General features: G+C 44.3%; 4 protein-coding genes and 1 non-coding gene across 8 annotated transcripts in view; 3 read left to right on the top strand and 2 right to left on the bottom strand.

The window, feature by feature from the left end:
- KLHL41 (kelch like family member 41) overlaps nucleotides 1-4588 on the top strand; it is a 9935-nt gene extending 5347 nt beyond the window's left edge. The window contains exons 4-6 of the mRNA XM_069982854.1: nucleotides 642-827; nucleotides 2631-2777; nucleotides 4426-4588. Coding sequence (XP_069838955.1) covers nucleotides 642-827; nucleotides 2631-2777; nucleotides 4426-4537 — 445 coding nt within the window. The 3' untranslated portion in view covers nucleotides 4538-4588. The remainder of the gene's footprint in view (nucleotides 1-641; nucleotides 828-2630; nucleotides 2778-4425) is intronic.
- Nucleotides 4589-5911: 1323 nt separating this feature from the next.
- Nucleotides 5912-27427, bottom strand: LOC138800803 (FAST kinase domain-containing protein 1, mitochondrial-like). 4 transcript variants are annotated; one of them, XM_069982851.1, is made up of 16 exons: nucleotides 27282-27427; nucleotides 25676-26064; nucleotides 24048-24116; nucleotides 20052-20177; nucleotides 18841-18874; nucleotides 18476-18696; nucleotides 16510-16620; nucleotides 15510-15641; nucleotides 12325-12808; nucleotides 12015-12129; nucleotides 9909-10037; nucleotides 9405-9536; nucleotides 8679-8783; nucleotides 7489-7609; nucleotides 6174-6285; nucleotides 5912-6049 (listed from the first exon to the last, which is right to left on the bottom strand). In XM_069982851.1, exons 2-16 carry the CDS (start codon nucleotides 26017-26019, stop codon nucleotides 5966-5968), a joined length of 2319 nt encoding a protein of 772 aa, XP_069838952.1. In that variant the 5' UTR covers nucleotides 26020-26064; nucleotides 27282-27427; the 3' UTR covers nucleotides 5912-5965. The 4 variants fall into 4 exon arrangements, with proteins under 4 accessions (XP_069838952.1, XP_069838950.1, XP_069838951.1 ...); XM_069982849.1 differs by having other exon boundaries at nucleotides 18476-18874; XM_069982850.1 differs by lacking the exon at nucleotides 27282-27427 and adding an exon at nucleotides 27007-27075 and having other exon boundaries at nucleotides 18476-18874.
- A 4375-nt stretch (nucleotides 27428-31802) lies between these two features.
- Nucleotides 31803-50823, bottom strand: LOC138800802 (FAST kinase domain-containing protein 1, mitochondrial-like). Its single transcript, XM_069982848.1, has 15 exons — nucleotides 50523-50823; nucleotides 47974-48470; nucleotides 47806-47874; nucleotides 46040-46165; nucleotides 44930-45328; nucleotides 43336-43446; nucleotides 42344-42475; nucleotides 40353-40842; nucleotides 39247-39361; nucleotides 36938-37066; nucleotides 35780-35911; nucleotides 34960-35073; nucleotides 34032-34173; nucleotides 32875-32989; nucleotides 31803-31935 (listed from the first exon to the last, which is right to left on the bottom strand). Exons 2-15 carry the CDS (start codon nucleotides 48306-48308, stop codon nucleotides 31843-31845), a joined length of 2502 nt encoding a protein of 833 aa, XP_069838949.1. The 5' UTR covers nucleotides 48309-48470; nucleotides 50523-50823; the 3' UTR covers nucleotides 31803-31842.
- Nucleotides 50824-50828: 5 nt separating this feature from the next.
- PPIG (peptidylprolyl isomerase G) lies at nucleotides 50829-66430 on the top strand. Its single transcript, XM_069982853.1, has 13 exons — nucleotides 50829-51080; nucleotides 53134-53202; nucleotides 53762-53836; nucleotides 55664-55771; nucleotides 55852-55896; nucleotides 56699-56786; nucleotides 57897-57926; nucleotides 58012-58157; nucleotides 60606-60798; nucleotides 62272-62433; nucleotides 63075-63144; nucleotides 64072-64208; nucleotides 64815-66430. Exons 2-13 carry the CDS (start codon nucleotides 53142-53144, stop codon nucleotides 65983-65985), a joined length of 2286 nt encoding a protein of 761 aa, XP_069838954.1. The 5' UTR covers nucleotides 50829-51080; nucleotides 53134-53141; the 3' UTR covers nucleotides 65986-66430.
- A 513-nt stretch (nucleotides 66431-66943) lies between these two features.
- LOC138802253 (U2 spliceosomal RNA) lies at nucleotides 66944-67133 on the top strand. Its single transcript, XR_011364722.1, has one exon. It is a non-coding gene; the product is annotated as a U2 spliceosomal RNA (small nuclear RNA).
- Nucleotides 67134-71115: the final 3982 nt, after the last annotated feature.

Raw genomic sequence — 71115 nt, 5'->3', positions numbered from 1 at the left:
CTCAACAAGTGGAGACGCCTTTTTTATTATTAATCAACAACCATGTTCTACCTTACATGAATATAGAGTGTTGAAGGATTTCATTGGTCAGTTGGCATCCAAAACTATATAAGGAGATGTATAATTCTTCATAATGGATCCCATTGGCTTATACATTAATGTGATTCCTTCCCTGAAGCTACCAAGACATGATTATACCTCTTTGAACTTAGCCAAGGTTATTTGCCAGTAACCAATGGCACTTTTATACCATCTGTCGGATAATAAGCCTGCCATCTTGAAGCTTGATGACTTTCTATGGCAGATTAACCAGGGAGAGAAGACCAAGCCTGGGTCTTCCTACAATATATTAGCTACAGCAAAGACCAGTTCTTGGCACCAGACTGCCAGCATCCATTGAAATCATTGGAGCCATGTTTTTTTCAATGGCGATTCCAGAGATAGATTTCCAGGTATGGTAGAGGGGGCAAGGTCCGAAAGCTTCCACATCAACTGCATTGTACATCATAGACCTGTATCAGCAAAATTATAAAAAAAAAAAAAAATCTATCTTTTTGTCATTAGCCTAGTAGGTTCCATGAACTACACTGCTGGACTAAGTGTCTCTTGATAGAAAATAAGTTGTATTTTTTTCATTATAGGAAATGTACTGGCAGATTGTTCGTTTTCAATCCCAAGAAAGGGGACTGGAAAGACCTTCCTCCAATGAGAATAGCTCGCTCAATGTTTGGTGTTGCTGTCCATAATGGCAAGATCTTTGTCGCCGGAGGTGTCACGGAGGAAGGACTGACAGCATCAGTGGAAGCCTATGATATTGCTACAAACAAGTAAGTGTGAGCAAGATGTTTTCTGTGTATACCTAACCATCGGTAGCCCTGGTGTCTTTATTCCAAGGTTTCAAACCACCAGAGCAGGGATGGGGAACCTTCGGCCCTCCAGCTGTTGCAAAACTATGATTCGTATCATGCCTGGACAGCCGAAGCTAAAGCTTTGGCTGTCCAGGCATGATGGAAATTGTAGTTTTGCAACAGCTGGAGGGCCGAAGGTTCCCCATCACTGCACTAAAGCTTAGATACCTAATAGTCAGTGGACTTTCAAAGGGGTACGAGCCCCCAACACTCACTGGTTTCACACCTATATCCTATAATGGAGTGCTGTGACTAGAGATAAGCACGACTCAAGCATACTGAAGTTGGATGGTTCATTTGGGGTGGATGGTTCATTTGGAATACCGGTGGCTGATGATGTTGGATACAGTCCTAGGAATTCCGGGAGAACATGGATACAGCATACTGGCTTGTGCTCACGCTTATCTCTAAGGGTATGTCGCAGACAACTAAGCGTGGATTCCATCGCTAACCCCCCCCCCCCCCCCCCCCTGTGCTTCTACTTCTGGTTCTGCCCATCACATAGACTCCATTCTATGCTCGGGCAGATCTGCCCAAAATTCTGCCCAAAAAATTGACATGTGAACTCTTTGGCAGCAGAATCCGCCTGACCATAAAATGGAGTCTATGGGATGGATGGAGAGCCAAGCGGGAGTGTGTGGGGACGATCGGCAGAATCCATGACATTTACTCAGTGAGCATATACCTTAACTGTGACAAAACATTGGGATTTCTAGTAATCATGGAAATACAGTCTAATTCAACAGAAATATCATATATCGAAGAGTTCTACTAAGTAGAATTTAGTCGTGTCTCTTACCAGACAGAGCTTTGATGCCGTATGTTAGCTGGAAATACAACCAATGAAGTTGGTGATAATAATAGTTTCGATTATCTTACAAATGAATGATAAAAACAGCAGCCAGGAATAAAAAATGGGAAAAGTGGACTAAACCTTTAGACTTCACGGAATTTACAAAAGTCTCAAAAAGATCCATGTGCCCTATTAGGAACATGATAAAGCGGAAATCTATGAGCTGCTAACAGGGTGTGTGAGGCCAGACCTGAGGTGTCTTCCATCTTACAAGTAGTACATATAATGGTTTTGAAACTATAGAACATCCTGGTTAGTTATCAAAGTCTAGTGAAGTTGAGGCCAAGCACATTACCGGCAGGAGGTGTCAGAAGAAGCTACAAAAGAAAAAGGATCATGATGTCATGTAATGTGTATGGGTGACACATCCTACAGTAATCCCAAGATGAAATCGAAGCTTGTCTGTGCCCACGGCTTGGCCTTCCATGATACTCTTGGCTCCGGGCACAGGAGATCTGTAGACAGAACACAATGCTCTTTCCAGTGGCTTGTGGAAAAGTGAATTCAATCTAATGGAGCTCTTCACAACAAACATTGAGTGTTGGTTCCTTAGAAACCTCCACAGATGCTTCATGGTCATGAGTTTATCCGCTGGTTCCCAATATGAAATCTAATGAATATAATGTATAATTTACACCCCGTGTAATTCACTGTGTTACTTGGGTTGTATGATAAAGAATGGTGCCCCTCTTGTCCATAGGCTATGCTGGGTATGATAACTCAGGCACAATATCAGACGAAGCTCATGGACAAGAGTGGCCACGATTGTGGATGAGAGCTACTATCTTTTTCTAATCCCATCCAACCCATTTGAATGAATTTATTCTTTGCCTTTTCAACCTTTCACCTTGCCCCATTTTTTTCACTAGATGGGAAACAATAACAGAATTCCCACAAGAAAGAAGCTCCATCAACTTGGTCACTTCATCGGGGTCTTTGTACGCCATTGGAGGATTTGCAATGGTTCAGCTGGAATCAAAGGAATTTGCACCTTCAGAGGTCACGGATATATGGAAGTAAGTTGAGTTGATTACAAATTAAAGAAAGTATACATATCGCTGTGCGTGTCCTGTATACAAACTACTCTCACAGAAAGAACATATCCTTGGAAAAGTATATATTTAAAGGGAAACTGCGAATAAGAAAAACTTGTTTTCTATTACAAGTACATTAAAAGTGATACAGATGTGTCTATACAATGTATTACTGTATCTGTGCGGTTCTGCCACACTGGTAGCAGATAGAAATCCAGGAAGTGAAGAAAAATGGCCTCTGTGCCAATCCACATTGTCTCCTGCTCCCACTGCTCTCCCACCTTAGGAGACAAATATTCCATTCCTCTGTCTCACATTGTGTGTGTTTGCTGGGGACAGGCTGATGATGCAGACAGGGGGCAGGGCGTGATCTCACAGGAGGCTTGGCTAGATCCCCCAATCCCGAGTGATCCACTATCTCTGACCGGCCAGAAGCAGCTGTAGCACTAATTTTACTGATTATGATGGGTGGGGGGCTGTGATGATCAGCTAAGGGAAAGCATTGCATTCTGGGAACTGCTCAACCAAGAAGGACAGAAACACAATACGGAAAAAAAAAATTCAATGGATTCTTGGTAGTTTCAAAACTGGGATAGACAGGTAAGTAATGCTATATGCTTCTGCAGAAGTTTCATTTTTTTAACCTCTACCTGGAGTTCCCCTTTAAGAATCAAAGTATATGCCATTAAAGTCTGATAGGTAGGGTTCCACCTCTTGGACATCCCCATTCAGAAAGACCTTTGCCTTTTGCCTTATTCAGCAAGGTAATAGGTGCATGAGGGCACAGACTTGGAGATGTTGCTACATATACATCTTCATTGAAGTCTATGGAAGTTATGGAAATCTAAACAGGTGTCACTTTCTAGAAAAAAAAAAATTGACTTGTCATAGAGACATGTCATATGTTTTGTTTGGGTCTGTGTGTTCACTCCCACTGATCTCATGATGAACCCCTAGAAACGACATGTGTTTATGTGTTCTCTTTCAACAGAACCTTCTGTATTATGAAGCTGCATGGACTTTTCCACACAAGCTCTCTACAGGGGGAGACGCAGAAACTCCCATTAGTTACTGATGCTTATACAGCATCTGTCCCACAGTTATAATGGGTGTGATTATAGTTCAGCCTTTGCACTATACCATGGGTCTCCAAACTGCGGCCCTCCAGCTGTTGCAAAACTACATTTCCCATCATGCCTGGACAGCCAATTCCAAAGCTTTAGCTGTCCAGGCATGATGGGAGTTGTAGTTTCACAACAGCTGGAGGGCCGCAGTTTGGAGGCCCATGCGCTATACTTATAGTCTACTAGCTTATTTAGAGGTATATAGATTTAAGGATTATTATATTTTCCTCTCAGCAGGCAGAGATTGCACTCCTTCTCCTTCTGCCCATGTGATGCTGATGTAAAATGGGATTGATATTAGATTTGAAAAAGTGGATATGCAGTTTTAAATTTGAAAGTCAAGATGGTGGCAAATTAGAAGTCACATGATCCAGATACACTAAGGAAATGTATGGATGTAGCAGAGCTGGGATGAAATAGATGACACTGGAGGCATATAGGTTTACTGGACATTATATTGTGTTCTTAATCCCAAGTGAAATATGCTGTGCACTTTGTTCTTTTAGGTTTGAAGATGACACCAAGGAATGGAGTGGAATGCTGAAGGAGATCCGATATGCCTCAGGTGCCACCTGCCTTGACTCTCGCCTTAATCTTTTTAAGCTGACAAAGCTGTAACAGTAGAATATGATCTATAACAATACCAATGATTAAAGTATTACAAGATTTTTTTTGTTTGTTACTAATTGTTGAAAACTGAAAGAAAAGTTGTACATACATTTATAGTTAAATTAATAAAGTTTTGGAAATCAGACATCTTCTCACACAACAACATTCATGTCATTTTAAATTTGAAAAATATACAAATGAAGACAAAAGAAATATTTTAACCTTCATTTAAAGGAAACCTTACATTATAAAAATGCTAATTTATCGTCAACATGTTATAGAGCAGCAGTAGCTGAGCGGATTGATATATACTGTACGTTAGTAAAAAAAAAGATTCAGGGGAACTTATAACTTATTGTTTGAATTTTTTGCTCTGTTTTTAGGAGTCCAGTGGGCGTGTCACTCAATGATTGGACCACCCACTGGACTCCTAAGCAAGAAAATATCATAGACTTTCAATAAATTAATTACACGTTATATTGAATATTGGTAGGTCATACTACAGGTACAATATGACAGGTTCCCTGTCAAAATAGTCACAGCAATATTGGGTCACTGTGTCTTCCTACTTAGTACTTTAAAAGTGTTACCCAGGATTAGAAGAACTTGGCCACTTTCTTCCAGAAATAGCATTGTTATAGCATTGGCTGTGAGTTTTGCAGCTTGGCTCTATTGAAGTGAATAGAACTGTAATACCACACACAACCTGAAGACAAGAGTGGTGCTGTTTGGAAGAAATCAGTTAAGTTTTTCAAGACCTAAACTCTTTTAAACTTGGGAAATGAGTACTAAGCAACACTTGGCAATGCTGCTTCTGCCAATGAAGAGACCCATAGCAGGAGACTGGCACATAGATTAGGTGAGTATCCTACACAGTGAGGCGGGGGATGAAAATCGAACTGTATATGTGAGGCAGTCATTATACACTCACTTTTTTATGGTGGACCATATTCGCCATCCTCAGGTTAGGGATGAGCTATCTGATCTTATGGGGTCCCATCAGTTAGAGCTAGATAATGGAGGCCTGAGTCTCCTGTGAGAATGGAGCAGTGGTTCTATGTTTGCACCTCAGCTTCCTTTATTCACTTTGATCGCCATTCATACAGGAGGCTCAGGTCCCTGTTCTTAAAGGGGGAGATTTATCAAACATGGTGTAAAGTGAAACTGGCTCAGTTGCCCCTAGCAACCAACCAGATTCCACTTTTCATTCCTCACAGACTCTCTGGAAAATGAAAGGTGGAATCTGATTGGTTGCTAGGGGCAACTGAGCCAGTTTCACTTTACACCATGTTTGATATATCTCCCCCTATATGCGCTAGTTGCCGAGCATGCTGGGAGTTGTAGTGTTGCATCACAAGAGGCAAGAACTAAAACAATAGAATAGTCACTTAATAAAATATTTTATCTTTTTAGTTACAATAAAATATACATCTAATGTCATGGATCAGCATAGATCTTCCTCCTGAGGTATTGTTTCTGGTTCTCCCTTTCTGTCAGCGATTTCCATTCATGAGTAGGTATCTGTGGGACAAATAAAACCTTATATTAGCACCAATGTACTGACAGACCCGGGCAGATTCCAGCACAATGTATAATACTGTGTATCTAGAGACCAAGCACAGTGATACAGTGATCTCCAATGTACCTGAATGACCCGGTATCCTAGCATCTCCAAATGCCTCTTCTTCATGGCAAATTGTCCTTTTAAGTGTGCATTATGGCAGAAGGCCTTGAGGCCAAGCAACTCCACTGCATATCTGTAATGGAAAAAAAAAAGGATTGGTAAAAGGGTTTTCCATGACTATATTATTAATTGGCTGTTTGCTAGAATAAAGAGTCAGAAGCAATTGGCTGAGCTGTAAGCACCCTTCATTTCTTGGAAAACTGAGGGCACGGAGTACGGACGGCATGACAGTCTCTATGTATCTCTATGAGACTGGCATGGCAGAAAGGAAGGGACAAAGCGTCTAGCTGAGTGCTTCTCTCTCTTTATTCCAGATCCCCACAAATTCTGACTTCTTAAATGTTGAATAAAAATTTAGGTACAATTTAACATTTGGGAGGAAGAAGAAGGGGAGAAAAATGGAAGATGAGCCCATTTATAATTTGCAGAATAATATTTGCGCTGGTGCACTTTTCACGTACTACGCAAAAATCTCTGGTCTGTGTGCAAACGGCATCATTAGGAGCATTGGCCTTGATAAATTTCCTCACTTTTTTTTGGGGGGGGGGGGGGGGTGACTTTAGCTTGGCTAAAAAAACGACGCCAGGGTCTGACTGGTGTACTGCTGCTCAATTTGTTTAGCGCACAAGCTAACTTAAACCACGCCCCCTCAGAGCACAAAAATTGCAGAAATAGCATAGCCGGCATAAACTGATCAAAAAACACTTAAATGCCTTGGTAAATGTTGCTTAAAACCCCCCACCAAATTAGCCAAAATAACCAAAGAGAATGAAAAATGTGCCCCTTAGGGCCAGTTCACACTGAGCAAGATCGTCGGAATTCTGCGGCGGACATCCCGGCGTGCTCAGTGTGCTGCTGTAAGTGAATGGAGAGGGCGCGCGCCTGTCAGCTGCCGCCGCTCTCCGCTCAAAGAATGAACATGTTCATTCTTTGAGCGGAGAGGAGAGGGAGCAGACAGGCGCGCGCTCTCCCATCCACTCAAAGCAGCACACTGAGCACGCCAGGATTCCGCGGCGGAGAATTGCGCCGTGTTTGTTCAGTGTGAACCGGCCCTTAAGGTGGATCACAGGCAAACTCCAGTTTCACAGGAATGGATCCAGCTTTTTACAGCACCCGGGGTGCAACGGCCTGAGCAGCAATCAGTTAAATGGAGGCAGGCTGATAAGCCGACTGCCGAGCCAATGAAGCTTTTTGCTTCGTTATTACTGTAAATTCATTCATCTTTCCTCCTGAGCTTTGTCTAATGTAAATTAATCTTGAGGTGACAGCTGCTGACCTTTGAGCTCCTTCTAGTAACCGACCATCATGTTCAGACATCCTTATTGCTTTATCAGAGATGTTGTCCACCTCCAGGTATGGCACTGGCTTTTTATCCTTGTCCAGCATGAATTCAAAATCTAAGGAAGTAAAAAGCAGACCATTAAAGCGGATATGTCCTGAGACCATTATACAGGTAATATTCAGGATACCGTTCAGTCAGCTAAAAGTTACAACTCAATAAGAAACAATGTAATTCACCACAGCTCCACACATGTCTATAGGCTGTGTCTACTACTGGAGCTCAGCTCCACTGACATGACTGGGGTTGGGCTGCAATACCACACACAACCTGAAGACAAATGTGGTGCTGTTACTGTAGGATAAACAGCCATTTTTTTTTATCTTGTAAAAACCCATTTAACCTGAAACATAAGATGGCAAGAGCACACCTGTTCTTTACTTATAGATTTAATAAAAACTCTTTAACGTGTCCCTGACAGTGATCACCAGATGATGAGGTTATTGGCAGTCCGTGTAATAGGGCGTATGCGATCGGTGGCTGATCAAATCAATGAGCCACATGCATGATCTGGTGATCATGTGTACAGCCCTGGCCGCACGATTCCTGAGCATTTAAAGTGTCACTGTAGTTTTTTATTGTTTTTTTTTGCAGAAATCAATAGTACAGGCAATTTTAAGAAACTTTGTAATTGGGTTTATAAGGCAAATATGCCATGGAAATCTCGACTCTTTTACATCAGTCATGCCCTGTGTAACCTATGGAGAGGGGAGGAGGGCAGCAGAGAACAAAAGATTACACACCGGGAGCTGTGTGAAAGCCGGTATTCAGAGGTCAGAGAGGTCAGTGCTGACTTCAGAGGAGATAGCCTGTTGATGTAGCTGTAAATTGACTCTTTGTTGTCCTGTTTTGGTGCCTCATCTCCCTCCACCCCTCCTCTCTCCATAGAAAACCATGAAGACAGGGGGGAGAGCTTGAAACTGCTTTTTCATGATAAAAATGCTTTTTTCGGCTAATAAACCAGATTACAAAAGTTTCTTAAAATCGCCTGTACTTTTGATTGCAGCAAAAAAAATTTAAACGACAGTGACACTAAGTGCTGAACGGCAGGATTAGTGGCTTGGGCCATCTAATAGAGCTTCATCAGCCATGTATTCTTCACAGTGACCTTTATATTGAGATCTTACCTATAGAATAACAGTAAGGTGTTGTTGCCAAGAACTTTGTATAATGTTCTCCTCCAAGAATTTCCTCTAACAATTCCTGAAGCATCTGGCTCATGGGTGTCGAATCTGTAGAATAAAACCACATTATTATTTTAGGATACTGGCGGTAGCTGCACCATTTTCATAAAGGTCTTCAGGGAGTAGAGACACCTCCAGGAGAAGCCGTCCTGTGGTCCTACTGTACTTTTAGGCTATGGTCAAACACAGTATAACAACGGCCGTTGTCATACTGGCAGGTGTTTGTATGTTCCTGTGGCCGTCCTGTGGGGTTCTGACAGTTGCAGGAACATTTATTTCCATGCAGCCCATCATACAAACGCAGTCTGTTCATCTGTGGTGTGTATGGAAATCAATGCTTAATTGATTTCCGTACACACCACAGATGAACAGACTATGCCCCCGTGTGCATGGAAAATTAACAACGGCCGATGTTCATGGAACAGCGGCCATTATTAATTGACATGATCATTCCTTTGCAAGGCCGCACAAAACAACGGCCGTCGTTAGTGCAGAGTGTGCATGAAACAGGCAGCAAAGCATTGATTTCAAGGCTAAAAAGAACGGCCACTTATCATTGAAAACAGCAGTCGTTCTTTTCAAGAATAGTACGTTGTGCGAGCAGTAATTCATCAACTGGCAAGTAGATATATTGATATGACTTCAGAAATGGAAAGACCTGCCTCTTACCCTTCTTCTTCATGTACTGACAATACGGCTCATGGAACCATGGTATCTGATATTCCGGGTGCTCGATGCAAACCGCACGGTTCAGTTCCATAAGACACTGCCGTAAACTCATGCTCTGAGCGTGCGGAAAAGCTGAAACAATACATTTTTACAGATGGCATCAGTGATATTATTCTCAATGTGCATGGGTACAGTCACTGACTAGGATTACACTTGTGCAGCTTTCTCTATCTACAGGGTCCAGTTGGTCTCTGATAATGCTGGTCACATACTTTAGTCTAAAAAGTCGACTCTATTTCCCCTCATAAACGTGCACACTCAGCTCAGCCCAGTGTGCATACACTTTGAACGGGCGAAAAGACAATGATGGTCATCTCTGGTGGTGACTTGTGTCCCCAAGAACGAGAAGATCAGGCATAGTGAAAATCATCTAGTTTGGCTGTTCTCTCCTGCACTAGACATTTACATACTCTACACAATAACCATGACATGGAGCAGACTTACACTTCAGCTGGGCGTCGAGCTGCCGTAAGAATGTGATGTTGAATATCGCCTTTATTAATTCTTTCGGAAAGTATTTTGCCAAAGCAAAACTGTAACAGATCTGCATCAAGCACGAAGGACTCAACAAATCTGCAAAGACAAAAGAAAAGACTGACACAAGGTCCGACAACTGCTACTGCCACTGATCAGGGTCCCTTGTCCCCCATATAAATGGAGTGGCAGCACACATACTCAGCCTCCGCTCTATTATCTCTGTATGGGATGTAAAGGCAATCTCTGCCAGCTTTATATCAGGCTCAGACCTTCAGGGCAGATAAAAGCAATGATACCTATTTCTTGGTTGATGGCTGTTTGCAAAGTTATAAATTCATGGTAAGCTGCAGCATGTGCAAGTCCGTCCTCCCCAACCACTTCCTGCCCAGCATGATTGATGTACAAGGCTCGGTGCTGGAAACCAAACCCCGTATATCAATCATGCACAGCATGAAGGGGTGGAGCTCTATGACTCTTCAGCTTAGAAGGAAAACGTGATTTTATAACTTTGCAAATCAGCTCTGAGCGTAATAAACAGCTGACAGATTTACTTTATTAACTAATGAGCAAGCAGTCTTAGGGCCCTATTCCACAGGAACAATAATCGGCCCCATTCAGCCGATTATTGTTCGGTGGCTTAGAGAGAACGATCAGCCGTTGATCGCGTCATCGGCTGAACGTTCATTTAGGGCCAGACCTAAAATCATTGTTCCCCCACCGCGCATCACTATGGTGGAATAGCGGTGCGCGGCGGGTGACCGACGATTTGAGAAGCACAATACATTACCTTCTCCTCCGCTCTGTCTTCCTCCCCGGGTCCCGCGCGCTCTGGCTACAGAATGGCCTGTCAGCTGACGGAGTGCTCAGCCAATCACAGGCTGGGACCGCCGCGGCCTGTGATTGGCCGAGTGACCTGTCACCTGACAGGCCATTCTGAAGCCAGAGCACGCGGGACCCGGGGAGGAAGACAGAGCGGAGCAGAAGACCTGACAGGTAAAGTATGCTGCAAGGACATCAGTTACGATGTCCCTGCAGCCCTCGCTCAACGATCATCGGGCAGAGGAATAGGCCCAGTAAACGAGCGGCGATCTAGCAGACTGGCGCTTGTTTACATCGTTGATCGGGCCCTGCTCAGCCCGTGGAATAGGGCCCTTATAGCAGTGGTGGTCCCAGCAGTTGCACCCCAATAATAGTATACTTATCAACTCATCCTGTGGATAGGTGATAAGTTATAAAGTCGCAATAGCCCCTTTAAATGGCTCCTCATGTTTTGATGCAGCAGCAGTATGCAAGACCAAACTCTTGGCATTGCTAAGGCAAGCAGTATACAGAGTAGCCAGTACTTGCAATGCAAGTTTATGAGACTTCCAGCAATTCTGTATTCTACTCTCTTAACGTGAGCTTTGGACTACAGAGTTGCTGGGAGTTTGGACTTGTATCCTACCGCTGGAACAAAACTAAAGGTACTCTTTAAAGTGACACTGTCACCCCCTTTTTGCATTCTGACTTCTCTACACAGGTGTAAGGGGTAAATTTTGCAGTTCTTACCTTATTTTATATCATACGTAATGGTGCTTGTTCTAGTAAAAAGTGATCTTTTATCATCTGTGGACTGTGCTACCTGGGCGGGTCTTCAGAGCCGAAACGCCATCTATCCCCGTCCATATCGTCACCGTACCACCCACCCCCACGACGTCATCGCTCATAGGCCTTCCCCTCGACAACCATTGGAACAGGCCAGCCTAAAGGTCTAGTCCCCACCCCCTCTAGGTCAGCCCACACCAATGGCCACTCAGGGGGCGTAGCCAATTACATCATAGGGCGGAGTCTACGGCATTGTTGTGGGGTTAAGCGGCGCTTCAGCCAAGAAGCCCCGCCCAGGTGGCACAATCCACAGATGATAAAAGATCACTTTAAACTGGAACAAGCACCATGAAGTATGATATAAAATAAGGTATGAAACCTGCTAAATTTACCCTTTACAAAGTCATACGCAAAAAGGACTGACCTACTATACAGTACAATATCACTAAAATATCACTAACAGATTGAGATATGTTCCAGGATACCTACCTTTATGCTCCAGTACATGTTGCAAGCAAGCGTCAAAAAACGCTCTTCCCTGAGGAGGCTCATAGTTTAGGAGACTGAAGGGTCTCAGAACTATAAGGATACAGGATGAATGGATCTAAAAAAATAAATAAAAAAAAAAAGTAAAAAGGTTTAACAAAACAGGAGCAAATAAATATAATAGAAAAAAGCTAAAATACTTATAAATAATACATTTAGTAAATAAACATTAAAAATTAAATAAAAAAAAATAACTAAATAATAATATAATTGATAATAAATGTAAAAAAGAAATTGCTCCTTGCTAAAATACCTTTGCAATATCATCCATAGTCACTGCAGCCACCGTGTGCAGCAGTGGGGCTCGGGCCTGATTCATTTGCATTAAAAATATAGAAAGTTTTGTGACGTTCCTCCAGGTGACCTTATGCTGCAGGCGCTGGCAGGTGTCCAACAATCCCTCTGTCAGCTCCTCATTCATCCACTGCCTGGTCTTGATCTGTATGACTTCATCCAGTAGGAGATTAATGTTGTCCACATGCTGGAGCCTCTCTAGCGCACACACGTTCAGTTTTTGGAGGAGTTCTCTGTAAGTTTTATGGTAGTTCCTTTGGTGATTAGTTTTTGACAGCTGCATTAGTAAGACCGCTATCTTTTCCATGCTTGGTAAGCTGCACTGCTGGACTACAGCATAAAGTTTGGAAAGGACGGCTTCATCCACCTGGTTGAGGTTTAAAAGAGAGAGCGCTTTGGCCATTGTTGCCACCTCAGATGGTATAAAGTTGGCAATTAGGTTCCTGTCGGAAGAAAAAGAAAATTATTTGGGTTCACCTAAAGAAATGCTCTTAATCACCAATCTGAAGTGTCAGAGAGGCGTGGTTTGGCACTAAAGTGTCAGAAAGGCGTGGCTTGGCACTGAAGTGCCCTGGCAACACCTCTAGGACACTTCAAAGTTGTAATAAAAAGCATTTGGACAACTACAAAAAAAGTATGGATAGTTTCACTGCTTACATAGCTATGTGCGTGCATCAATGATAGAGGAGAGGGCGAGGAGGGGAACTGAATGTAGGTGATGCTGTGGCAATTCAGCAGCTTAGTCCTCTGGGACAAAAACTGGATTTTATAACTTACAAAAAGCCCATCCTAATATCTGTCTGGCCATGTCTGCCGTTTGTAGGATACAGATGAGCTGACAGATTTCCCCTTAAAGCATTGAACAGAGTCCAGCACCACCTCCACAACTTCCTGGAAGGGCTCACTACAGTGACTGAGAAACTTTACAAGGTTCGTGGGAAGAAGCAGGAAAGTATGATTCAGGGAAAAGGAGGAGAAGGGATAAAAATAGAAGACATTTCAGCTTAAGAGGGCTCAGGTTTGTCACACGTCTTTAGTGCAGTGAGTGAAACTGGATACACATTACATCTGGGCCAAGAACTGGATATTGGGGAGATGATGGTCCGGCCTGACAATCAGAAGTCCTTTATTTCGCGGCTCAGGCCATGGTACTGTATCGCACTAAAGAGACCCCATGGAGTACAGAGATTTATCTTCTGGCAATGCTAGAAATCCATCTGTAGACAGCTGCTGACAGATGTGAGCCGTCTACTGTACATTCTCCTGGCAGTGCTGGTCTGCATGAGCCCTGCTGGATACTGCCAAACTCCCTATGTATACCCTCAGACTACTCCTCTATATACCGCAAGACTGCTCCTGTACAACCCCATGTGTTCCTGTATATCCCCATACATTCACTATATATCCCGAGACTACCCCTATACACCGCCATGTGTCTCCTGTATATCCCCATACATCCTCTATATACCCTGAGACTGCTTCTGTACACCCCTGTGTGTCTCCTGTATATTCCCATACATCCACTATATACCCTGAGACTACTCCTGTACAACCCCATGTGTCTCCTGTATATCCCCATACATCCTCTATATACCCCGAGACTGCTTCTGTACACCCCTGTGTGTCTCCTGTATATCCCCATACATCCACTATATACCCTGAGACTACTCCTGTACAACCCCATGTGTCTCCTGTATATCCCCATACATCCTCTATATACCCTAAGACTGCTCCTGTACACCCCAATGTGTCTCCTGTATATCACTATATATCCAGAGACTGCTCCTGTACATCCCCATGTGTCTCCTGTATACTCCCATACATCCTCTATATACCCAGAGATGACTCCTGTACACTCCCATGTGTCTCCTGTATACTGCCATAAATCCTCTATATAGCCAGAGACTGCTCCTGTACACCACTATATATCCAGAGACTGCTCCTGTACACTCCCATGTGTCTCCTGTATACTCCCATACATCCTCTATATACCCAGAGATGGCTCCTGTACACTCCCATGTGTCTCCTGTATACTCCCATATATCCTCTATATACCCAGAGATGGCTCCTCTACACTCCCATGTGTCTCCTGTATACTCCTATAAATCCTCTATATAGCCAGAGACTGCTCCTGTACACCACTATATATCCAGAGACTGCTCCTGTATACTCCCATGTGTCTCCTGTATACTCCCATACATCCTCTATATACCCAGAGATGGCTCCTGTACACTCCCATGTGTCTCCTGTATACTCCCATATATCCTCTATATACCCAGAGATGGCTCCTCTACACTCCCATGTGGCTCCTGTATACTCCCATAAATCCTCTATATAGCCAGAGACTGCTCCTGTACACCACTATATATCCAGAGACTGCTCCTGTACACTCCCATGTGGGTCCTGTATACTCCCATAATCCTCTATATACCCAGAGACTGCTCCTGTACACTCCCATGTGTCTCCTGTATACTCCCATACATCCTCTATATACCCAGAGATGGCTCCTGCACACTCCCATGTGTCTCCTGTATATCACAATATATCCAGAGACTTCTCCTGTACACTCCCATACATCCTCTATATACCCAGAGATGGCTCCTGTACACTCCCATGTGTCTCCTGTATATCACAATATATCCAGAGACTGCTCCTGTACACTCCTATGTGTCTCCTGTATACTCCCATACATGCTCCATATACCCTGAGATGGCTCCTGTACACTCCCATGTGTCTCCTGTATACTCCCATACATCCTCTATATACCCAGAGACTGCTCCTATACACTCCCATGTATCCCCTGTGTAGTCCTGACAATCCCTCTTCTCCCCCCCCCCCCCCATCCTTCCAGTCAGCTCTATGTCCCCTCACCATTATCTCTCCCCAAATGGGACTCAGCTTTCTCCTCAAAGTTAACGCCCAGGTCTGACATGTCTGGAGCCGCTGTACTGGAGGGCCCACAGGTATAGGCTGTACTGCTGTGTGTGAACTCTGCCCTGTGTTGGGGCTGCGGCACAGTCTATGGGCAATGTGTGTGCCACGCTCTTTGCCTTCATTCTTTAGTCTAGTGGCTCCAAAAGGAAAATATATTGTCTGGGGAACCGATGAATCACAGAATTTCTGTATCATTCTCAGGTAACTCACCTCTGCAGATGCCTCGGCAATTCCTTCCATATCTTAGTATTTTGGGATGGCAACTGAACCAAGGCCTCGGTGATATAGAATAGCTGTGTGGGTTTACAGACATCTAGATGCTTCTGTAAGAGGAGGCAGATTCTACAGAAGGAAACAAAGATGGCCCATGACATACAAAAACATCATAATATTCTGAATGGCCAAGAATTACTGAATGATATCTACTAGCAGTAACTTATTCACTATTATACATACTAAGTGCAGATAGTTATGTGCTATACAGGTTCCTGGGCTTATTATATAACTTCAATAAAATAAATGTATATTTTTCTCTTTATATAGCCACTTCCATGGGGCACAGTAAGAGCCAACACAGCCCCTCTGCTGCCACCAATGTTTGTGTTAGGAACTGCAGTTCTCAATACAGAGCTATACAGAGCAGGGTCTTGTTCCTCCAGTGTAACCTATGGGGGAGATTTATCAAACATGGTGTAGAGTGAAACTGGCTCAGTTGCCTCTAGCAACCAATCAGATTCCACCTTTCATATCCCAAAGAGTCTGTGAGGAATGAAAGGTGGAATCTGATTGGTTGCTAGGGGCAACTAAGCCAGTTTCACTTTACGCCATGTTTGATAAATCTCCCCCTATTTTATTATATTAAGTACCCAAGGGAGGCTGCTTGTTGCTATAGCACAGCTGCCTCGCCACACATTTTATTTTTTGTTAGCCTGAAGGTCACATGATCCAACTGCAAAAATGGAATGAATGGATGCAGCTGAGCTGGGATAAAACAGATGGCACTGCAGGAATTCATGGAGTAAGTATTACATGGGCAAAGCAAAAGTAAAACATACATCTGACCAGGATTACACAATATACCTTTAGTCCATGCAGTTATGATCTGACAAAATGAAATGGGGGGGGGGGTGTCACAAAAACTCCACTGCCCTGCTTTCTCCCTGAGTAGGACACACATAAGAAAGCACAGAAGTAAAACCAAAAATATTACTTTTGGAGGAGCGTGTTATTTTTGCATTCAATTTCTGCCATTGCTTTCAGGACAACAAGTAATTGGCTCAGATTCATCTCATCAATGAAGGTCAGCAACTTTTCTTCAAGACTGAAGGAAACAAAATGAATATGTCAGATATATGTCTAGGCCAGAAAGGGCCTTAGCTGTATTGTGTAAAAACATGTATATATGGAAATGTCTTAAAGGAACTGCAGCTCAGCCACATTTGCCCAATCCAATCTGACCTACTGTACGAGGCGCAGCCTATGGACAAACAAACCCCTTTAAAGGGAATCTGCCAGTTTTAAATCATGTTAAAGGCTTAAAGGGAATCTGTCATTAAGTTTATGTACTATAAACTAATGATATAAATGCTGAACAGACTGGTGTATTACTTACATCATTTTGTTCAGCTGTTCTACTAATATGCAGGAGAATAAGCTTCATGCCGCACCCCTCCCCCACCCTCCAGCTGCTGATTGACAGTTGACTGCCTATACACAGCATGGATAGATAACTGCCAACCAGCAGCTGGTGGGCGGAGTTTCCTGCTTCTTATGAATATCAGGGACTACCGAGCTCATGCACATAATGGAGAGGACTACTTATTGGCCATGCTATTCAGGAGGATATCTCCAAATCAGATGCACAGAACAATGTAAGTTATACATCATTCTGGTCAGCTTCTTTGTCACTAGTTTACCCTACCGTTAGGACAGCAGAAACCTACTGACAGCGTCTCTTTCAGTGTCAAGGAGGCTGTGCTGAGATGCAGCATGCATGCCTCCTCCCTGCCCCACTCCACCTGAGTGATTGTAGAGATAAGTGAACCTCCAGGACACTTGGGCTTCTCCGAACCCAAGCATGCAGCATTTGATTACCGGTGGCTAAAGGAGGTGGATGTAGCCCTAAGGCTGCCTGAAAAACATTTTCCAGAACTCCCTAGGGCTGCATCCAACTTCTTCAGCCGCCGGTTATCACATGCTGCATGCTTGGGTTTGGTGAAACCCAAGTGTGCTTGTGGTTCGGCTGATGTCGACTAATCCTGGTCTTTAAACATGCTGAATCAAAACGATCATGACGGTGATGGTCTGCTGGCCATAACTCCAAGTATCAGGAGCGGTGGCAGCAGACCACTGGGCAGCCCCTCCTGCAGCTCCCCGCTGCCCCTCCTGTTTGCTGTCTGTGCCTGTAACAGCACAGACAGCGAGCAGGGAACGAGGAGGGTGCGATCGTGGATCTGACAGGTCGGCGATTGCTTCTTCCTCTAGATTGTGCTGTAATACGGCCCTGTCATTATACTGTAGGTGTGTCCATTTAAAAAATAAAATAAAATCTAGACCTATTTTATGCAGTTTTTTGAGTTTACAAACACACTGGGGGAGATTTATCAAACATGGTGTAAAGTAAAACTGGCTCAGTTGCCCCTAGCAACCAATCAGATTCCATCTTTCATTTTCCAAAGAGTCTGAATGAAAAGTGGAATCTGATTGGTTGCTAGGGGCAACTGGGCCAGTTTCACTTTACACCATGTTTGATAAATCTCCCCCTATTTCTGTATATCTGTAACAGTAGCCGTGTACGGGCAGTAGCAGAGCCACACTGTCCCATACTACTCCCAGTGCTCTCTGTCGCCATGTTCTTTATGGACCTTTCAAACACTGCAGAGTATTACATGTTACAATACTTGGAACATCTAGAGAATGAATGTAGAAGTAGCCATGCATGGGTGGCCCACTTTGTTTATCCTGGGCTCGCAGAATCGGCAGGGCAGAGTGGTTGCCCCTAGCAACCAATCAGATTCCACCTTTCATTTTTCAAAGAATCTGTGAGGAATGAAAAGTGGAATCTGATTGGTTGCTAGGGGCAACTGAGACTATTCTGTTTTACACCAGTTTGATAAATCTCCCCCTACATGTCTAGATTTCTATAATGAATATACAAAGAGAAATAAATAATTTACCTGTCTGTTATATGAGAAGATGCTATGCCACTTAAGGCATCAAACAGATGAGCAAACGTCTCAGGATCATCACAGGTCTTCATCATCTTAACAAGTCTCGGCTTTGCCATCACTGGAAACTCTGAACCATTTAACCGCAGATGCTGGTATAACACAGTAACGTCCGATAGGTTTATGACGTCCATTGTGCCTATATTCTGCTTGAAGAAGTTGTCGTATTTCTCCAGCAGGGAAACATAAGTAAACTTATACTTGTAGAATAGTCTCATGGCCCTGAAGGCATGTCTGATGCCGGACAGGTCCAATCTGTGGAAGACCGATTCTGTTTTCTTTATCAGTCGGTCTTGCAGGCTTTGTGAACTTACCGAGTGCAGGCAGGCGAGGAGACAGGACAATGTCCTGGAGGACAGAAGACCGGATAATGTTATGCTTAAAGGGGTTATCCGGCGCTAGTAAATTTTTAGGAAAACTTAACTAATATGTTATACTTACCTCTCCATGCTCCTTCGGTGTCCTGCTGAAGTGCCGCCGATGTCCCTCACTGTCCGTAGCCTCCGTTACTCCCCAAACAACTCGTCTCAACAGTGACAGCCTGCTCAGCCAATCACTGGCTAGGCGCTGTCCTGTCTCAGTCAGTGATTGGCAGAGAGGACTGTCAATCCCACAACGAGCTTGTCTCGGAAGTAGCAGCAACTACAGATGGTGGGGAACACTGGTGGCTGTATCAGGACACCACGGGAGCACGGAGAGGAAGGCATGTCTGTTAAGTTTTCTTATATGGCAGAAAGATATTAAAAATGTGCTAATGCCAGATAACTTCTTTGAAGTATAAACTAAATTACATTACATTGTATACATTGATATAAAATAAAACTGTACGGTTAAAGAGAGAAGGTGAATAATTACACTCTGGGGTCTCCTAGGACCGCAATCCGGTAGGACACTTGAAGATACAATTTCCTGTCATATTTTCACATGTCACAGTCTGGGTATACAGACCCCCATCAAATGTTGGATAGAGCCAGGAAAAGTGCATGGCTAAGATATTATCTCTCCAGCAGACTGGGATCTCTGCCTAGCTGTAAGAGACAGGCTCCATAGAGCCCAACAAGGTCCAGGCATGGCCCAGGATCCCCCTATCCTCTTATACACATAGCCCATGTCAAGCCCTGCCCCCACTTCCTGTGTACTGTCCTGATCTAGCCGTTACTAGAGACAGATATCCCCTAATAATAGGCAGTAAACAGCAGATTATGCTTACTGTTCAAAACTTTAGAGGTGTTATTCTCAGTAAATGAAGTGATTTAAACAAATGTTAGGAACCACATAGGCTATGACACAGATGGAAGTTGTTTGACATGACACGGGCACATTAATTACTATATGAAAAGATATAAAACTCTTCTAATGTGTTTTGTGTTCCGATTGTCTCAATCCCCCTGTATTTAACGCCTTTACTTGCTGTAGTACTAGGTTCTTTACAAGGCCTCAGGTAGCGGAATAATTTTATAATGTAAATGAGTGTAACTCATACCGTATAAACATTACGGATGATTATACACATACATATACTTACAGAGGATCCTCTGCTTCCTCCAAATTCTGGTCCACAATGCTCACTATCTGTCCCATAAGTGGACTAGAGGTCAGATCTTGTTTTCTCAGGCATACTGCAAACTTTGCTAACGTTGGAAGATCGAGCCTAGGTGACAAAATACAATCCTGGTTAAAGAGGGCAGATTTACACTTTTCCATAGATCTTTGATCCAAGAAGCCCCCTTTACATTAAAGGGGTTGTCCAGCGAAAATAGTTTTCTTTCAAATCAACTGGTGTGAGAAAGTTATATAGATTTGTAATTTATGTCTATTAAAAAAATCTCAAGTCTTCCCATACTTATTAGCTGCTGTATGTCATGCAGGAAATGATGTTTTATTTTCGGTCTGAGACAGTGCTCTCTGCTGATATCTCTGGCCGAGACAGGAACTGTCCAGAGCAGTAGCAAATCCCCATAGAAAACCTCTCCTGCTCTGCACAGTTCCTGTCTCGGCCAGAGATGTAAGCAGAGAGCACTGTGTCAGACTGAAAATAAAACAACATTTCCTGCATGACATACAGCAGTTGATAAGTATGGGAAGACTGGAGATTTTTTTTAATAGAAGTAAATTACAAATTTATATAACTTTCTGACACCAGTTGATTTGGAAGAAAAAAATTTTTTCGCTGGACAACCCCTTTAATCCTATAACTAGTAAATCGACTTATTTGGATAAAAATGGAAATGCTGTGTGTGTGTGGAGGGGGGGACCTTTCTCCTAATCACAGACAACCCATTCAAGGATTAAGTATCACGTCCAATAACTTCTGATATGTAACAGGATATGTCAAAAGTTCTAATTGGTCACGGTCTGGATGTTCAGACCCCCACCAAATGCTAAAGCTAAGGCAGTAGCGAAATTAGCGGGGGGCAGGGTGGGCCGCCGCCCCCGGGCCCACCAAGGCTGGGGGCCCACTGACAGAAGCCTCCAGATCACAGGGCCTGAGTGATCTTTAGCTGTGCGTATGCCTTTAAGACGCACGCACAGCTAAAGGGAATGTCCCGCTGGAGCAGAGATCGCTTCCTGTGCAGGCAGCCTCTGCAAGTCAGGCTGGCTGCCTACACCGGAAGCTGGAAAAGTACGGGTCAGCTTGAGAAGAGCTGGGGAACGGGTGAGGTGAGTAGGTGTGTGTCTGAGTTAGTGAGTGAGTGAGGGGAAGGGGAATCTTGCACTGTACAGAGCGGGTCTTATCCACAGCGCCTGGGGAGTTGGCATCAGTAAGTTTTGCCGAAAACGTATGTCCCGGGTTGGTCCGACAGGCTCCGCCCCCGTGAAAATAAGCCCCGCCCCCGGAGCTACCCGCGGGTCGGATAGTAACCAGAATAGAGTGCCAGAATAAACGGGAGAATAATCAGAGTAACCAGATAGTGCCTTAATAAACAGAGCCTGAGGAGGAGTGAGGAGCTGTACAGCAGCAGGTGAGATCTGATAGTGCTGCCATTTTGAGGTGACACAGCTTCCCAGCATCATGTATGGTGGAGGTTACCCAGCGTCCCAGCATCATGTATGATGGAGGTTACCCAGCTTCCCAGCATCATGTATGGTGGAGGTTACCCAGCTTCCCAGCATCATGTATGGTGGAGGTTACCCAGCTTCCCAGCATCATGTATGATGGAGGTTACCCAGCTTCCCAGCATCATGTATGATGGAGGTTACCCAGCTTCCCAGCATCATGTATGATGGAGGTTAGGGTATGTTTATATGACGTTTTTGTCCACACGTTGGGCTGCACGTCAGGAATCAGTGAGGAAAGGATGCTGCCGTGCAGCCCGACTACGCTATTGAGTCCTGCACAAAAGCCGTGTACGTCCGGTAAATGAGCAGAACGTTGTCACATAATGACTCCATCCTGCTCATTTAAATCAATGTGGCCGTCGGGCTGCACGGCAGCCTCCTTTTCTCATTGATTCCCAACGTGCAGCCCGACTTGTGGACAAAAACGTCATATGAACATACCCTTACACAGCTTCCCACCATCTTTTATGATAGATGCTAAGGAAGAAACCATTTCAGCTGCCCTTCACCATAAAACTTTACTTTTATTCGATACAAAACATGCTTCACAGGACAATGAGAGGACACTCTCTCCCCACCAACGTTTCACGCCTGTATGTCGCTTTCTCAAGGCATGATGCAGAACCTGTATACACCTTGATCTACCTCAATACGGTCACTTCTTAGGGAGAATATTGGGCATTATATTGTGGATGTTATTCAGTGACAATATAGCGCTATTATCCAGCCAGTGTATGGTGAGGGTAGTGGTCATGGTGTGACAGTATTATTTGTCCTGTATATGCTGGTATTATTAGTAATATCTTGTTTATATAGTAGAGATTATTCATTGAACATAAAGAGCACAGGCTCCAAACTGTGGCCCTACAGCTGTTTCAGAACTACAATTAACTTGGAAGAGATTTATCTGACATATTTTTGAAGCCAAAGCCAGGAATGGATTTGGGAAGAAGAGAAATCTCAGTCTTTCCTTTATGACCTATTCCCTGTTTATAGTCTGTTCCTGTCTTTGGCTTCAAAAATCTGTCAGATAAATCTCTCTGTGTAAATAAACAATTATCTTTGGCTGTCCAGGCATGATGGGAATTGTGGTTCTGCAACAGCTGGAGGGCAGTGAGTTTGACACCCCTGTTAGGGTAAATGCGCACAGAGTAATTCTGTCAGAAAATTATGGGGGGAATCCGCCACTCATCCCTGTGCGCTCCCGCTTCACTCCCCACCTGCTCCATAGGCTCTATTATATGCTCCGGCAAATTCAGCTGTCCAACCAAAGAATTGACATGTGTGGAATTACAGTTTGGCCCCATTCTCGTCAGTGGAAGTGAGCTGCAATACCACACACAAACTGAGGACAGGGGTGGTGCTGTTTCTGGAACAAAGCAGCTATGGTTCTCTAATCTTACATAACACCTTTAAATTTTACATGGCCATATATGTGAAATGTAGAAGCCTCTCACACTGCTCTTAATTCCTATTCTAATAATGTAGTAGAATATTCCCTTTATTATTTGGAAAGCAGTGTCGTCTGTTGAGGTTCCCTATGGGTAACATAATCGGTTGGGGGCCCACTCAGACTCACTCGCCCCCCCTAGGCTGAACCCCTAGCTACGCCCCTGAGCTAAGGGGAAGAAGATCTTGGCTTTCATCTATCACTGTAGATTTCACACCTGTAAAAATCTTTTTCTTTCAAATCAACTGGTGTCGGAAAGTTATATAGATTTGTAATTTATTTCTATTTAAAAATCTCAAGTCTTCCCAAACTTATCAGCTGCTGTATGTCCTGCAGGAAGTGGTGTATTCTTTCCAGCCTGGCACAGTGCTCTCTGCTGTCAACTGTCCAGAGCAGGAGAGGTTTTCTGTGGGTATTTGTCACTGCTCTGGACAGTTCCGGTCATTGACAGAGGTGACAGCAGAGAGCACTGTGTCAGGCTGGAAAGAATACACCACTTCCTGCAGGACTTACAGCAGCTGATAAGTATAGGAAGACTTCAGATTTTTAAATAGAAGTAAATTACAAATCTATATAACTTTCTGAAACAGTTGATCTGAAAGAAGAAGATTTTCGTCAGATAACCCCTTCAAACTGTTCTTGGAGCCCTTTAAAATGCTGTCAGTTAAAAAAAAAAAAAAAAACATTTGACAAGTTACGTCTTGGTGTTCAGATGCCACTGTTCACTAGGCAGAGGCGGGAGAAGCATGCAGTTGAGCACTTCACTCCACTCCCAAGCTTGCTGACCCCACTGTCTCCTAACTGCAGGCAACAGGCTCCATAGACTTTACTATAGAATCAATCTCCTGCAATGGCTCACTAACACCCCCACTGCTCATGTCTGGCATGGGGCTGCTCGCCTAAAGGACCCTAAGACATAACTGGCAGCCATATTAGGAATGTATTTAAAAGAAATGTATTATTCAATAGAATTTTCTTATCAGGATCGGGAGCAGAAATGAATGCTCTCACCTGTCCAGTCTCCTCCAGCCTTCCACCACCAGCTGCTGCATTAGAGGATCATGCGCCTCCACCTGAAACCTTGGCATGAAGAATAGAGAGTCACTGCAGGGTATTAGGGCAAGACCAGGCTACTGCTTCGTCAAACTCATTGATACATCCATGTTTACAAAGCTTTATTCCACAATTTATGGTCACATGTAACTGTATACAGTTTCAAACTGCATAAAGTGTGAACAGGTTTTAAAAAGTTATATAACCCCAAACTATCACACTGAAAAGCATACTGGTAGCAAAGGTGATGGAACGGTTTCCTTCTAGTGTGATAGACAAAATCACTTATTATTTAAAGTGAACGTTCACCCTAAAGGACTTTTGTCCCTTTATAATAACAATCCTTCCAGTCAAAACATAATGTCGTAAAAAAGATAGGGTTCCATTATTATAGCTTAATAGTAAACTAAATTCCGAATCCAGAGTTCCATATTCACTGCATAGACATACAAATAAAGATAATATGCTGATTGCCCTCAGCCACCAGTAGAGGGAGCTTATGAGCTAACTGCATACTGTTTTGGCATTGAACTTCATAAGACAGTATGCAGACGATATGGAGCTCTGTATAAAAAAACAGGGCTCTGACCACTATAATGATATGCCAAAAATCTATATCTATATATAATGATATGCCAAAAATCTATATCGTCAACCGAATTGATGACGATATTTTGGCATATCGTTTATATCGCCCAGCCCTAGTTGGACCCCTGCCGATCTAGTATTGATGGTCCTTCCTAATGGTGCGTTTACACGGAACGATTATCGTTTGAATTTTCACAATAACGATCGCACTTGAGCGATAATCGGCTTGTGTAAACACAGCAAACAATCAAGCGACGAGCGAGAAATCGTTCATTTTGATCTTTCAACATGTTCTCAAATCGTCGTTGTTCGTTCGCTAATCGCTTCGTCTAAACAGTCTTTCACTGATTCACCCTATGTGTGAGATGGGCTTCAGCGATCTTGAAACGATTGCAATAACTATTTTTCCAAATGATTTATCGTTCCGTCTAAACGCTGATCGTTATAAAAAAAAACACATTGTTATTTTAAAATCGTTAATCGTTCGACTGGGCGAATTATCGCTCTGTGTAAACGCAGCTAAGGGTCCATTTACACAGAAAGATTATCTGACAGATTATCTGCCAAAGATTTGAAGCCAAAACCAGGAATGGATTTGAAAAGAGAAGAAATCTCAGGCTTTCCTTTATGACCTGATCTCTGTTTATAGTCTGTTTCTGGCTTTGGCTTCAAATCTTTGTAAAATAATCTGTCAGATAATCTTTCTGTGTAAATGGGCCCTAAGGAAAAGCCATTAATTTTCACTGAATAATCAATTGCTATCATTTACCCCTTCTAGGTAACTAAAGCTTTGGGGGAGATTTATCAAACATGGTGTCTCAGTTGGCCCTAGCAACCAATCAGATTCCACCTTTCATTCCTCACAGACTCTTTGGAAAATGAAAGGTGGAATCTGATTGGTTGCTAGGGGCAACTGAGCCAGTTTCACTTTACACCATGTTTGATAAATCACCCCCTTTGTGTATACCACCAGCCACCATGTATACTCATCCACTAACCTTAGTAACGTGTACAGTATATCCACCAGCTCTTTGTCATCTAGAAGCTCCATCTTGTTCTGTGCCAGAGTGCGGAGAACCAGAAATTCCGGGTGTTCCCGAACTTGCCCATAAGTTCTATATTTTTTGGGCTTCCCTTCCTGGAAACACCAAAGCAGATTCACCGCGCAGCCGACGTGATTTACGGTGAGCGCCGACCTGTTCATGCCGAGGAGCTGGAACACCTGGTACTCTGTGCTGCATTTCTTCAGCTGGTCCAGCAAGGACTCGGCTCTTACACTATGAGTCTGAAGAAGCCGCAGGGAGAAACAGAAGGGACCCCTCCAGCGAAACATGGCGGCCATAGAGCTCTATAGAGGCGCTAACATTGTCGTCTATATCCGGCACACCTGTAATGACAGCGGTACACTGCAGTCAATTTTATATAAAGTTTTTTTTTTCCATACATTGATATTACAGCAGACAAACTCCAGTAATCTACTAAACATAAGAGGTGGACGGGCTGCATATTGTGGATATGACCATAGTCGGAGCATGTATATGGTCAGGTCCTACATTATCAAGGACAATGGGGTATTTAATGCAGAGTTTACTTATCTACTGTGATAGAACTGTTAGGGTATTATTTACATTGTTCTAAGTATTCCACATCAAATTCCATACAGAGACAAAGAGAAGAGATATGACACTTCTTGTCACTGAGTCTATAAGAGGGGTAATTCACTAATATATTGTTTCTTTCAAATCAACTGGTGTCAGAGAGTTGTAATTTACTTCTATTAAAAAAAAATCTCAAGTCTTCCAGTACTTATCAGCTGCTGTATGTCCTGCAGGAAGTGGCTGGAAAGAATACACAACTTCCTGCAGGACATGCAGCGGCTGATAAGTACTGGGAGACTTGAGATTTTTTGATAGAAGTAAATTACAAATCTCTAGCACTTTCTAATACCAGTTGATTTGAATTATTTATTTATTTATTTTTTTGGCTGAACTCCCCCTTTAATACACACATGCAGATTCATCCCCAGGTGCGGCTCCATGGCTGTGTATCATACCATAAATTCACAGCAGAAATGCAAAGGTTAGCTTTGAAAAAGTGAACATATGCAATGTTAAAGTTGGCGTCATCTGCAATTTTAGCATCATTTTATGTCAAAGTTGCAGTGGGGTGCATAGTGTATTCTTATGCATAGTAGTAAAAGATGTGTAAGGATCCTTATACAGGGGGCAGGATTATTGTAGAGGAGGGGTCTAGTCTGACTACAGTAGTCAATATAAGCAGCTCCCTGTTCTATGTATAGTAAATATTGTTTATTCTACTAAATTCTCACTGTAACAAGATACAATGTCAGCAGATACATCCCAGATCCAGATACAAGTCACACAGCGCAGGACTCTCTAATATAGAGAGGTACAGAAGAGCTACAGTACAGTTAGAGCCATGTGACCTGGAACGTCGCGTGTGTGACGTCATCCTGCAAGTCCTGCATCTATTACAGCTCTATGCCCGAAGCAAGACAAGCGCTGAATAAAAACGGGAGTAATATCCGGGCGTTACTAATGCGGCCGCATATATGTCCGTATAGGAGCGCCATGTAGCCCGCACCTTGCAGTCTGTCTAGGAGGTCAGGATCCGGCCAGGATTACCGCTGAGCGCCGAGTTGACTTTCACCGATGATCACGTGTAGAGGAGGGCTAGGCGAGACCAGCAGATAACCGAAATATCGATTCGCCCTTAGCCTAACGCTACAGTGATCGCGCCTGCCACCTGCTGGCCGACAACTGTAATGTGCGATATTAGGAGGACGGAACAAATGATGCGGTTGTTACCCGACATGCGGCTCTCCAGCTGCTGCAGGCGCATAAAGTCAGTGACAGGTTTCCTACAAAGAAGCTGTGTGACATTATAGCCTTATATAGGACATTGAAAGACAATAAACACGTGATCCCAGAATAATTACAGACCCCATTTTCCATGCAGATCTCATTCCCACTAAATAAATACAGACTGCCTCATAAACCAAGGCTAAGGTATAATGGCGAGGTGTCGCACAATAGAAAACCATATGTAAAATACGACATGGAGAGAGAGGAGCTGCTGCACCTCACACCTATGGCTGACACTAATGCCACTCGGCTACATTTAAAAACCAACGCCAGGATGTTTGTATATAATTTGATCAAACCATATTGCCCCATGTATTACGTATCACATGAGTCCCTACACTAACTCAACACTGTGTCGGTCAGCGACCACAAACACTGCAAAGTGAGCGCAAGCAGGGAAAGGAGGCCATAGAATGGCCCTGCAACCCCAATGTCACAGGACCAAATCCAAAGGGCCCCCCCAAAGCCCAGCAGGCGCCGCCAGCAGAGAAAGCGGCCACCTAGCAACACAAGTGTGAAGATGGTCTTATCACTCACCATTGCTCCTGCAGGTAGAATGGGTAAAATAGGAGGTACTTGCCATGTGTGCACAGGTGTAGGTGTATGTGAACCTGGAGACCGGCACGTGGTACATGAGGCAATATGGTTTGATCAAATTATATACCAACATTCTGGCGTTGGTTTTTAAATGCAGCCAAGAGGCATTAGTGTCAGCCATAGGTGCGAGGTGCAGCAGCTCTTTTCCCTCTCCATGTCGTATTTTACGTTTCTCCCTTTTCTGAGTGGCTAGCACTCCTCCTTGTGATCCCAATTAGCAGGAAGCACCTGTGCACACATGGTAAGTACCTCCTATTCTTCCCATTGTACCCGCAGGAGCAGTGGTGAGTAGTAAGACCTTGTTCACACTTGTGTTGCTGAATGGCCCCTTTCTCCGCCTGTGGGGTTTGGGGAGCCCTTGGGATTTGGTCCTGTGACATTGGGGTTGCAGGGCCATTCTATGGCCTCCCTTCCCTGCTTGTGCTCGCTTTGCAGGGTTGGCGGTCGCTGACTGACACAGTGGTGAGTTAGTGTAGGGACTCATGTGATCCAGGGAACCTGCACGTGGTACATGGGGCAATATGGTTTGATCAAATTATATACCAACATCCTGGCGTTGGTCTTTAAAGGGAGCTGAGAGGCATTAGTATCAGCCATAGGTGTGAGGTGCAGCAGCTCTCCTCTCTCTTCATGTCGTATGTAAAATCACATGTAAACCCCCCCAACTAAAGTATTTGTTCAACTTGTCAGTGACTTTATTATAATCCTGTTCTGGCTTTTAAAGAAAAAAAAAGTAGCCAAATCTCAAAGATATCACATGCAACTTATGGCAAAGTTGCAACCAAAAATTCAGCAGCTAGATTGTTGCATCCTCACTAACACTCATTTAATGCAACGGTGTGTGCCCCATGCATCTATGCAGAAAGGTTGGCACATTTATCTTACCCTCCTGCCAAAAACCTGATGGAAAACTGTTTAAGGGTAGCTTCACATGTACCGCATCGCTGCGTTTTTTACGCTGCATTTTTTACATGCGTCACGCATGTAAAAAAAAAACGCAGCAAAAAACGCAGCGATACGGTACGTGTGAAGCTACCCTAAAATGGTGGGTAAAACCCATCGTAGTTTGGTGCAAAATGCTACATCCTGGCCCATTTGCTATAGTAAATCTCGACCTATATATACTGTATATGGTATGGCAGGGATAGCAGGTATGTATAGTTTTTATTACTGCAGAAAAAAGTGAAGCTATCAGTTATGGATCAGACTGTAATGAAACTGTGAGCCCTCAGCTCTATTAGGCTATGTTCACACTACGTAAGTTCTGCAGAAATCACGGCCGTTGTTACAACAGCCGTGATTTCTGCGGTACTTACATAGTGCTGCAGGCTGAGGGAATCCGGGTTGGAGTGGGCGGGGAGGGGGCATTACGGGGGTGCGGCAGCACGTAGAGGGGGCGCGGCCTCTGCATGCTTTGTATTTATCATTTTTCCGGGGGGAAAATGATAGTGGAACCTATGCCAGCTCTGAGCTGGCGTAGGTTTCATTTAATTCGCACGGACGGCCTCAGCGTGCGCGGGATTTCTGTAGAGGCAGTGCACCTCTACATAAATCCTCTGAGCTCCGGGGACATTTGTAAGCCCGGCGTAAAAACGTCCCCCATAGTATACATTCCGGCCGGGATCCATAGCGGCGCCGTAGAAAACTGACATGTCAGTTTTCTATGGCCGCTATTCACTGAATAGCGGCCGCAAAAAACCTTGTCAGTTCACACAATGGAGCGAGCGGCTCAGGCTGCACACTCCATAGTGTGCAGTGGAGAGTTCTGATGCGGGTGCGCACGGATGCATCCACATCAGGACTCAGCGGTGCTAAAGATCATCCAGCTGGTACTGCAGTCCCGGCCGGGATGATCTTTTCTGAGACCGGCCGTTCCGTGACCCGGCTGGGTCATGGAACGGCCAGTCTCTTACATTGTCTGAACATGGCCTTATACTGTATAAAAGAATGAATAGCAGATTTCTGGCAATTAGATGCTTTTCCAAAGAGTGTACATGTATTTTTGTTGCTTGTTTGTGCTTTTGATCAGGGGTATGAAATCATTTTAGCTCTGAGTTTTATTGCAGAATCATTTATCTACCTGATCTGGTTGGGTGTGAAATGATCTGTGCATCTGATCTGTAGGCTACCTGCACCCTGTGAAGGGCCTATTACACGGGTCGTTAAGAGGAGCAAACGAGCGCTCTCAGCGCTCGTTTGCCCCTCGTTCCCCGCTCGCTGCCGCCGCTATTCAACGCGGCTGCAGCGAGCGGGTGAGTGCGGGGGGGGGCTGCTCGGAGGATCGCTGATCGTCCGGGCAGCCCATAGGATATAGCAGCGTCTGCTGCCGACGCTCCTATTCAATGGAGCGACGGCAGCAGATCGCTGCTATATCAGTCGCTTGTTTTTCCACATGTTGAAAAACAGGCGACTGCAACGATCAGCCGACACGAACGATGTCGGCTGATCGTTGCACTCTATTCCACGGGACGATTATCGTCCGTAGCGGCCGATATCGGCCGAATACGGACGATAATCGTTCCGTGGAATAGGGCTTTGAGCCTGTCTTCCCCCTGATTGCCACATTGTGGCTAAAAGGTAAATCAAGGCTTCTCTGTTATCTGTTTGCCATAATCATTATCCATTAGCCATTAAGTGGCAGCAGGTTGGTTGTGAGTGTAACTCCTTCCCAGATGTTTCTTTCCTTTCTTTTTACATAGCACTTTGCAAACTCCGCACATCAATACCCCCCTCATGCCATTACCAGTAATCACACTGGAAGTCACAGTGCAGCCTGTTCAGTCCAGTGCGCCTTCATGAGCAGCATGTGATAACATAGCAGAGAGGAGTATGTGCTGTCCTGTGACTGCCCAACAACTGAGGGCGCAGTCACACATTCCGTAATTCCCATCTTTGCTACAGACCGGAATTCTGAATCCTGGCATTATTATTCATTATGATGCCAGGAGCTCAAGACTGTTTAAATATTCGCACTACTGTACTGACGCAGAGTGTCAGTACAGTAGCACAGAGAGTTAAACAGAGTTTGGACCTGCAGGATGAAGGACCGTAGGACCTGAGTAACAGAGGCGAGTATATTTCAGTACAATCAATGTATGTTTTTTTTCCTTTTAATACCCGGATAAGGCTGGGTTCACACTACGTTTTTGCAATCCGTTTTTCTCATCCGTTTTTGCAGAGAAAAAAAAAACGGATGGAAAAAACGGATGCATTTCTGTGCATCCATTTTTCCATTACAAAAAAAAAAAAACTGATCTAAACGCATCCGTTTTTTTAACTTTCTTTTGTGTACGTTAAAAAAGGATGCGTTTTGATACTTTTATTATAATGGAAAATTGGATCAAAACGGATGCACACAGATGCATCCGTTTTTTCCCATCAGTTGTTCATCCGTTTTTGTTTTTTTTTTGCAAAAACGGATGAAGAGACGGATTGCAAAATCGTAGTGTGAACCCAGCCTAACCTCCTTCAAGTCACAGAAATGTCTACAACACTTCTTTATCACTATGTAAACCATAGACTAGCTTAATCAGGCCCATGTGTGATGTTGCTTTCAGCCATATCTCTCTATATATAGAAATAAAAATAAAAACTTTATTATTTGACTCATTCTGCTCCTTCAGTCACCACATACACACAAATATGCATAAAAAAAATAGTTTATTTACAATGTATGAATCATGTTACAGTTCATTGGCAAAAATCTTCTTCCTGAGGTAGTTAATCCAGGAGTCCTTTGTACCTAGTTCCATTGAATTCCATTCAAAACTAGGAATCTGGAAGGCAGGAAAAAAAAAAAAAAACATGTAGAAGGAATACTTATACTGGGAATCATTAGGATTGCTGCTGGGCAGTGAATGGTCTCTGTCTATATAGTGACTGGTCTATATCTGATCAAAGTTAAAGGAGTACTTATCAGCTGCTGTTTGTCCTGCGGGAAGTGTTGTATTCTCTCCAGTTTGGAGAGCAGGAGAGGTTTTATAAGGGAATTTTCTACTGTTCTGGACAGTTCCTGACATGGACAGAGGTGGCTGCAGAGAGCACTGTGTCAGACTGGAAAGAATACCATTTCCTGCAGGACACACAGCAGCTGATAAGTACGGGAAAACTTGAGACTTTTTAATAAATTAAAAAACTCTGGCACTTTCTGGTACCAGTTGATTTGAAAGAAAAAAATTAATGAACCCCTTTAATGAAAATAAAATAAATTTTTTTTATAAAAGATAAAAATGTATACAGTGAGGATGGTCCGAACCTGCCGAGGTTCAGGTTCGTATGAACCCGAACTCTCGGCAATGATTCCCGCTGTCTGTGCAGCGGGTGGATACAGCGGGAGGACCGCCTGGAAAACTGGGATACAGCCTATGGCTATGGCTGTATCCCAGTTTTCCAGGCGGTCCTCCGGCAGACAGCGGGAATCATTGCCGAGCGGGCAGACAGCGGGAATCATTGCCGAGAGTTCGGGTTCGTACAAAGCCGAACCTCGGCAGGTTCTGACCATCCCATCTATACAGTATTTACTTTTTTTCTAAATTCATGCATATCCCTGTGGATAGGAGTCCTGCACATTTTATTACCAGTACCAAATTGAATGCTGGGCCCCATAACTTCACCTGGTCTGCCTCTATGGTATGTACACCCTTCACATAACATTACCAAGTCATGATACTCAACCTCAATGATTCTAAAACTGAAGACATCAATCTGTAACAAACCTGTACTACATAGTAACCCAGAATCTCCAAATGTCTCTTCTTCATGGCATATAATCCCTTGATCTTGGAAGAGTTTCTGCAAAATGCCACTGGATTAAGAAACTCAATGGCGACTCTATAATAATGAAGGAAATAACATGTGTTAATATACAATGTGCTTTCAAGTGTTACTGTCACTTTAAAGTCGGGTTCTAGGGTAAGTTTAAGGAGCCTGACTACTACAATGAGACAAGTGTTTCTCTCGCTTCTATCTAACAATTATTGTGCATCTGATCAACAAAGGTCTGACTGATCAACACTTTTGACATGTCTCTAGGACATTTGTCACTGGGTTTATGCTGCCTTAAATGAGGGCAGCATAAATTAGTGCCAGAAATGCTGAACAGAGCGGTGTATTACTGACATCATTCTGTTCAGCCGTTCTCCTAATATGCAGGAGAATAGGATTCTTGCCACACCTCTCCCCCCGCCCTCCAGCTGTTGATTGACAGATGACTTACACAGCATGGATAGATAATTGCCAATCAGCAGCTAGTGGGCGGAGTTTTCTGCTTCTCTTGAATATCCAGGACTACTGAGCTCAGGCACATAATGGAGAGGACTACTTATTGTCCATGTTATTCAGGAGAAAATCTCTGGATCAGCTGCATAAAACAATGTAAGTGATCCATCATTCTGTTCAGCTTCTCTGTCACTAGTTTATGCTACCCTGAGATAGGACACCAAAAACCTACTGACAGAGTCTCTTTAAAGTTTTTTGTGACCTGTAAACTTTAAAGAAATGGAAGTATGAAAGAGAGAATAAAACAGTGATATGCCTAATACTAGTATAAGACATGTAATACACTGAAATAAATGGGGGATATAGAAAGCTCCAAACAGAGTTGTACTAGGATCTAGCAGCACACATCTACACACAGAAGTAAGAAGACTAGAGATGAGCAAACCTGAGCGTGCGCATTTGATTACCGGTGGCTGCAGAAGTTGGATGCAGCCCTAGGGGGTCCTGGAAAACATGGATACAGCCATAGGCTCCTATAGATTCATGTTTACCAGGTTTAGGGCTTAGGGCTGCTTTTAACGTCTTCAGCCACCGATAATCAAATGCTGCAAGCTCACACTCACTCATCTCTATTCAAGACTCCACAGTCACTTACCTCTGGGCTCCTTGTGGCAAAGACTTGTTATCCAATATCTGACTGTCCAGGCCCCACTGTACTTCCGCCATGTTAGAGGAAAGCTTGTTCTCATCCACATACGCAATAGGCTTTTTATTTTTGTTCAGTAGGCACTCAAAGTCTAGAGGATCCAACCATCAAAGTGTTAGAACTGATAGCCTCAGGTCTGGCTTATTGATCCCTTAGTAATCACCTATGATTGTCAGGATATAGCTGTGTGTGGCCATATAGTCCCCCTACCCCCTTAACCCCCCGTATACCATAATATGGGACACTGAAATTACCTGCATGGGGGACAAGGGTCGGCGCACACATACTAGTTTTTACATGCAGTTATGTAGTTCAAAACCAGGAACAGATCATATATGGAGAAGACATGTATAAAGAAAAGACTGAGACTTCTCTTCAAATCCAGTCCTGGCTTTGTATTTGATAATTGCATTTAATAACCCTTATATTGTCATCACACCCTTAAAGGAGAAGTCCGACCAGACCCATTTTTTTAGCAAGTCCTAAAGGGGGACTGGTGGCTGCATACCTCCGCTCCGGAGTCCCTGCTTAGACCAGGAAACGGCTGGGGACTCATGGACCAGAGCGGCAGGATGCGGCCACCAGCACTGGAGCGGGGGAGGTAAGAAAACATGATTTCTTTTACCCGCCACCCCCCCCCCCCCCCCACCCTTTAGAACATGCTAAAAAAATTGGGTCTGGTCGGACTTCTCCTTTAAGGGGTAAATACAGCATTTGAAAATAGATTTCTAAACTAGAAAGCGAAATTTTGAAATAAAAAATATTTAATACTTTGACATATCTGATTAAGTACAGGCAGAATATGTAATATAAAATGTTAGGTCATATTTATGTAAAAATAAATAAATAAAAATAAGAAAACGTATCAGACTCTTACCTACTGTATAGTAATATGGAGTGGTTACAAACATCTTGGCATAATTGATTCCTCCAAGGAGATCTCCCAGAAATAGGTGGATCTGATGATATATGGATCTTTTGTTGTTTGTATCTGGCAAAAAATAAATACTAAGAAATATAATTTGCAAACTGCCTTGTATTTGCCCTTCCTCCCCATCTACAGCCAGCTCTCCATGTATGCTCTCCCCACTGTCCACATCTGCCATGTATAACTCTCTCTCCCTGCCTGCTGCTATCTGAGGGAAGGGGGGCAGAAAACCCATCTGAAAGAGCTTTCCCATCTCGGTCAGATGATTATTGACTATGGCAGGAAATGTTAAATAAAGACTATGTGGAGAATGAACAGTACGGAAAATTCATTACAACCACACAAATGTCTCTACCTCATGATTGATAATATAGAGTATCCAAATCCTGACCTAGTACTGATTATATATACTCCACTGAACCATAACAAATCCCAGGACTATCAGTCAGGATTGTATATCTCTGCCCTGTACATTAGTCAGGGCCCTGGTATGTATATGTGCGGCTTAGGTTCCATCCATCATATACAGATCAAATTTCAGACAAGGCCTAAAAATATCTTCTTAGCCGCTGTAAGAGATTAGAGGGAAATAGTCAACCTTTTATTCCCCTTGAAGCCACTCTCTTGTATTGCAGTTCAGAGTCATTCACTTCACTAGGGATGAACTACAATAAAAGTCATGAACAAGAGTGGGACTGGGCATGGGTGAAAAAAAAAAAAGCTAACCATCCACCTAAATTATCATTATAGAAGAAAAGCAGCAGCACACCTCTTTGCTTCATCTGCCGGCAGTATTCTTCATGGAACCACGGGACTTGGTATTCGGGGCACTCGAGGCAGACGGCTCGATTTAGCTGCATCAGGCGCACTCGTATCTTGGCGCTTCTGTCAGGTGGAAAGGCTATAAGCAATAAAAACAGTGAAAGAAGATGAATAAATCCTACTCCGCCAATGCAAGCTGTAAAGGATGGGAAGGGTTAGCATTAGAGGTGAGCAAACTTTGAGCACGTTATCCATGTTTTCCAGAACTCCTTAGGGCTGCATCCCACTTCAGCAGCCAGTGCTAATCGAATGCCGCACACTTAGGGCCCTATTACACGGGACGGAAACATCATTAAATCGTTCGAATTTAAACGATAATCGTTCTGTGTAATTGCGGGCAATAATTGAAAAATCGTTCGTATGTCGTTGATCGTTGATTTAGATCTGAACCTAAAATTAGCATTAATCGTTCGCTGTAATTCCACATTCATTCGCTCAAGTTCGGCATTTGTTCGCTAGAATCGTTCAGTGTAATTGCACATTGTTCATTGTTTTGCTGGGATCAGATGGAGTAAACGATCATAATAACGATCGCAACAACGATCATAGTAACGATCGTTCTGTGTAATATGGTGAACGATTTCTGGTTAACAAACAATCTTGTTTGCTATCGTTTATCGTTTATCGTTAGTCGTTAAAAATTGCTTTGTGTAATAGGACCCTTCGGTTTGGATCCAACTCTAGTTAGGACGCCTTAACCTGCCAATAGATTCCCTTTAATAAATCTCCCCCATATGACTAGTATAATGAATGACCAATGTGGAAATTAAAAGGGAACTATGAGCAGGTTAGACAAATCTCACCTGCTGATAGCTCTTTACTGTGCATGGGGCGCTGAGGATGAAGGTATGTCTCTTACTGTTATCCTCTGCACGTCCCCATGCAGTAGTGTAATCCTGCATCTGGACGGGCATGTGGAGCACCGAGGGCGGGGCTACTCCCCAAAGTACCGATCTGGATGGACGGACCACCCCTTATAATGATTATCAGTGAAGCAGGCCAGCCAGGGGCGGTTAGATTCGGCTAAACTGCTGATAGTTCCCATTTATAGAGGTGAAGTGGATTTGCCTATGTGTGATGAATAAGAGGAACCCATCAGACTTACTATCAAGTTCAGAATCCAATTTGCTTAGGAAACCAATGTTGAAAATGAATTTGATCAGCTCTGCAGGAAAATATTGTGCAACGGCAAGTGTGAATGCCACCAGGACCATGAGATGGGGAGGGAAGGAATCTGCAAGAGGAAACAAGACAAACACAAGTAGAAGCTTAAAGGAATTGTCCATTCTCTTATACCCTGTATGGCCGGAATGGGGAAGCCTTGGCCCCTTCAGCTGTTACAAAACTACAGTTCCCATTTGTCCAGGCATGATGGGAATTGTAGTTTTGCAACAGCTTGAGGTCAGAAGGTTCCCCATCCCAGCTATAAGGGAATTAATTAAAGTGGAGTTCTCTATTCAGGACCCTCATCTCTTGGCTAAAGTGGAGAGTGGTAATAAAAAGTGTCACTTGCTCTGGGGGACCTGTCCTGTCCTACATTACACATACAACCCATTGATTAGAATGGACACTTTGTAATCAGCCTCTTGTCAAGGGGTCCTTCTAAAAAGGCAAAATTGTTTAAAGTAGAGAACTCGCTTAAAGATTTATCCTCAAAAAGGATACACTTACACCAACCTTACCTTATAATACATAAAGTCATCAGTTTCCATGCCCTCCCACAATGCACTGCACTACTCATCTGCTTCATCACATTTATGAAAAGACTACCAAACTATCATGACTGTGGGATGTTGGATGCAAAAAGTAGGAGTAATACTCTACATGAAAAAAAGGAAGTTTCTTAAACTTTTCTGAATTACTTTTCCCTGATCTTTTAGGCTATGTTCATGTAAACAACGGCCGTTGTTTTAACTATAAATTGCATGTTTTCTATGGACAACGGCCACAAATAATTGACATAAGCATTATTTCGACAGCCGCAGCAAACAACCGCCGTTGTTCAAACATTGTGTGAGAGGACAGACGTTGTTTGCATTGACTTCAATGCAAATTGTTGCAATTTGAAAAGAATGACCGTTCTTTTCATAAAAAGTACTTTGTGTGAACATAGCCCTATTCAGCAAGTGTTGAAGTTGAGCATTTGGTATGAAGTATGAGAGGCTAATCCAGCCGATTCCTCTAGGCAAATTCCATTCATTTTAAGTCTCCGCTCCAATCTGTGGGAAGCCGCCAATGCAGATTCCACTGATTCTTATACGAACACAACAGTGTTTATTATAAGTCTATAGGGTCGATCAGCCATCGGTGTTTGTCGCCTCAAAGATCCAGCAGAACTTTGCAGTTTCCATTCTAAACAGAAGCCACAAAATGAATGTGCACAGATCCATATGGAATGTGTGATACAGAATTAGGCTATGTTCACATAACATATTTTTTCGTATTTCTACGGACGTTGTTGCCGATTGCAACTTCTGTAGTTAATACGAAAAAATTTGGCTTGCTGTCTATGGGGTCCCGGCCGGAGCGTATACACATAGTATATGTTCCGGCCGGGACCCCTAGCGGCGCTGCAAACAACTGACATGTCAGTTTTTTGCGGCCGCAGGAAACCCTGTCAGTGCACCCTATGAAGCGAACGGCTGCAGCCGCAAGTTTCTTAGTGTGCTGTGGTGAGTTCTGATGCGGGCACGCACAGATGCGCCCGCATCAGAACTCTGCGGCGTGAAAGATCATCCGGCCGCTACTGCAGTACCGGCTGGGATGATCTTTTTAGAGACCGGACGCTCCGTGACCCGGCCAAGTCACAGAACGGCCAGTCTCTTAAGGCATGTGAACATGGCCTTAGAACGTCCAGTCTCACTAAAGATCATCCTGGCCAGTACTGCCGAGTTCTGATGCGAGCGCATCCGTGCGCGCCCGCATCAAAACTCCCCACTGCACATGGAGCATGCGGCCGGAACAGCTCGCTCCATAGTGAGCACTGACAGGGTCTTCTGCGGCCGCTATTCAATAAATAGCGGCCACAGAAAACTGACACATCAGTTGTTTGCGGCGCTGCTAGAGATCCTGGCCGGCGCATATACTATGTGTGTACGCTCCGGTTGGGGTTCCAGAGACGGCAAGGTACCATATTTTCGTATTAATCACGCCTTACCTTATGAAAATATACGTTGTGTGAACATGGCATTACTGTACATTCACACAAAATCTGCACTATACATGTGAATAAGGCTTTCAAAACCTCAAATTAAGACAATAGGAAAACAGGCTTGCACTGGGTGAAACCCGCTGTATAAACAGTTCACTCTTTAGCTATCGGTGAAGTAATGATCCCAGGAGAGGAGCCCGACCACATCTGACTGTATACAGAACGATCAATGAAACAGCATTGATCACATATTGTTCACTTACTTAAATTAGAGAGAATATGCTGAATGCACACATTAAAGAACTTTTCTTCTTGTGGGAGATCGTAGTTCAGATTGGCAAAGGCGTATAAGATTCTGTTCAGGTCAGTGGGATGAATCTAAGAAAAAAAAGCATTATTGCTACATCATGAAAAAAAATGTTTTGTACCATGAAGTACATCGCTTTAAGATTTTTACATCAATAGACTTTCACCGCTGTGGGAATGTTGATGCCGGGGTCCCTTTTTTTGAACTGTGGCCCTGTTCCTGCGCACGGTGCCGGTCTATTCCCGGCCTGAAACAGTCAGCCCCCAGTGGGATGTTCTGCCCTTCCCTCTGTGACGTGGCCCCATTAAAATCAATGGAGCCTTGTCACAGAGGGGAGGGGAGATAAGAAGTGCTGTATATACAAACAACCCAGAATTATTATTTAGTAGATGTGAGAGCCGACTGACCATCAAACATGGTGTAAGGTAAAACTGGCTCAGTTGCCCCTAGCAACCAGATTCCACTTTTCATTCCTCACAGACTCTTTGGAAAATGAAAGGTGGAATCTGATTAGTTGCTAGGGGCAACTGAGCCAGTTTCACTTTACACCATGTTTGATAAATCTCCCCCTATATGTCTATGGAGCTTGTCTCGGAAAGGACAGCAAGCCTAGGAGTGAAGAGCATAAGCACGTGCTTCTCCTGGCTGCTCTTGTCACACTTAGTTTGGGTTTTGCAGCTCAGTTTTACTGAAGTAAATGGAGCCGAATTGTAATACCACACACAACCTAATGACAAGGGTGGCGCTGGTTGTGCAAGAAAGAAGCTGTGTTTTTTCTAACTCTGGATAACTTGTTTAAGATCATCTGCTGGGAAGAGTCTGGAGGCGGCCATATACATTATGTATGTACATTATGTGTATCAATACTAATATCAGGCACTTTCTATTGTCTTAGCAATGGGGTCCCCCAACTACATCTGCTTGTCTATGGCGGCCCTGGCAGCGATTTATGAATAAGGAAACATTTTTTTAGGTTGGAATAACTGACCATTCTGGTACGTTGTGATCTGAAACTACTTTATATAATATATGGAAAACTCTATATATATATGCGGCTTCTACCTTTGTAATATTCTCCATGGTGACTTCTGCAATCCTGTCCAGCACCGGAGGACACAGGGTATTACAGTAACTAATAACCAGCGCCAAAAATGGTGCGTTGCTCCAGGTGACCTGGTGCAGCAGGCGCTGGCAGGTGTGCAGGATGTCGTCTATCAACATGTTCTGCAGCCACTGCCCGTTCATCATGTACGTCAGTTCATTCAGGAGGTTATCAATGTTGTCCATGTTTCTGATCCTCTCCAGTCCGTGTCTGCTCACTTTATGGAGGAGTTTCTCATAGAGGCCGGATTTATTCTGCCTGGACACCTGTACCGGCTGTAACCACCGGATGACGCTGTTGGCGATGCTGTTCAGGTCACTGAGGTCACACTGGGGAATGACGGCGTCTATCTTCTCCAGGATGGCCTCATCCACTTTTGTAAGGGTCAGCAATGACAGGGATCTGGTCATCATAACCACAACGGTGGGAATATAACACGTCCTCATAAAGCTATGGGAATGAAGCAAATCAGAATCCATAAATATACAGAGTATATATATATATATATATATATATATATATATATATATAGATAGATAGAGAGAGAGAGAGAGAGAGAGAGAGAGAGAGAAAAAGAGAGAGAGAGAGAGAGAGAAACCAAAATGGCCGCTTTATGTGCGGATTCATGAGAAGGGAAAATCACATTGTCAGATCTGATATTCTGAATTCTAGAAACGCTGCGTGAGAAACTATATGGAAGCTGTATAAACGACCATCATTCAACTTTTCCTGAAATGTATGATGAAGAAAATGATTTTTTTATAGTTACATGATTTTGCATTATACCTTCTGCGGGGGTAAAAACAATAAAAAAAAAAACTGACACCGCTCCTGGTCCCACTGCTCAGCACTTTCTGGTCTTATGGTGCGTTCACACAGACAGATTTATCTGACAGATTTTTGAAGCCAAAGCCAGAAATGGATTTGAAAAGAGGAGAAATCTCAGTCTTTCCTTTATGACCTGTTCTCTGTTTATACCCTGTTCCTGGCTTTGGCTTCTAAAATCTGTCAAATAAATCTCTCTGTGTAAACACACCAAAAGTCTTGACACACGGATGTGCTCAGCCAATCACAGGGAGGCTGCAGCTGTTGCCAGTGTTTGGCCATGTGGGTACTTTCTCGTGTCAAGACTGAGACCATGAAGTCCTCCCTGGATGTTCCGAACAATGGCAGCCACTGCATCTAGGGATATTCATGTCCACTGCCATGGACATTCTGAGGAGCTCTATGGCTACCTATTTAGATCTGGTAGTATAGCCTGGCTTACGCAAGTTTTACTGGTGGCTCATGCAAGTTAAATAATGTATTGCAGTGTATTGTGGAAGCAAACAAATAATCACATGTACAAGCCTCCTATGGAGGAAAAAAAAATATTGAAAAATATATTAAAAAGATCCCCCAATACAAATTTTCATCAACCCACTTTAAAATAAATATTAATCACAAGAAGTTATCAGTATGTCCCATTTACCCCAAAATGGTACCAAAGAAAAAAAAGACAGCCCCCACACAGCATTGTAGATGAAAAGGGAGGGGGTGACAATTGTGGAAAAAATAAGGAGGATGAGGGGTTAAAGAAGTTTGCTGGGACTACAAAACTGAAGGCCTAGCATTGTAGGATCAATAATCAGAGGGGATCCAATAGGGCCCCCTTTGTTACCAAAGGTAGCTCTATATACCTAATAGGGGCTGTGCCTAGCATGACAGCTCGGAGAAACTCAGTTCTAGTCAATTGAAACGGCTTAGGCTGTAATACCCAGGACAGCCACTACTCAAAGTATGGAGCTGTGGCTGGCAAACCTGCACCGCGGCTCCTCCAATCAGCTGATCAGTAGGTGTGCCAACAGTCAAATTATGAAAAACTAGATAATATTTATACCACTAAGAAAACAATTTTATTTCCACCACCTGCTCGACCCCATTACCCATCATGCCTCCCAGTCCCACTTACGCAGTCAGACGTTTCTGTAAATCGGCAAACAGCTGATAATTCTGGCAGGGCAGGCACACCAGGGCATCTGTTATTTTACATAAATACAGTCGCTGGTACTGATCCAGATTTTCCTGGATAGCTGAGCAGATTCTAAACAGAAAGAAAGAGGAAGACAGGACCATAGCAACACACACTTCTCTATGTACATATCATCAAGAGGGATGTGGATACGGAGCTTTAGCTTTGGCTGTCCAGGCATAATCGGAGTTGTATTTTTGCAACAGCTGGAGAGCCAAGGTTCCCCACCCCTGGCCTACAGAGACTCCAACAGTGTGAACAAAGCCTAAAAGTGGAGAATCCCTCGAACTTATACCAAAGGCAAAACTATTCAACCACCAATCTCCAGCTCAAGAAAGAAAAATATCACTGTAACTGAGAGGAAGTAGACATTGCTATTCAACCCATATTCAGGTCAAAACCTCAAAAATAAAGACACTAGTGAGGCATAAAGTGAATTTCTACTTATTAATACCCTGCTTTATAGGTCTAGCATTCAACGCAGATTCATTTCTTTGTAACGTTATATTTATAGCAGACAGAGTTCCATTTTGAAACTCCAAATCCTCTGCATAGACATACTGATAGAATTCTGACTGCCTGCAGCCTCCACTAGGGGGAGCTTATGAGCTAGCCACATATGATTTATACTTCTACTGTTGACTGATCCTGCTAAATATGTGACACTAATTTAATAGAGTGCATTCTCACTTTCAGGATTTAGATGCAGCTTTTTCAGTTCAAAGCCAGGATTATATGTAACCCTTTTTTTGACCAGGCTGCTTTACATGCCCACAGACCATGCTGGACTGTCTGGATATCTAGAACTACTTGGTGACTGTCTATAGACAAAATAGAAGTCTCAGCCATTTCTTTATACATATCCTCCATTATTATAAAAAAAAAAACTGCATCAGAAAACCTGAACATGCGAACACACCCTAAAAACTTACTTCTGAATAAGCATCGGATTTTTACATTCTTCTTCTGCCATGGTCTCCAGGATATACACCAAACTGATATGATGGATCTTATCTGCCAGAATGACAAGGTCGTCTTCAAGTCTGGGAACACATGAAAACAACATAAAGGTCATTTCTTTAACAGTACATAGTTAACATGTGACGACAACAGAGAAAAATGTATTTATTTATTTTATATTTTCTGCTGCTTTTGACAATTTTTATAAGCAACTTTAAGGAATTATAAATAAATCAACGGGGTACTCCGGAAGAAATAAAATGTTTTAAAATCTATTTTTAATATACTCTCCAGTCTTTAAAGGAGAGTTTTTAATATGTTATTACTTATGGAAAGTTAGACAAGTTTTTAATGTACATTAATTATGGGAAATGCACATAGGGCATAGGGCTATTTCCCTTAGTTTAGTAGATCATAGAGTGTTAGAATTCTCTCAGAAAACGGGACGTCACAAACCAGGGTTTAATTCCAATGGAGTGTCCAGCAGGGGGCGCTCTATATGTAGAAGCCTATGGCACTGTATTGTTTCTATGGATGTCTATGTAAAGTATTGGAATAGAATGTACAGTGTGCTTTATTGATTGAATACATCTATGGAATACTTTGGGGAGCAAGTGTCGTTGCTCCCCAAAGTATTCCATAAGTGTATTCAATCAGTACATTAGGAGGGCACAGAGCAGGGAGGGAGAGAGGTGCCTGTGCATCTTCCTCCCCCCTCCCTCCCTGGGGGGAGTAGTACCAGGGCCGACCTCCATCACCAGTAAGCCCGCCGATCATCTACTATGAGCAGATGATGGGAGGAGTAGTACAGTATATATGTGGCAGCAGCACCGAGCAGGGAGGGAGGGGGTAGGTAGATGCACAGGCACCTCTATCCCTTCCTGCTCGGTGCCCTCCAAATGTACTGATTGAATACATTTATGGAATACTTGGGGAGCAAGGACACTTGCTCCGTAAAAGTATTCCATTAATTTATTCAATCAACAAAGCGCACTGTACATTCCATTCCATTACTTTACATAGACATCCATAGAAACAATATAGTGCCATAGAGTTCTACATATAGAGCGCCCCCTGCTGGACTGTACTGGAATTACACCCTGGTTCGTGACGTCACGTTTTCTGAGAGAATTCTAACACTCCATGATCTACTAAATTAAGGCAAATAGCCCTATATGTGCATTTCCCATAATTAATGTACATGAGAAACTTGTCTAACTTTCCATAAGTAATAACATATTAAAAAATACTTTTGGCCAGAGTTGTCCTTTAAGTACAAATGATGTATTCTTCCCAGTCTGACACAGTGCTCTCTGCTGCCACCTCTGTCCATATTAGGAACTGTCCAGAGCAGCAGCAAATCCCCATAGAAAACCTCTCCTGCTCTGGACAGTTCCTGTCATGGACAGAGGTGGCAGCAGAGAGCATTGTGCCAGACTGGAAAGAAAACACTACTTCCTGCAGGACATACAGCAGCTGATTTTATAACTTTGCGTTTGCGTCTCCCTATGAGTTATCTGCAGCTCTTAGCATGATTTACAGCTGACAGAATAAGGAACCACTTACCTATTTCTAGTCTCCTGGGAGGCCATTGGGAATAAGGCACAAAATATTTTCCCGAAATGCTCAGCATCATTCCATAGGTTTGCTAATTCCAGCAGAGACGCCTTTGCCATCACCAGAAATTCATGCTGCCGGAAGGCCGTCTGCCGGTACAGACTGGTAGCAATGCACATGGTGTCTGTGCTCATCTTCTTGATGTCCCGCACAAATATCTGGTTGCATTTATCTAAGAGCGGCTGGTAGTCATACTTCATAAGGAAGAGGAACTGGACAATCCTGCGCACACTCTGCACGTCTACGTTACTGCTCCTCTCTAGTAAGGACTCTGCCTTTTCTATCAGACGATGCTGCAGCCTGGTAGAGATGACAGGGAACGTTTTGACCATAAGACTGGACAGGATTCTGGAGAAGTAAGAAATGAGTGAAATGAATGCGTTGTTCCTACCATTTTCAATAATGCCCAGTATCATATTTATAAAGCTTAAAGGGGCACTCCAGCAATTTTCCCTTCATTTTTTTTTTAAATCAACTGGTGTCAGAAATTTATATAGATTTGTAAATTACTTGTATTCAAAAATCTCAAGTCTTCCAGTATTTATCAGCTGCTGTACATCCTGCAGGAAGTGGTATATTCTTTCCAATCTGACACAGTGCTCTCTGCTGCCCCCTCTGTCCATGTCAGGAACTGTCCAGAGCACTAGTAAATACCCATAGAGAACCTCTCCTGCTTTTGACAGTTCCTAATAAAGAGAGAGGTGGCAGCAGAGAGCGCTGTGTCAGTCTGGAAAGAATACACCACTTCCTGCAGGACATACGGCAGCTGATAAGTAACGTAAAACTTGCGATTTTTTTTTTTAATACAATTTACAAATCTATATACATTTTTGACACCAGTTGATTGAAAAGAAAAAACATTTACCAGAGTTCTCCTTTGAAGTAAAAAGATCTTTACTCCCCAGATCCCTACAGGAGACGAACACTTTAAACTAATAATAGAGCTCATCCTGCGCAGCATGTCAGTAGTGAAGCACAAAACCGAGGACTTCTCCTGATTCTATCTAGCAATCTGTGAGGATCCCGGATTAACTGGAGTAACTCCACCTTCACGCTTACCTGACGTTCTGTATGTTGTTCAGATTCATATTCATGGCGTTGGCTATCTGCCCCATAAGTGGACTGGTGCCCAGATCAATTTTGTCCACACAAACTGAAAATTTGGAAAGCGTCTCGGATTCAAACCTAAAAAAGGTGAAAACATCAAATCTATGCCGTTATACTTTAAACTATAATAAATAAAAAAAGCAATAAAAGAATTTTTGTTTTGGTGAGGTCTTTTCTTATTTTCCATTGTACTATCTATATCTAATCCTGATATCTTGCTGTTTTCATTCTCCACACTTGGCCTAAAACTAAGCTGAGACTTCCTGTTCTGTCCAGATCTTTGTCAAGCAGTCTAGTACATTTATTCAAAGATGGCAGGGAGATGGGTGTTCTTCTACTAAGGCCGTTTTTCTGTTTGGCAGAGTTGGAGCAGAAAGTGGAAATTCAGCCCCAATAACTTTTACATGATTTCCCTAGTGGAATCCACCCAAAGAATTGACAAGTCAATCGTTTGGGCGGAAAGCAGATCTGTGAACATTTCTGCCGTGCGAACAACAGAGCGGAAATCCCATTAAACACAATGGGATATTGTTCCGTACGGGCAGACTGTCAAGTGGAATACGCATAAAATTATGCGTGGATTCCGCTTGAAATTCCTCGCCTGTTCCTCAGTGTGAACATACCCTCTGCCTGTGGAGAAATAAACAACAATGGTAATTTGGAACCTGGAATACTGACCGTCTGTGTTGTAATAGCTGCTAATATAAAGGACAGAGCTGCACACGATTAGAGTCATCAATAAATGATTGCAAACAAGCTTTTTTACGAACGACCTGAACTCATTCGCCATAATACACTGGACCATAGTCGCTAGTAACAATCAATCACAATAACGATAACTGGTATACTCTAGTATACGAACCATCGTAATAACAAACAAATGATGTGTACATACGGCATAAGATTTGCGAACAATTTACAATGATTTAATGCAAAAGCTCAAAAGATGCGATCAATTACACATCAACAAATTTTCCTTAGTCCTTTGATCGGAGAGATTATTGCTTAAATTCGAACGATATAACGATTTTTCGTCTGCTAATCTTTCCCTGTCGTAACTGTGTTGATATTAATAGCTGTTGCTCAAAACTCATCGTCCCCCTCCCTGTAGAATGACCTCTGCAAAGGTCACTGAGCATGCCCAGAAGCCTTTCTCATTCAACTGTATGGGACAGGTCCCATCTGTTGTAGTCTACCGTCCATGCTACCGTCCATGGGGTTTGCTGTAAAGCATCTCTCTAAATGCTCCTAAAACAGATTAGGCAAGATCACCGTAGGAGACGTTCTCTATATACTTACAATGGAGCACATGTCCTGCAACAAGACAGGGAGTGAAGATCTCCAATGTGCGCTTCTACTAACTATATCTAATGATTAGAGATGAGCGAACCTGGAGCATGCTCAAGTCGATCCGAACCCGAACTTTCGGCATTTGATTAGCGGTGGCTGCTGAAGTTGGATAAAGCCCTAAGGCTATGTGGAAATCATGGATATAGTCATTGGCTGTATCCATGTTTTCCAGACAACCTTAGAGCTTTATCCAAGTTCAGCAGCCCCAGCTAATCAAATACCGAACGATCGGGTTCAGATCGACTTGAACCCGAACCCGATGCGCTCATCTCTAGAAATGATCAGTGAGGGTCTCAGCGTTAAGATATGCCAAAGGTTTTTTCGGTGACAGAAACGTTTTTAGTGAGTGAGTATTATACCCAGCTTACTTTTCCAGCCTTCTCCAGCCTTCCACTAGAAGCTGCTGCACCAAGGAGTCATGGGCTTCCACATTAAACCTTAAAATATAAGATGAGACAATAGTGAGATATAAGAGCAGAGTAACGTCTATCACATATGGTATGGTGCAGGGCTATAACAACGGCCGTACAGATTACCTTATTATCGCATACAACGTGTCCACTAAGGTGGTGTCATTCATAAAGTCTATTTTATTTTCCGCCAGGATCCGGAGAGCAATAAATTCCGGGTGACTACGTACGGCCTCAAAATTTAGGCACGCGCTGGGTTTCTCCTTCTGAATCTCCCACAATGTGTTGATAGCGCACCCCACGTGCTGCACCGTGAGCTTAGACTTATGAATCCCGACAAGCTGAAAGATCTGGAACTGATTGGTGCAGGTCATCAGCTGATCCAGAAGCGGATCAGAACTTACACTACGCACCTGAAACAAGCGCAGCGAAAGGGGCAATGCCCTCCCCCAGCGGAACATGTCTGGCCTAGGGGAGAGGACCTTCACAAATGGAGAGAATCAGAAGAGTTCTGCATGGTTCCCTGCACCATCCTCTTGGAAAATCAATATCCCTTTCTCCCAATAAGATCATGTTATTTTAGGAGGCGATTACACGTTCTGATGGTATATGACCATAGCCATCTGTAAAAGAAAAGAAAATCAAGTGAAACATTTGTATTTGGCAAACATGTCAATTCACATAAATTTTCAGAATAAGCTGTTGTGTGGGTACATAAAGGGAGCTGCGCTATTGCTGGACATTACAGAACTCTTTTACGATGTCCCCAAGGTAATTGATAAAGACTAACATTTATGATGTCTACCATACACAGAAGATGAGGCTCCGGCTCTCCTACATTTCTATAACACACTCTGAAAAGCAGCAGCATGGAGGACATTACTCAGCAGTGCTGATCAGTCTAAACTGCAAATCAAGCACTGTGGTGAGGTCTAATGCTAACAGTAAGCATGTGGCCTTTCTCTGCAGTCTCCAACCTGTCAGTGTATTATGGAAGGCCATTGATTTGAAGTAACGTGTAAATGAAGATTAGGCTCCTGCTCTCCTACATTTCTATATCACACTCTGAAAGCAGTAACATGGGGGACATTAATGAGCAGTGCTGATCAGTCTAAACTACAAATTATGCAATGTGGTGAGATCTAACGCTAAGAAGTATGTCCTAGGTAATGGATAAAGACTGGCATTTATGATGTCTCTCTTTACACAGAAGATAAGCCTCCTCCTCCCCTATAATCTTTAAAGTGACTGTACTACCAAGCCCAGGCTGAAGTACTGGAGGCGGGCCGACCCACTCTTAGTGGGAGGAAACTCCCGCCCCTCTATGATAGGGTTCCATTGATTCTAATGGGAGTCACGTCATGGAGGGGCTGGGGTTTCTTCCCACTAAGGGTGGATCGGCCTGCCTCCAGTGCTTCAGCCTGGGCTTGGTGGTACAGTCACTTTAAACACACTCTGGAAATAAGCAGCATGGACATTACTGAGCAGTGCTGAATAGTCTAAACTGAAAATCAAGCACTGTGGTGAGGGATAATTCTAACAGTAAGCATGTGGCCTTTCTCTGTAGTCTCCAAACTGTCAGTGCATTATGGAAGGCCATTGATTTGAAGTAACGTGTAAATGCTGGAGTTACAACCAATGTGTTTCCCACAGATTGTTAAAGCGAAGGGTGATCACTAGGAACACACTGTGCCACTATGCTTCCATCCAACGTGGTTGGCCCTCTCAGTCAATGACTAGTTATGGTGGCGTATCAAAAGTGTAATGTCTTTATCCAATTCAACAAGCAGTGATATATTGTGATCTGAGTTTCAACAAACTGTTCACAACTCACTGGCCAAGTAACACAATAGTATAATTAATATATATATATTGAACACAAACTGTAGAAAAAAAATGAGTTCACTTACAGTCAGCTTTCATTTAAAGGTATTGTCCAGTGAAAATCTCAAGTCTTCCCATACTTATTAGCTGCTGTATGTCCTGCAGGAAATGTTTTATTTTCAGTCTGACACAGTGCTCTCTGCTGACATCTCTGGCTAAGGGCGGGTTCACACTACGGAATTCTCGCGGACAATGTTCGCGGAATTCCGTCAGCTGTCCGCCCGCACATCTGGGCGCCTTTCCGTCGGCCCCATAGACACCATTCTATGGGCCGGCGTATTCCGCTATACGCTGAAAGAAGTGACATGACACTTCTTTCAGCGGATCGCGGAATACGCCGGCCCATAGAATGGTGTCTATGGAGCCGGCGGAAAAGCACGTGCCCGTGCGGGCGGACAGCTGACGGAATTCCGCTGACATTTTCCGCGAGAATTCCGTAGTGTGAACCCGCCCTTAGACTGTCTTGGTTTTCTATGAATCCCCATAGAAAACCTCTTCTGCTCTGGACAGTTCTTGTCTCGGCCAGAGATGCCAGCAGAGAGCACTGTGTCAGTCTGAACATAAAACAACACTTCCTGCAGGACATACAGCAGCTGATAAGTATGGGAAGACAATAAGGTAAATTACAAATCTATGTCACTTTCTGATATCAGTTGATTAAAAAAAAAAAAAAAAGATTTTCCCTGGACAACCCCTTTAAACTAGCAGCACAACAGCACAGGTCACAGCAATAACAAGAATAGTCATTAAGAAAAATATCCGCAGATATCAAGCACATAAGACAGGCTTACACTGAAGGTGATGCTGACAATATATTAGTTCCTGGTTGTAGAGGACAACTCAAACTCCTGTACCAGTCTCCAAGACATGTGTCAGTCTCATTCCGAGTCGCACATTTCCTGTCGCGCAACTGACGTCATCCTGAAAGCCTTGCATAACGCCACGGCTCATCGCGCAGCAACACAGCAGGTTTGGTTGAAGGTTAGAACAACCTAACCCTGAGACGTCACTTTGGGTCTCGCGAGAGAGAAGAAAAAAAAAAGTAACCAGGTCACAGTCGCAACCAGTCGATGTCCGATTCCCAGGTTATGTTTACGCGCAGCTTGGTCACGTGACCTCCGTCGGGGCGGCCATCTTCCCAGTGCACTGCTGCAGTTTGAGTAACGATTGGCTCGGCGTTCGCTCGCTGATGTCTGTGTGGTGTCCGCGCTCAGTGGTGAGCAGGGAGGCGGATCCGGTGTGCTATTAGTTGGGCTCCCGCACGCCTCTGCCGCCGCTTCCGTGAGTCCTTCACCTGCAGAGGGGAAAAAACCGAGCCGACCCTCGGCTTCCACGGCGTCCGCCTTCCGGTAAGTGGCCAGGACGTATTTGTTGCATGCACACATCGCTTCCTGCAACCGGGCCTCCTTCTGATCACAGATCCAGCTACACAGCAGTCTATAACTAACAATCTGCTCTATGGCTACAAATCCCAGCATGCACCGGGGCTGATATTATACACAGGCTTTCATTCATTGCAAATCAACTACAAATCCCAGCATGCACCTGAGCTTCTGAGCCTGATCAGCCCCAGTGCTAACATATGCTGGTACTTCCCTTGGAGCTATTTATTGCAGTAGAACTACACCTCCCAGCATGCATTAGTATCTGCAGCATGAGCTGTACAGCATGAGCCCCCACTTGTAAGGCATGCTGGGAGTTGTAGTTTTACAGTAGCCTAAGGTTGTAGACACAGTATTGGGGCTTGTAACATATTAGTCCAGGGATGGGGAACCTGTAGCCTTCTGTTCGGCTGTCCAGGCATGATGGGAGTTGTAGTTTTGCAACAGCCAGAGGCCTATTGTTCCCCATTCCAGCATTAGATGATAAGATGACGTGTATTTCCATGGGAGAACGAAGGAACACCTGGGGACCGCACCAGGAGAGGTGAGTATGTGCAGGAATCAAGGGGCCCCATGAATCCTAGCTATGCCCTGCTGACTGAATAGGGAAGAATAGTTCCACCGCGCTTTCTCTTTAACCGGTCAGGGTTCCGAGGAGTCAGACTATATAAAAGGGACACGGATGTTCATATCTGCACTCATTGCTGGGAGAAGTGGGCGCTTACGGGATGGACTGCCATGTTTTGTGTTACATACAGCAGGGAGAGAAGCGCTCAGCTGCGTGCTTCTCTCCACGGCTTGTCTGAGCAATAGGTTGGCATCTGTAAGACTGATCTGTATGGCGACCGACAGACTTCATTGGCCTTTTAAAAAAATGTTCTTTTGGGGGTTTCATCATTTTTCATCTTTACGAAGAGGCTTACAGGTTACTTTCTGTTCTTAAACACCTTGTGTAGTGTGAACAGGGCCCTGTGCAGAGGAGAGGATTATTGTATGGGAGTAATAAGAGAAATGTAGCTATAGGGGGGAACGTTGCAGGAATTAACACCTGGACCCCAACCCTGCAAAGCTTTTGACATATGGTATAATGCCAGTGACTGTTTAAAGTGACTGTACCACCAGGCCCAGGCTTAAGCACTGGAGGTGGGCCGACCCACCTTTAGTGGTAAGAAACTCCAGCCCCTCCATGACATGACTCCATTAAAATCAATGGAACCCTATTATAGAGGGGCTAGGGTTTCCTCCCACTAAGGGTGGGTCGGCCCGCCTCCAGTGCTTCAGCCTGTGCCTGGTGGTACAGTCACTTTAAGACCTGCAGTCAGTCAGTTAGACTCTGTTCACACTACAGAATCGTCCAAATCCTGCCTTCAATATCTATGAATAGTAGGGCTTGCGCACGAGCGCCAAACCTGCTTGGGGGGGGGGGGGGGGGGGGGAGTGTGAACGGAGCCTACCAGTAACATGTTCATGTGCCTAGGGTAGGAAGAGTTTGTTGGAGATGTATATTGTATAGGGATGAGCGAATGAACACTGTGCTAGGCTTGGTGGTTGGTTGGTTTGTCAGCCTGCTGCCTTTGAACTCTATGCCACTCCTCTCCTGGTGCCTGGAAAAGTTGGATCCAGTCATGGGAAACTTCCCAGTACTGGATGCAGCTTTTGCTGGCACAGAGCAGCATGGAGTTCAAAGGCAGCAGGCCAACAAGCAGACCCTAACAAAGCACTTTGTTAGTACTGTTAAAGGGGTTATCCAGCGCCACAAAAACATGGCCACTTTCTTCCAGAGACAGCACTACTCTTGTCTCCAGCTTGGGCGGAGTTTTGCTGCTTAGTTCTATTGAAGTGAATGGAGCTTAATTGCAAACCGCACCTGAACTGGAGACAAGAGTCGTGCTGTCTCTGAAAGAAAGTGGCCATGTTTTTGAAGCACTGGAAAAGACCTTTAATTCGCTCATCCCTAATGTTGTACATTTACTACATGCTGTTGTTGGGTGCTGAAATATTTTAATTTTATTTTTTTCAGTGGAAATCATGGGGGTCAAGGTGCAGCGGCCTCGCTGTTTTTTTGACATAACCATCAACAATGTACCAGGTAAGTGACTTATACGTTATAGCTATGCTGTATGGAAGATGGCGCTGCCTTCTAATTCATTGACGAAGACCTGACATCATGGGCTCTGTTATAGTAAAGGCCTTTTAAATGGTCCGACTATTGCACAAATAAGCGTCCTGCAATCGGCCCATGGAAGGGTCCATTTATACAGAAAGACTATCTGACAGAGATTTGAAGCCAAAGCCAGGAACAGACTATAAACAGAGATCAGGTCAAGCCTGAGATTTCTCCTTTTTTCTAATCCATTCCTGGCTTTGGCAGCCATTCTGTCCCATGTTAATTCACCCTTATAATGATGGAGCTGTCAGTGATCTTCTTGGCTCATCAGCCTAGTGGGAGCTGCAGGCTGCATTCAGGGGGCACTTACTCACTAGACCTCTTCTAGATGCTGTGCTACCCCAAAACTTGTGGAATCATATTTGAGTAAGAGACCGTGCTTTGTGGTTTGGGGGATTTTGTAGTATTTGCAGGACTGTCCTTAAGCCTACACCGCCTCTTGCTCAGGGAGGTTTCTAACCAGTGTTTTCTTTTCTTGCAGCTGGAAGAGTCGTCTTTGAACTGTTTACAGACGTTTGTCCAAAAACCTGTGAAAATTTCCGATGTCTCTGCACAGGTTGGTGGATGCATCTGTGTGTATGTGACTTTAAGGGCCCTATTCCACGGGCCGATGGGGGCCCGATAAACGATGTAAACGAGCGCTGATCTGCTAGATCTGCGCTCGTTTACTGGGCCTATTCCACGGCCCCGATGATCGTTAAGCGAGGGCTGCAGGGACATCGCTACCAATGCCCTTGCAGCCCTTGCACCATACATTACCTGTCAGGACTCCTCCTCCGCTACATCTTCCTCCCTGGGTCCTGCGGCGCAGCATCAGCTTCGTGCGGCCTGACTGAGCTGTCAGACTGCTCAGCCAATGACCCGTGGAGGAAGACTGAGCAGAGGAGAAGTCCTGCCAGGTAATGTATGCTGCTTCTCAAATCGTCAGTCGCCGCCGCACACCGCTATTCCACCGTAGCGATGCGTGGTGGGTGACCGATGATTTTAGGTATGGCCCTAAATAAACGATCAGCCGATGACACGATCATCGGCTGATCGTTTTCTCTATTCCACCGAGCGATAATCCGCCGATTTGGCCGATTATCGCTCCCGTGGAATAGGCCCCTTAGGAAAGATGTTACATGGGAACATTTATGCTGGGGCTCCTTTAGGTCACTTAAAGGGGCTCATCCGATCTAAAACTACTTGTCCCTTATTTACAGGATAGGGGACAAGTATGAGTATGAGCTCGACCCCTCGAGGGTCTCTGTGTATGCCCACCCACGACTATCTTCATAACAATGGGCGGGGGGGGGGGGGCACGTGTTTTACCCCTTTTGAGGCTGTGTTCACACTACGTATATTTCAGTCAGTATTGTGGTCCTCATATTGCAACCAAAGCCAGGAGTGGATTAAAAACACAGAAAGGCTCTGTTCACACAATGTTGAAATTGAGTGGATGGCAGCTATTTAATGGCAAATGTTTGCTGTTATTTTAGAACAACGGCTGTTATATTGAAATAATGGCCGTTATTTACTGTTATATGGCGGCTATCCACTCAATTTCAACATTGTGTGAGCAGATCCTTTCTGTGTTTTTAATCCACTCCTGGTTTTGGTTGCAATATGAGGACCACAATACTGACTGAAATATACGTAGTGTGAACCCAGCCTCAAGCTGCGTTCAAAAAAGGACATTGTTGTGACCCCAATGAACAAACCTTAGTGTCACTGTCATTTCAAACTTTGTAATTGGGTTTATTACCAGAAAAATAAATTTTTATTATGAAAAAGCAATTTGAAGCTCTCCCTCCTGTCTTCATGGTTTTCTATGGAGAGGGGAGGGGTGGAGAGAGATGAGGCACCAAAACAGGACAACAAAGAGTTAATTTACAGCTACATCACCGGGCTATCTCCTCTGAAGTCAGCACTGACCTCTCTGACCTCTGAATACCAGCTTTCACACAGGTCCTGCTGTGTAATCCTTTGTTCTCTGCTGGCAACAAATCTCCCTCCTCCCCCCTTCCCTTTCCATAGAACAGACAGGGCACGACTGATGTAAAAGAGTCAAGATTTCCTGATAATGAGCAGTGAGGGAGGGAGGGGGGGGCCTGGGGGAAGGCTTTTTGAATGCAGATAATGGCATATTTGCCTAATAAACCCAATTACAAAGTTTCTTAAAATCGCCTGCACTATTGATTTCTGCAACAACAACAACAAAAAAATATGACAGTGACACTTTAAGTCTCCCAGCTAGATGGCCAGTAATTTCTCTTTAGGCCAAAAAACCTCTATAACCCACATAGTCTGCCCTGTACCTGGATGGTAAACACGGATCTAGAGCTCATTCTTATAGCTTCGCATCTTATTTTACCTCTGTGTCTTTCACTGTTTTCCTCCCTAGGTGAGAAGGGCATTGGGAAAACCACACAGAAGCCGCTGCATTACAAGAACTGCTTGTTTCATAGAGTGGTGAAGGATTTCATGATCCAGGGAGGAGACTTTAGTGAAGGTAGGCTAAGGTTTGTCCGCAGGGTTCCGTTTGTCTTGGAGGTAAACTACTATTACACTGTGCGATTTTTCTACTTCCAGGAAACGGGCGAGGCGGAGAGTCAATATATGGAGGCTTCTTTGAAGGTATGTAACCCATTTATATTGTTTTAGTCTTCTACTTAATGTTGATCAAATGGATAAAGATATGTCGTCTCCATGGTTACAGACTACAAACCGACCCCTCATAGTCTCATACTGCTATGTGCTACTTTTAAGGAAACCTGAAATCACTTTCTTGCTGCCAGAACCACAAGTCATCCTGGTTCCCAGTCCCTTGATTAACAGATCTCGCCCTATAACCAAATGGACAGATTTAATAATTAAAGGGGTTATCCATCGCTACAAAAACATGGCCACTTTCTTCCATAGACAGCACCACTCTTGTCTCCAGTTTGGGTGCAGGTTTTGTAACTCTGTTCCATCGAAGTGAATGGAGCTTAAAGGGGTACTCCGGCCATACAGTATAATCTGTGTACGGCCAGGGAGGGGGTTGAAATAGAAGCCGGTGGCGACTTACCTCCCCGGTTCCAGCGACGGCCACTGGATCGCGACGCCCGTTACCCCGTCCCGCAACAGCTTCCTGGTTAGAGCTGCGGCATTAGACGTGACGTCTCAAGGCAGCTCAGCCATTCAGCGGCCAAGGCGGGACTCCGCTACAACCGCTGAATGGCAGAGCTGCCTTGAGACGTCACGTTTCAAGCCGCAGCTCTAACCAGGAAGGGGACTGGGGTACAGGGCGGCACGGTACAGCTGAATAACCCCTCTCTGATGGGACAGAGAGAAGATGCCAAGCACCACCAAGATGATTCACTCCGCATAAAAGTGATGACAAGTTACCTTTAATCCACGCCTCTGCTTTCTAACCTGCGATGTCGCTTTCTTCCAGATGAGAGCTTCTCGGTTCAGCACAACAAGGAATTCTTGCTGTCCATGGCCAATAGAGGCAAAGACACCAATGGATCACAGTTCTTCATGTGAGTAGTTATTAGGACATCCCCAATCCATATTTCCAACACCAGATTAGTCCTGCAATGCTGCATATGCAGCCGAATCTTTGTACTTGGGAAATACTTAGTAAAGAATCAAAAGTTCACAAGGTCCAAGAAAAATATCACAAGGTCCGCACCACTATTTCTTACACCTGCACTACTATCAGAGTTCTACCACGTTCTTTAAAGCGTAACTGTCATTTTTCTGAAAACAATAAAGTGAAATAAGTAAATAAATAAAACAAGTGATTTTAAGAAACTCTGTAATAGGTTTTATGTTCCAAAAGAGTTTCCTGTACTGAAAAAGCTGATTTTCTAGGTTCCCCCCTCACTGCAGAAGAAGCAGGATTTCTGTGTCCATTATGGTCTATGGAGAGGGGAGGGGCTGAGAGGAGTGAGAGCAGGGAGCAGTCCTGCACAGCACAACACCCTGCAAGTTCCTAGATAAGCACTGACCTTTCTGACCCCTTAATCCAGCCTTTTAGGTGCCCAGACAGTCTACAAACAGTTGACCTTCATGTCTCCTCTTCCTGCTCATTCATCTCACGCGGCCCCTCCCCCCTCCATAGGATATAATGGACACCGCAGAACCCGTCTTCACCGACTTCTTTATAATGAAGCTGAATTTGCCTGATAATGCACAGATAAGAATTGTGGGGGGGGGGGGGGGGGGGGGGGGGGGGAGGCTGGGAAATTGCTTTTTGAGTACAGAAAGAGGCTTTTTTGTCTAATAAAACCTATTACAGAGTTTATTAAAATCGCTTATACTACTGAATTCTGCAAAAAAAAAAAGACAGTTACACTTTAATATCAATTAAATGCTACATGTCACAGACCTGATGAAGTTTTATCGATCTGAGAGTTCTGACTGCAATGGATCCCCACTCATTGTCTATGTGAGCCCCATAGACTTACATTGTGAGTCTTTCTTGATCACATCAGGAGAGAATGTATGAGCAGACTATTTCTGCCTCCTTCTAAGCACGCTTTTCAGCACCACGTGCCCCCTTATTTTAATTGAATTGAATAAAATTTTATTGAGTTGACTTTATTTTTTTTTCCATTTTCTGCTTCGGTTTCTCCGAACCCCTTCAGAACAACAAAGCAAACGCCTCATTTGGACGGGTAAATATTGCTCGCATACTTCTTTTACTTTTTAGCATGTCTGCTATGTCTGGTGATTGACCCCCATCATCTTTTGTCTTTATAGGCTTCATGTTGTTTTTGGGCAATTAATATCTGGTCAGGAAGTGGTAAGGGAGATTGAGAACCAGAAAACAGACGCCTCCAGCAAACCATCAGCGGAAGTCAGGATACAGAACTGTGGAGAGCTCGTCCAGGTTCAGAAATCAAAATGTGAGAATTTTTTTTTCTTTTTAAAACATAACACACAGTACCCATGTAGTGTTCACACGGTTCCCACGTAGTGCAGATTTTCATAGGGATTGAAAAAAATCCAAAAACCTTGGTTTTTTACCATATGCAAATAGGGATAGACCTATTTTTCAAGTTTAAAGTGACTGTACCACCAGGCCCAGGCTTAAGCACTGGAGGCGGGCCGACCCATCCTTAGTGGGAAGAAACACCAGCCCCTCCATGGCATGACTCCATTAGAATCAATGGAACCCTATCATAGAGGGACTAGGGTTTCCTCCCACTAAGGGTGGGTCGGCCCGCCTCCAGTGCTTCTGCCTGGGCCTGGTGGTACAGTCACTTTAACCAGGCAGAGAGACCCAAAGGGAAACCTTTTTACTTTTTAAATGGACACTGTGCCTTTTAGAGGGGTTATCCAGCGCTATCCAGTTTGGGTGTAACTCTGTTCCATTGAAGTCAATGGAGCTTAATTGCAAACCGCACCTGAACTGGACATAAGAGCGGTGCTGTGTCTGGAAGAAAATGGCCATGTTTTTGTAGCGAAGGATAAATTTAATAAACTTTTACTTGTGAGAAGTTTTCATGGGTTCGGGTTTGGGCGTTCAGATTCACACAGAGCATTATGTAGAAGCAGGAAAAACACTTCACTCCTTGTGTCGCTGCAGGAATTGCGATCCACTGTAAGTAGCGAAATGAAGATTGCAAGGAGCTGGGGAGTGAAGTGCTTACCAGAGTTCTTCTCCTTCTGTCTAACAATTATGGGGGGGGGGGGGGGTCTGAACACCCAGACCCCAACCAATTAGAACTTTTGACATGTCAAAGGTATTTTTAAAGTGACAGGCACGATTTAAAGGGAACCAATCACGCCGAAATTGCCCCCATTGATAAGGAAGCGTGCTGGTACATCAGCCAGCACGCTTCCCAAACATCCCCCTGTCCCCTCCGTCCCCTCTTTTGTTAGCCCGTAATCTTACTTTTGTGATGTCCCGCGCCGTATGCTAATCAGCCCTAAGTAGTCCGGGTGGGCTGAACTAGTCAAGGTGGGCTGTACTAGTCACGGGCCTGGGCGCTGTAATCACGCCCAGAGGGGCGTGATTCAAAGACCTTCGCTCCACCGACGTCATCTCTGGCCCGCGTTCATGTCGGCGGCGCGCCGCGTCTTTCGCATGCCGCGCATGCGCAGTACGGCGGGAGAAGACGCTGACGTACTGTGCGCGGCGTGCGGAAGACGTCGGCGTTGGAACGCAAGCGCCGCTAACGTCTTCCGCACGACGCGCACGCGCAGTACGTCAGCGTCTTCTCCCGCCGTACTGCGCATGCGCGGCATGCGAAAGACGCGGCGCGCCGCCGACGTGAACGCGGGCCAGAGATGACGTCGGTGGAGCGAAGGTCTTTGAATCACGCCCCTCTGGGCGTGATTACAGCGCCCAGGCCCGTGACTAGTACAGCCCACCTTGACTAGTTCAGCCCACCCGGACTACTTAGGGCTGATTAGCATACGGCGCGGGACATCACAAAAGTAAGATTACGGGCTAACAAAAAAGGGGACAGAGGGGACAGGGGGATGTTTGGGAAGCGTGCTGGCTGATGTACCAGCACGCTTCCTTATCAATGGGGGCAATTTCGGCGTGATTGGTTCCCTTTAATACTGTTTTAAACTGAGCTAAGGCTTTGTTCACAGGTTGAAAACCTGAACTAGAACCTGCTATTTCCTAATGTTAATGGCTAATTGTTTGTTTACAGAGAGAGATTTATCTGACAGATCCTTGAAGCCAAAGCCAGGAACAGACTATAAACAGAGAACAGGTCATAAAGAAAAGACTGAGATTTCTCCTCTTTTTAAATCCATTCCTGGCTTTAACTTCAAAAATCTGTCAGCTAAATGCGTCGAAAGGTTGCGCGATTCTGTAGGCAGGCTTCCTTTAAGTATTCCCCCCAGGAAGTATTGCCAGTATGATGCCACACCACATAACTTGTCACTTTGGGTCGTCAGATCTATAGTCAGGCCAGGAATTGCATCCATAATGCCACTACTACAATGTGTATGTGATGTGCTTGTGTAAAAGTGCCCTTAGATAGTATTTAGCGGGGTAGATTATTAGGCATAATGGGGGAGATTTATCAAACATGGTGTAAAGTTAAACTGGCTCAGTTGCCCCTAGCAACCAATCAGATTCCACCTTTCATTTTCCAAAGAGTCTGTGAGGAATGAAAGGTGGAATCTGATTGGTTGCTAGGGGCAACTGAGCCAGTTTCACTTTACACCATGTTTGATAAATCTCCCCCAATGTATACACCAGTTGGCCGGATTGCAGTTTTATAAGCCAGAGCCTGTGTACAAGGAGCCTTAGTATGTGTAGATGTAGTATGACAACAAGGATTCGCCCATAAGAATTATCTTAAAATATTGTAATCTTTCACCTTTGTTAGCTAAGAAAGAGAAGAAGAGACACAAGTCCTCCTCATCCAGCGACACCGACGGCTCAAGCGATTCTGACTCGTCTTCAGAATCATCTTCTGACTCTGATGAAGAGAAAAAATCAAAGAAGAAAAAGAAGAAACATAAGAAAACTTCAAAGAAACAGAAAAAGGATAAAAAAAAGCAGAAAAAGAATAAGAAAAGGTGAATTGAGATTCTGTGTCCTGGTCTGCAGGGGGGCATATAGATAAAGCACAGAATCCCACTGAACAGGAGAACAGGGATCCTGTGCTCCACATTAATCTAATGTGCATGGAGGACTCTTTATCTGTCGGGAAAGAAAAAGATTGGGCATGTTGGATTTAAACTTGCTTACCCCTTTGTTCTCTGAGAGAGAAGCTGCTGCAGAGGTGTCTGGCAGTTGCTCACCCCTTCTCTCTGTATTCAGAACCCCTGATGATGTGCATGGAGAGAGATAGCTGCCCCATGAGTTTGTCATATCCTCCTCCATTGGATGCCTTCTCACGAAAAGGGAAGCCATCCAACCAGTGTAGGGCCCAGAGCTAAATTAGTACAGACAACCGGGCCACCATATGCTGTGTATGAAGTGTCTCATTTTCTTGTTAGATAAATTTTAGCAAAATGTTGAATAAAGATGGCCAACCCCTGTAAAGGAGAAGTCTGGCGATTTGATAAAATCTGTCAGCCTGCAGGGGAAGGGGGGAAATGAATCACAAGTAGGCACTTACCTCTCCTCGGGAGCGGCCGCGGGACCCCCGCCAAAAGTCATTTTCCCCCGAGTTGTTATCATGTCACGACTTGGGGGTAAAATGCCTTACCCAGCTGACGGACTGGCTGCTCAACCAAACAGTGATTGGAGCAGCGTCCCGCCCCAGTCACTGGTTGGTTGAGCGGCCAGTCCATCAGTCGGGTTGTGACATGGATACCCTGGAGCCTGGCGGGGGTCCTGCAGCTGCTCCAGCCATTCACCCGCGGGCACAAGGAGAGGTAAGTGCCTACTTGGCAATCAGTTTCCCTCCTTCCCCTGAAGGCTGCAGGATTTTATCAATTGCCAGAATTTTAAGATGTTGTTTTAAAGGGGTACTCTGGGCTGGGAGGCTTTTTCGCCTATGGCCGTGGAGAAGGTTTCAAGTCTGCTCAGCCAGTCAGATCCCGCCTTTGCCACTGACTGGCTGAGAGGACTTAAAACCTCACGTCTCAAGCCCGTGTCAGAGACCAGGAAAGCGGCCAGGCAGCGCGGACCAGAGCAGCGCGATCTGGGACCCAGCGCTAGAATCGGGGAGGTAAGTAGACGTCGTTGCTCTTGTCCACGTCCTCCCTGGCCATAGGCAAAAAAAGCCCCCCAGCCCGGAGTACCCCTTTAACTTAAACCTCGAGATGTGTGAACAGGACAAGTTCTTTAATTCACAAAATAAAAGCTTAACTTTTGTAATAAGTTCTGTGTACATAGTTAGACATTAAAGTTCCCCTACAGGCAGATGATACTGAAGAGGTTAGTGAAACAGCATCTGAACTAATGTTGTTTACAGGGAGGAAAACGCCTTCTTATTTGCTTAAATGTTTAGTTTACATATGGCCGGACATGAGTTGTTGCCGCATGCTCTGTTTCCTGGGTATTGGTGGTTTAACATGATTTGTCTATTTTTTTTCTGCAAGTTCTGAGAGTGAAAATGAAGATCAAGAACTTCAGGTGACATCCACTGTCCGTCCAGAGGAGATCCCCACTGTACCAGAAAACAAGTTTTTGATGAGAAAGAGCCCTCAAAGAGCCGAAGAGAATGAGAGCAGAGTAAACAACCGAGAACGTGAGCGGGAAAGGTGAGTGCTGTGTGCATGGCTTCCTGAGGCTTGTACTGCCAATGTCTAGAATCCTTCACTTCTCCACTAGTGACCAGGCTGCAATCGTATGTATCCATCCATGTATGCATGTATCCATCAATCATATGACTGCCTTCTCTCTGTGGGCGCTTAGATGGCCTGGGACTTCCTATTTTCAGACGTTTTTTTGAGGGGAAAAAAAGTGTCAGAAAACAGGAAGTGCTGTGTTTTCCATGATAACTAAAAAAATAAATAATGAATGTATATTGCAAATTTGCTTTATATCACATCTACTGCTGATTTAGAAGTTAAGAGTTATAACGACAGGGACACTTTAAAGCGTCCCCATCATTTAGAAAAATGTTAACACGTCAGAGAGACCTCAAAAGTTCAGATTGCTTGGGGTCTGGGTTTTCAGTACTGCCAGCATGGGCACACAGTAGTGCACTACAGAGATCACGGACACACGGGAAGTGAAATGTGCCACCATGTGTTTCTCCCAACGATATCTAGAGACTAGTTGTGGTCTGAACACTCTGACCCCTAGTAATGTGAATGATAGCTGGCTCTAATATGCCTATTTCAGTGTTACTATTACTTATATGGTTAAAATTTATTTATTTCTCTTATTTTTTCATTAGTTCTTCACTATATCAGCGAAGACTCTTAGTAACCAGATCTGGAAGGAAGATCAAGGGAAGAGGCCCCAGAGTAAGTGTTTATTTCCCCTCTTAAGTTGTCTCTGGGATTTGTACATGGAGGAATCATCCAGTTTAATCCCTGTCTTGACCCCAATGGGGACCATAGAATGGGAGTGCTGATTCACACAGTTTCATGATGTAATTATAGTGTGTAGAGGTGCCTGCACAACGTTATATGGAGATCTGCAGAATTTTTCTTAAAGGGGAATGATGAGAAGGTTAGATGACTTCAACCAGCTGAACCACTGTACCACTGGGGATGCTGAGAAGGAAGGTATGTCTTACCTTCTTCCTCGGCGTTAGTCACGCGCTGTTAGTCGGGGTAAATCCAGCTCCAGAGCATGCACTGCCACGGCATCCAGCCTGCCCCTTCTAATGATAACCGATGGAGGGGGTGGGCCGGATGATGCAGCAGTGCTCCTAAGGATGCTCCAGAATGGAGTTTACCCCAACTTACAGTGCGGGAATGGCATAGAGGAAGAAGGTAAGACACATACCTCCACAGCGTCCCTGGCACTACAGGGGGCTATCAGAAGGTTAGAGTCGTCCAACTTGCTGATAGTTGTAATACTCTGCAGCATGCACTGTGGTTCTCTATATAGGTTGTACGCAAAGCTACAGAGCGTCTGATAGCCTCCTTTCCAATCTTTTGGTTATTTATTTCCCTTTTACTTGTTCAGCCACAACCTTTTCCACAGAGATCTATAGAGGGTGCAGTCACATCCGTCCTGTCCACTATGCATACACCCCCTTTTACATAGTCAGTAGATCATGTAAGTGATGTGTGACATCCGATAAATAATACTAATGTTCCCCTTCTTTATAGCCATCACCCTGCTCCCATACAAACCACTGTTCCCCCACTCTTCTACATCTGTTCACTTTTGTTAGTTGAGAAGTTAAACTTTGTCTAAAACTTTTTCCTTTGAATTTTTAGCGCTACCGTACACCCTCAAGGTCTAGATCTAGAGAACGTTTTAGAAGAAGTGAGACCCCTCCACACTGGAGACAGGAAATGCAAAGAACGCAGAGAATGAGATATTCTAGTGGAGAACGCTGGATCAAGGGAGATAAGTATGTTGCTTTTTCAGGGGTTTTTTTCCCCCCACTTGTAGCTAGGTCTACATTTGTCCAGCAATCCAGCATGCCATCTGTCATGCAAGAAGGCCAAGCCAGAGGGCAACCATGCTGGTCTGGCACTGTGCCCAATTTCAGCCTATGTGGCAACTGATGCAGAATATCCAGCCTGCTGCATTAGGCCTCCTAAAATACCTGCCCGGATGTAGCCCAATAAATTTACCGTCATCAGTTGCATCTTATTTTACAGCATGTGCACATACCAACGAGGTATAGAGAAAATGCAACCCTGGCCTAATGCTGGAGGGCCTCTATAGGCAATGTCTAAGTGCAACTGTACTACTACTCTCATTACTTTTCAAAGTTTTTAAAGTGTCATTTTACCAAACTTTTGACATGTCATCGAGACTGTTGTAGACCATTTAAAAGGAGCCGGTCTTACACTAGGCATCATCATCTCAGTGACAGGGCAAGAATCTTTTTTTTTTTTTTTTTCCTTCAGTTACTAGTAATTTATGTTTCTCCTTGTTGGGACACTTATCATTATGTCTTGGAAAGAATAGCTGATATACGTGTATTTTTTATTTTTATTTTTTTTTACAGGAGTGAATTAAATGACAAAGACATCCAGAAAAGTCCTGTTCGAGGAAGAGAGAGGAAGCAATCAGATCAAAGAGAAGAATCTGAGAGTCCGCACAAAAGAGGTGATCATGGGAGAAAAAGTAAAGACCGCAAACCAAGCAGCAAGGACAGGGAGTCTAAAGACGCAGAACACGATGAAAAGCGGAACAGGAGTAGAAAAAGAACAACTTCAGAAAGGAGGAGCGACAGCAAAGAGAACTTAAGAAACAACAGAGATGATAAGCAAAGCAAACGCGATGAAAGGAGCAGTTCAAGAAGTAAGGAAAGGGGACACGAGAGGAGAAAAGATAAAGACAAGCACTCAAATAACAAAGCAAAAGATAGAGAGAGAAGCAGGAGTAAGGAAAGGTCCCGGCATGGTACATCAAAGAGCGAAAGAGGAAGGAGTAAAAGTAAGGAAAGGGATAGAAGCAAAGAGCGAGGTAAAAGCAAAGAGCGAGGTAAAAGCAAAGAGCGAGGTAAAAGCAAGGAACGCGACAAAAGCAAAGAGAGGCACGATAAAGCTAAGAGCAAGGAACGAGAATCTGAGAAAACAAAGCATACATCTAGTAGTAAAACCAAGGAGAGGAGCAAAAGCCGAGAGAATAGTAGAAGAGCTCGATCAAGAAGTAGGGACAATGACAGAACAAAGAGTCAAGATCATGCAAGAAGCAGGGACAGAGAAACGAAGAGAAGAGGTCGTTCCAGGTCCAGAGAGAGAAAGGGAACTCCAGAGAGGTCCAGAAATAAGAGAAGTAGAAGTAGGCGAGGCTCAAAATCTTCAGATAGGGAGGTCAGTCAAAGCAAAAGCAAAGACTCTTCCAGAAGAGAAGAAAGTAGTTCTCACAAAAAAACCTCAGAGCAGGAAAGCCATAAAAAGAGGCAGTCTCGCAGCAGTAGCCCGGAGAGTAAGAGGGTCCGGAGGTCCAGTAAAAATCATGTAAGTCCAGATTCCAATACGGTACATAGTACTTATAAAGAAGATCGCTCTTCTCACCGAAGGAGTCGAGACCGGGAGAAAAGAAGGTCTTCGCATGACAAGGAAAGCAGCAGAAAATCACGCAGTCGAGAACGGGATTCTTCCCATGCAAAGGAAGCAAAATTAAACAACCAATCAAGTCCTATGAGTCTTGATAGCAAGAATGAGAAGTGAAATATACATACCACCTACATTTACCCTAATGGACATTCAGCTTTCTGTTTGTGGGGTTTTTTGTTTTCTTTTTCTTTTTTTTTTTTTTTAAGTATAAACTTTATGTTCAACGTTTTTGATAAGCCTCGGTCTGGATCATTTGTATTCATGAAGTTTTAATAAACTATCCCCAAAAAAATAATTTTTAGATGTAAAGTTGTGTCTAACAGAGGATGACTCCTGTGTTTTTTTTTTTTCATTTTTTTCCCCCCCTCTTCACCTCCCCTGTGTAATTTGACTGCTTAAATAGACAAAATATATTTTCTGTTAGAATATAAAAAAAGTGCATGTTCTATGATTAAAATGATGCTTTCTGGGCATACCAGTCATCCTGTTTTAATGGCATGTTCATAGTAGAGGCATTTGATTGTATGGTACTGTGCATTAAAGGCCAATTTTTTTTCCACATGGAACTGTGAGTTTTGGCCTTGATGAAATACTGAAAATACACAGTAGCACAAGTTTTTTTACATCTGTGATCGGTATACGCCAAGACGCGTATAGAATTGTGTAAGGCTGTTTACTCCATTATTGGTCTATGCATTTGAGATACACTTTATTTGTTTGGTTCCATTTTAGCAGGGATTGAAATCAGAGGGAAAAGGGGAGAAAAAACAGGATTTTTGCATACACTATAGATATATAAGTACAGAGTTGCTGGAGAGCTGCATTATTGGACTAAAAAAAAAAAAACACCCTGCTTATGTCATATAAAAAAATGTAATCCTAGAGCAGTATTCACATCAGCATCTTTGTTTATATTGTTCTGCTCTATTATAGAAAAAAATTAATGATAGAAGATATGTTAATAAAGGATGCAAACAACGCTTACTGGATTTGCCAGGTTTTTGTCATGATGTCCTGTGATTATGATGGACGCTGCAATGGGAGTTCTTTAAAAAAACAAACAGAAAAAAACACAGCTTTTTATCCTTTTGGCTAAGATTAAGTGTAGTATCTGTTCAGTTTAATATCTAATATGTCCCCTATCCGGTGACGATATCTTAAGTGGATTTTCACAACTGGGAGATGGGAAAAAAAGCTTGCTCTGTCCTCTCCAGGCATGGACCTGGTATTGCAGTGCCTTACTGGTAATTGATGTGGTCCATAAGAGCACTAGCTGAGTGTGACCATTTTATAAACCTTATAAATCTGAATCCTGATGTGTGCCACTTTTCTTATATATACAGACATAATCCAAATTAGGTAGTATCGTTAAAGTGAGTGCCACGACTTCCGGTTCCGGCGCAGCCATGTGAAGCAGCACGGCAGCGGAGCTCCCGGTCTAAAGCGGCACCATACCTTGCATAACTGCCATCAGCGGCGACAGACCAGCCTGGGGAGACACGGAAGCAGGAGATCTTCAGGGGTGACGATCGGATGGAGCGTTACTTGCTCCGTAGCACCCAGAAGCAGCCGCAGCTGTCGGGCCTCGTGACGGCAGGGGGACCCAACATGGCGCCGGAGGAGGAAGGCGCTGTTATACACGGCTCCCAGCCGGCACCTGAGCACAGGACGGAGGCAGACTCTGAGCAGCGGCAATCTTCACAGCAGGCACCCGCGGGACAGGCACATTCTCCTGATGAGATAAGGGGAGAGAAGGTGCCGGATGCCAGCCAGGACCCACAGCAAGAGGGAGTCAGCGCGGCTGCAGTAGACCTCAATGACGGTAATCAGCCTCATTACCCACCGGTGGGAGTACCGCAATCTGCTCCTGTAGCACAGGGGGTCCCATGCCAGCAATCAGCCCTAGCAGCAAGAGCTGACCATATGCCCCAGAACCCACTACAGGGTACCATGGCACTATCAGGGTCTCAGCCCCAGCTCCCAGTTCATGCTAAGGAACATGACGTGTGTTCAACCATCAACACACTTACTGGAAGGACATTCCCCTCTGGTTGATTATAAGCTTCTGGCAGCTGCAGTTACACAGCACATAATCCCTGACATGCAGAGAATAATTGAGGATGCTTTCAAGACCTCTCTATCCCAGATACGCAAAGAGGTTACTGACCATTCTAATAGACTTGCAGCAGTAGAACCCCGCGTTTCTGCCCTAGAAGATGAAAATGACTTTCTCCGCTCCCGTTTGCGCCAATGGTATGATGACACTGGGGTCATGGAGGATAAAATAGACGATTTGGAAAATCGTTCCAGGAGAAACAATCTGCGCATCATAGGGATCTCGGAAAAAGTGGGCACAGCTGATTTACAACCGTTTTGTGAACGTGACATGCCGAGGGCGCTAGGACTACCGCATGCATGCAGAATTGAACGGGTGCACCGACTGGGTCCGCCCCCCAATATTCGTGAGAATGCACGAGCTACTGTGAATGTGAGACCCCGCCCAGTTATTTTTCGCCTGTTGGATTTTAATGATAAAACTGCCATCCTGCGAGCCTACCGGAAGAGAACACAGCCTTTGGAGATAAAGGGCATGCGCCTCATGATATTTGAGGACTTCTCTGCTGAAGTCACAAGACGACGCAGGGCTTTCAGCGATGTGTGCACAGCATTGTTCAAGGCTAAAAAGAAGTTCCAACTGCAGTATCCAGCCACCCTCCGCATATTTCATGCTGACGGCACGGTATCTACTCACAAATCACCTAAGTCAGCGGAGGAGGCCATCAGAAGACAGGAGTCTTCTTTGGAGTCACAGCCACCAAGCCGGCGGTCACAGAGCGGAGACACTCAAGTCCCTGTATCTCGCCGGAGACAGTCCTCGCCTAAGGAGCAGCGCAGACGCCCGAGACGTGCCAGACGCAACAGACGCCTCTCCAGGTCTCCTTCTCCGGACACAGCTCGTAGTTGAAGGGGGTGAGCCCCCGCCGTCTGAGGAACATTGAGCAAGTAACTTTGCTGGCACATAGCCAGATTACTACTGTCATACCTTTACTCTATTTTTCCCTCCTACAGTTGCGGAACTGCTTCTGGTTTGCTCCCTAGGGCATTTAGCTACCTTTCCCCATGTGATGGTGCCCCTACGGGACCCCGTGACATGGCTGAAAAAAGCGAAGTCTCACACTCAAAGATGGAGGAACAGCCTCTAAACATCAGGCTCCCTCATGAGTTGACAAAATGTTTTTTTGTTATGATATGTTATTGTTTTTCTGTGTTTCAGGCTTTGTTCTCAAGGACCGCAGGATGTAGCTTTGGGGACACATGCTCCTCTTGCTTTCCTGGGGGGGGGGGTGCGGGGGAAATCCAACCATGCTCTGAGTCTATCCTGGGTCCGCCACATAGACGGAGGCAGGATGATTCTCTCTCTGGTCGTTTTTTTACTGCAACTTATCTTTGCATTCTATCTTTGTCCTGAACCATCATGGTACGCTGCGTGACATGGAACGTCAAGGGGTTGAAGTCACCTAACAAACGAGTGCAGCTTCTCCGCTTCTTAAAGCGGTACCACCCCGACATAGTACTGATGCAGGAAACCCACCTCTCCGCAGAGGACATGGATAGAATGAAAAGATTTTGGGTGGGTAGTATATTTGGTTCTCCATCGGTAAATGGTAAAGCAGGTGTGATCACATTGATTCATAAATCTTTCCAGTTTCAGCTGATGTCTCACACACATGATGCAGAGGGCAGGGTATCGCACTTAATTATAGATCACCAGGGGGACCAATATAGTTTCTTTAACATTTATGCCCCGAATGGAGAAAACAAGAGTTTTTTTGCGGGATTGGCCGACATGATTAACGCAGATGTCACTCACAGGAAAATAGTGGGAGGAGATTTTAATACAGTTCTTGACCCGAGAGAAGATAGGAAGGGGCCCTCACGAGAGAGTGTGCAGCCTCGCTCTAGGGATAGAGTGCTACCGGGCTTCCTGGAACAAACGGGTCTGGAGGACGTCTGGCGCCTCACTCACCCAGCCGAGAGGGACTACACCCACTTCTCCCACCCCCAACAATCCTGGTCCAGAATAGACTACCTACTATCCAGCCAGATACTCAGTCGTAGGGTAGAGTCGGTGAAACACGGAGACCTTGTCATTACTGATCACTCTCCAGTCATACTTAATCTGTACCCGTCCTGCCCAATGGGGGTTGACTATATCTGGAGGTTTCCCTCCTTTATGACAGATGACGAGACATTCAAGGAGCTCCTGAGGGGGTGGTGGACAGAATTTGATTATTACAATGCGGAACACAAATCCACTCCACAATTATTTTGGGAAACCGGAAAAGTCGTCCTTAGAGGCAAATTGATAGCCCATATTACCTCAATGAAGAAAAAAACCGCCTCTCACTACAAACAGGCGAGTGATCGCCTCAGATGTGCTTACACAACCTTTTTGGGAGATCCGTCAGATTCCTCCAGAGAAGCCTGGCAGGCGGCTAGGGACGACTATGAACTCTGGCTAGAGAGGCGGGATGGGGTGTATCGCTCCCAATGCGAGGTGGAATTTTTTCGCCATGGCAATAAAGCGGGTAAACTGTTGGCTAGATTAGCCAGGGGTAGACACCCTCCGGCACATGTCTTGGCACTGAGAGACCAGCAGGGGGCCTTACACGCCACCCCGACTCAGATTAACAAAATTCTGGGAGACTATTACACATCATTATACTCACGACCCCCCCGGGAGACGGGTTCCCTATCTAACTTCCTGGCGGACCTCTCACTCCCCTCCCTTTCCGAGGAACAGCAAGAGATCCTCAACTCGGAAATTACAGAGGAGGAGGTTCGCAGGGCTATCAAATCTACTTCTAATGGCAAGGCCCCCGGACCTGATGGGTTTACGGGGGAATTTTTTAAAACCCTAGTGGACCAAATTGCCCCTAGCCTTACCAACCATTTCAATTCCATGTTCTCCACTGGCACTATCCCGGCAGGTGCAAAAATGGCATATATAAAAGTCCTCCCAAAGCCAGGTAAAGACCCCACTGATCCCGGGTCATACCGTCCGATATCACTGATAAACCAAGATATCAAACTGCTGACTAAAATTCTGGCGGATAGACTGGCAAACTACATGCCTGACCTGGTGGGAGATGCGCAGGTGGGATTCATCAGGAACAGGTCGGCGGTTACCAATATTAGAAAAGTACTGGTGGTTCTGGATAGGATCCGCCACCGCCCACAGCC

This window comes from Dendropsophus ebraccatus, chromosome 9 (genome assembly GCF_027789765.1).
Source record: "Dendropsophus ebraccatus isolate aDenEbr1 chromosome 9, aDenEbr1.pat, whole genome shotgun sequence".
Classification (NCBI taxonomy): domain Eukaryota; kingdom Metazoa; phylum Chordata; class Amphibia; order Anura; family Hylidae; genus Dendropsophus; species Dendropsophus ebraccatus.
Note: the sequence above shows the minus strand (reverse complement) of the source record. Positions and strands in the feature narration are given on the sequence as shown.

Coding starts and splice junctions, on each gene's coding strand:
- PPIG (XM_069982853.1), top strand. CDS start 53,142: ATGGGGGTCAAGGTGCAGCGGCCTCGCTGTTTTTTTGACATAACCATC. Junction 55,772..55,851: donor GGGAGGAGACTTTAGTGAAG/GTAGGCTAAGGT, acceptor TTCTACTTCCAG/GAAACGGGCGAGGCGGAGAG. Junction 55,897..56,698: donor ATATGGAGGCTTCTTTGAAG/GTATGTAACCCA, acceptor GCTTTCTTCCAG/ATGAGAGCTTCTCGGTTCAG.
- LOC138800803 (XM_069982849.1), bottom strand. CDS start 26,019: ATGGCCGCCATGTTTCGCTGGAGGGGTCCCTTCTGTTTCTCCCTGCGG. Junction 16,621..18,475: donor TCTTCTCATATAACAGACAG/GTAAATTATTTA, acceptor TGTTTCCTTCAG/TCTTGAAGAAAAGTTGCTGA. Junction 12,130..12,324: donor CTATGGATGATATTGCAAAG/GTATTTTAGCAA, acceptor TTATTTTTTTAG/ATCCATTCATCCTGTATCCT.
- LOC138800802 (XM_069982848.1), bottom strand. CDS start 48,308: ATGTTCCGCTGGGGGAGGGCATTGCCCCTTTCGCTGCGCTTGTTTCAG. Junction 45,329..46,039: donor AACAACATACAGAACGTCAG/GTAAGCGTGAAG, acceptor TTACTTCTCCAG/AATCCTGTCCAGTCTTATGG. Junction 31,936..32,874: donor TGGGTTACTATGTAGTACAG/GTTTGTTACAGA, acceptor CCTGCCTTCCAG/ATTCCTAGTTTTGAATGGAA.